This window comes from Necator americanus, chromosome V (genome assembly GCF_031761385.1).
Source record: "Necator americanus strain Aroian chromosome V, whole genome shotgun sequence".
Taxonomy (NCBI): domain Eukaryota; kingdom Metazoa; phylum Nematoda; class Chromadorea; order Rhabditida; family Ancylostomatidae; genus Necator; species Necator americanus.
Window position 1 is genome coordinate 2,230,774 of NC_087375.1, and position 70,150 is coordinate 2,300,923.

Sequence of the window (70,150 nt, forward strand, 5' to 3'; positions counted from 1 at the left end):
ATTCGTTCTTCTCAAACAGATTAAGTGAACACAAAGAGTAAGGATTTGGAGTCATGGGAAAAGTGTGGCTCTTGGTACCAACATAATTCGGTACAATCCAGGAATTAACCAAAACTTCTTCTCTACGAATAAGCAGATAAATTAGAGTAAAAAGCGAATAAGAACTCGTAATGTTCGTGATGCCTAGGGTGATATTTACGTCTACAACAAAACGCAGTATCGGTTAAAATTCAAATTGTATTAATTTATATCATATTAATCCTAAAAATAATGAATTAAAATCAAATATAATAATGATAAATTAAACATAACAACAAAAGATCTATAAATAATCCACATAAATCTATAATAATCTTTAAATCAGTCAAATCTGTTATGAAGCGACCTCCACAAAAGTGCACTCACCTCATAGTTGCTATGCTTTCCAACGTCGCTAACTGACTGCTTCGACCTTTTGCCTTCAAAATCCCGTTCTCTACACTGGCTCCAGCACAAGCAAGAAAGGTTAGATACAGCTGCGGATTCATTTTCTGCATCTCACTGAACACATGTGCCGCGAATGATTTTCCGGATCGATGACATTTTCCTGAAATATGCAATCAACGGGATCCTCTATCGTTTCTCCAAGTTATGATCGTCAGCATTCGATAGCGCATTTAAATGTGCCCTGAGGAGAATCAGGGTGGGGCGGCGGCAAGATGAAAGGAAAGCTTAATTGCCATAACTGCGTCAGATCAAAAGAGGCCGCAATGTCTCACGAATACGGTGTATGAAAACTATACCTCATGTCCGGGAAAAGTTTGATGTATCTCTCTTTCCCTCATGGTTTGTATAGAGAAGAAATCATGGATGAAACAATGGATTCTGTGCAGAAACGTGCAAATTCATGCACACATCTCCGTATGAACACATCCACTCGTAGAGAAGGAGGAAAATTAACTTTAGTAAATTAGCAAGACCCACTGTCTATCCATTTTGCTCTGGTGTCACCACTCTGCGGGATTTCTGGATTCCCTTCACCGGAAGCGAACGAGTCACCAATGACGGCCATCCATTGTGGGCTAGACATAAAGTTTCCGGTCCCTACGCTGAGTAATTCACCTTTTGAAGTCGTCACCGACACCTGGATGATGTATGAGCCCTGGAAATAGACGGTTCTTCATTCTGGATGAAATTCTTTCATCTTACTGATGATCTATGATGCCATGAAAGAAACTTTAAGACAATAGCATGCAGAAAATCCAGAGAATTTTCTCTTGAAGATAGTGACGGATTTAGATAACTCAATGAAATATATTGCAGAATATCTGTAATATATTTTTATATACTTATATAATAAATTTGTTGCTTTGTATTTTACTTATGTAATTTTTTTGCTTTCTACTTCTCTTTTTTTGATTTCTCTACCCGATTCCTTATACCCAACGCAAAATGAAGGAATTTAAGGATTTATATGATTGAATGGAAGGGAGTAGGGGGACCGTAATAAGTCACCAGTACGTTTGAGAAGTCGACGATTTGATACCCACCGTATATTATTTGGTTATCTCATAAATAATGTAGTGTATGAGCCCTGGAAATAGACGGTTTTTGTTTTTGTTCTAAGATTTTTTTCCTTTTTAGCATTGAATTGAATCATTTGACTTCAAAAAACAAGACAAACAGGACTTTTCTTGGATCTAAATCTTTAATGAATAAATAATAAATGAAAAAAATCATTAGTAAATATTAAATAAATAAATCACGAACACAATAAACAAAAAAACAAAAATAAACCAAAAAAAATAAAATTGCTCTAAATCTGCCATTTTCTACGGCCCTCAATCCCTCTCACTAGGCTTTCATTGCCTATCCTTTGAAACTTATTTGTGAGTGACAACTGGGATTACTTTAACGTTATTTTTATACGTTATTCGTTTTTTATTATCCTATGATTATTATTTGAAAGATTATTATTATTAGGTTAGACTATTTGTGGAATACTTAAGGGAGCAAGCAAGAAGCACAGATAAAAAGTGAAACCTAACTAGTACTGGAACCATGCCAAGAATTTTACTAAACCAACTAATAGTTCCTGGTTGTGTTTTATCACCGGCTTCCCGTTTCTAAGATGCTCGTGTAGGTTTTTGTTAGAGTTTTGTTCCAAAATTACGTTTTTGTTAAAGTTCTGTTCCAAAATTACTTAGTTGGTTGGAAAAAAAACCTGTTGATGATCAAAAACTGCAGTCAATTGTGTGAAAAATAGCTTCAAAAAAAAAGCGAAGAAGGATTTTGATAGACCCAGGATCTGGAATATTTTTTATATTTTTACAGTTTTTTTTTTACAATTTTTTAATAATGAAAGAATTACTGGCGCCCGCTCGACCCGTTCGAAGATCAACAGGAGTAACGATGGAGTCATGGTGTGATATTAATTTATATATTTATGAATTTATATATGTAATATCTTCAGGAAACACAAGAAATTTGAAAATTTTGCAAAAATCACGTAGTGGAGGTGGAAGTTTGCGATCGAAAGCAAACATTTTCTTTTCACAGCCGATACTAAAAATGTCAATGCCCACATTCTCATTTATAGTGGAGATGCTATATCATGAAGGAATGGAAAGTGACAGGAAATATTTGCAAAATAAAAATTCCTTGTCTTGAAAAAAGGAAAGGACAAAAGGATCAGTGGTTTTTCAGAAGGTGTAAACTAGAAGAGAAAATTGAAAAATACAAACGTGTGTAAAGTAAGTGGAAACGTGTAAAGTTTATTAGTACCCTGCTAATTCGTACCGGATTTCAGTATTTTTAAAAATATTTCCAAGTATTCTATAAACATGGAGAAATTGATGATTTTTTTAAATATGAAAAATAAAATATAATTGCTGCAGAAAAAGGCAACCAATTAAAAATAATAATATAAGTTTTAATTGTTCGTCTTTTTTCCTGCAACGGACAATTGACGGTGACTGTAAACTGTGCACCGCAAAGGCGTAATCTCTCCAGGTATTAAAGCTGCTAATTAAATTAATTATTAGTTGATTAATTGCGCCTTTATTAATGTAATTGATGGATTTATTTTATGTTTGATTTGCCTTACTTTAAGTTATTTTAGTTAATTTATTCATTTTATATTTAAATACGCGCCTAATTAACTACGTCAACGCACTTAAAGCAATCATTTCTTGTCATAGAATAAGCAAAAGAGAAATTTTATGGGTTTTTTTCACGAAAAAAAAAAACCATTTTCAGCATAAAAATAGGAGAAAGGTGTGTCGAAAAGGTAGGAAGATTGTCCTGAAGCTTTGTTTTTTTTTTTTTTTTTCAAATAGGCGACAGAATGTCAAAAAAAAAAGCCATCCGAACGGTATGAGCAAAATATGTCATTGATATTAGAATGATGGGAAAATAGTCGAAAGGAAGAAGACTCAAAATTATCTTTGATTTCTTTCAGATGAATTATTATCCTACTCCTTATTATTTACGGAAAAAAGGTGGAAAACAATTTTCCTTTCTTAGTTTTAAAAAGTTTCAACAAAACATTTCACTGGTCCACAATGGCAAGAAGAACGATGAAGCGATCCCCGATATTGCTGTTTTGCTTTGTGATGGCTTTTGTAAGAAAAAAAATTATTAAAAATTCTGGAAAAATCTGTTGCAACTCACTTTTTCGACACATTGTACTGTCGTATGACAGGCGCTCGTTTGAAACGCGTGCAGTCGGGTCCCGTCGAAGAATTGCTGCCAATGATAGGTGACGTTGTCAGTGGTGGAAAAATTACAGGCTGAGACGGTGACTAATCCGAAAAATTTCTCGAAATCCATCGGGGAATTGATCAAACGATTGTTGTGGATATCGATGGTGCTTGGAAGTGGTTGAATTTCTATATGGATTCGATCCACTGAGATGCTATGCTGGAATTTTCTCAGCGAATTCTCTCGCGACTTTTTTCTTCCATTAAACTCGAGTAAACTTACTGACTGATCCCAGATAAACATTAGAAGTCTAGGCCAATTGTTAAGCATTTGAAAAAAATAGAAGAAGGAAGAGGTCCCTAGTACCATGGTGATATTTTGATGAATGTTGTTTCTGCTGAAAAGGGTAAAGTTAGGGACAACGCGAATCTTCTGGATATTTGCTGATATAAAATACGGCTGATAAAATCACGTCATTTACAATAAACCCGAGGGAAATCGTACAAATGATGAACTTTTAACAAATAATAACGTTAGCTCTCTGTCACTCAAAGGCCCATTTTTGGGCCTGAGATGAATTTTAATGGGTGGAAAAATCCGAACAAAGAGTTAAGGAATAAGAAAACCAGGAGAAGGTCAAGCTTTAAGCTTTGACTTCAAAGAAATGCGACCGCTGTTGAGCGTTTTTCGTTGTAGCTGTTCAAAAGGGAGTGGTACAAGGATGAGATCAAAGGAATGCCGCCTCATGGCATAGACCCTGTCATGTCCGCCGACATATTGTTGCGAAGACGAGAGTAGTAAGCATATAAGTGAAGAAAGAATGGAAAGTTAGGAGGAAAATGAACAGAGAAAAGCGGGTTCTTCCTCTCTTTCCCTCGAGGAAGAGACAATAATTAAAAGGTAAGGACATTACTCGGGCTTTTCATCATTTTTCTCATTAAGAGTCAATAAATCGTAATTTAAAATTACACAATAAACGAGAACCACCTTTGTGAAGAACGCGTGAAATTTTTTTTTCCAATGATCATAAGTGATAATCCTTTGTAAAGTCGAAGTGTTAAATTCACAGTTGCTCTTCGATTCTTTCCTTCTTCTTGAAGATAAAAGGATGCCGCTCGACCACATGCAACACACAATAAAACGGTTATAAATTAGGCATGGTGTCAAAAGTTCGTCCGTTAAAACTCGATGATAAAGCGGTTATCCTTTTGAGAAGATTGTCGCGAAGAATTTTCTTATTCTATGCCGACACTTTAAGAACGGACACCGTAGCGACTGGTTTAAATAGAAGAAAGTGTTTTCAATACTGTATTCCTATCCTATGTATCTTCCAAAATTATTAACTATTACGTATTTAGTGTTCGTAGATGACTTCACTTAATAATGTATTACTTGATATTTTTCAAGAATCACATCGTTTTGGGACGTTCATTGGGCGTAATAAATAAACAAACAAATAAATAAATCTGCACCTGCAATTTCACCTTCAGAAGAAGGAGAAAATACTTAGAATCTATCCTTAAAGGCTTAGAAAAGTTGTTTACCGAACTGAGGAGAAAACGAAGCTGAGGTAACCATCCAAAATTTAATCTCATCATTTATTTCGAGGTTAAAGCAGCGCTAGTGTCCTACAAAAAAAGCAGATTATCTGAAATCATCATTTATCCGTTTGTAGTTCTCGTATTTTAATGGACTCACCAAAAATCTGAGTTTTTAACAAAAAAAAAAAGAACTAACGAAAAAAGAAACGAATAATGAAAAACAGCGAGATTAATTCACAAATGTTTAATTTAATGTTTGATTAATTGAATGTGTTTTTGTATTTTTTTCTTTTTGTGCACCACTGGTGTATGTTTGAATAACTAAATAAATAAATAAATAAATAAATAAATAAGTAAAATAGGTATGTCCGCATCATCAAATGCTATACTAATAAAGTTATGGGGTAGAAATCACTTTTTTTTTGGAATTTTATAGAAATCATTTCTTTTTTTTGAAATTTTGTTAGTCTTCTGATAAGTCTCAAGATCTCCTATCGGATTCACTCACTCTTCTTTTTTTTGCGAATTGACTTGGGACAAAAGTATGGATCTGATAGATTTGTGCAGTCATAGTCCTATTTTATATCAGGTAAACTACATTTTGGCATCTAACCCAGTTCATTTGCAATCAATTAAAGCTATTCTTCATTAGTATTTAGTATTTCTTATATTATTTATCAAATATTATCCCTATAATTAGTAAACATTTATGAGACATATAAGTACACCACAGCAAAATTCAACTACCAAAACTCGGAGGGTTGGACGAAAAACAGCGAGAACTCGTCCTTCTGAAAATTTTAACAGAGATCATGGCAAGTGACTAGAAAATCTTGTCAAACTTCATTAAACCAATCTTTTTCCGAAAAGCGTAGCTACTCAATGAAATACCACGCTAGTTCCTTAAAAATGAGCAAATTCTCCAAAAAAAAAAATAGATAGAGAAGAATGATTTATCCCTTAATTTTGGATCCCCTCTTCTCATATCAGGAACACTGTAGGAAATAATTCGCTGGGATTATTCCTGATATGAGCTACATAGCTCTAATCATGGACACATAACATAACTATGTAACGAGAATTTACATCACATTCGAAACTATGTCTAGCACTTATAAATACAAATACAAATAGAATATATTTTACATCCAACTTATTTTTTTTTCTGTGAGTCCATTCCGCATTTCTGAACCTCCAAAAACTCTGAAAAACTCTGCAGAAAAATTCGAAGCTTATGGAAAAATTAGGCGTTCCGCTTTCGTCAAAGCCCTGTGATTCGGGCTTAAGGTCGGCACATCTCAGAGGATTGATCGGCTTAAGGTTCTTTAGAGCTTTCTTTTTATTACATACTTTTTGCTTTTTTTCTTCCATTCTGGAAGAGACCTGTAACATTGCACTGGATTCATCTCTCACCTGGCAGCAGTCCCGTGAGCTGATCGTGGATTTCCTCGCTGTCTATTACATCGATGGTAAAGAACATTCTCCTACTCCATAAGTTCATCTTATGTTATAACATCAATCACTAGATAAAAAATACATAGGAACTGCCTAGTATATCAGAAAAGATCTCAGATCGGATTCGTGACGCACACAAAGCTTCCATAAGGGGTCCTAATCCGTAGTAAACCCATCACGGAGCCGGATCGTCTCACTGGACAGATGGTTCACGCAACGGTAGGATTCGACACGACACATTAAGACAGCGTATTATTTGGTCTCTGTGAGCAAATGAATAGTTCGAAATGAAGATTTTGAAGAGTATAATTGTGGCCCAAGCCAACTCGCTCAGATCGTTCTGAAAACAGCGTGAGGACGTTTCTGTTCCTGCGAGGCACGTTAGAACGCGCCCTTTTGTGCACACTCAGGCCCCCTCAGCAGCCTACTCATTAATTTTACTTGAATAAATTGATGAAGAGACTTCATTGCTCCTGGATAGCTCGCTCATGGGCGGAATGCTCAGGTGTGGGATGTTTTGACGTGCTTCGTAAGGACAAACTCACGCTTTAACACTCTATTTTTGATATCCTGCCTTTGAATTGACTGCTCTTGGATTCTGATTCCTGCCTGCGTGATAACTGTTTCGCGTTATTAGTGCATAGCACACAAAGTCCAAAATAGTCGTAAACGCTGCTTTTAGTCTAGCAGCAGATGTGTGGAGTGGATGCGTGCGCCATACTCTGTAGTTCAAAATCATGTGTTCAGGGCAACAGGAACTAATCACTCTCATTTTTTCAATCACTTTTTCTCTCGAATCACCCAGTCTTGATAGTTTATTTTATAGAATTGCTCATTATGATGATTCATTTGATTTTGAAGGTTTTTCTCATTCATTCTTACTCACTTCAGTGTTCTAATTTAAATTTTCCACTCAAAGATAAGAGAACTGTTGCAAGGCTAACTTTAGCCGAATTCCGTAAGATCAGACGTGATTACTCGAATGAGACTTCTAGAAAAAAAAACCAATTATTTACGTTACGCTTCACTATGTCTTTTTCACTTTTTCTTTGTGTACAGCTACGTCTGACTTCGAATTTACTGGAGTAAGAATCACGCCATTTCAAATCCGTATACCCAATCACTTGTATTTTAAGAGAAACGCTGTAGATAACTCGTAAACGTAACAAAATAGGTGCAAAATTTCAAGAAACTGAAACCTCCAGACCTTATCCGAATTGTTTTTAAATCCAACAACATATTTCTACGCGTAGTGTCTTGCTTCTGCGACAAAAGTGAGCACATCTCTTTTTTTCATAAAATCAGAAACATAGTAGATATCTTTGGGACATTAAATCATATAACTATTCATTGTAGAACAGAAAGTAAACGAACATTAAAAATCTATAGTACCCGTGATTAAACTGTGATAACAAGTGCATTGAAACCGAGATCGAACAAAGAACCTGAGAGAAAAGGGTACAATTAAAGCTCTCCAACGATCTGAAGAGAAAGAGTACGTGGATCTTCTTCTTTAACAATTATTTCGTTGTAGTTGCTCAATCTCCAGCTCGAGCTTCTTCATTTTCAACTGATAGTATTTGGTCATGGCCTCCTCCTAAGATAGACAGGACCGTGTCGAATGTTGAAAACCGTGAAGAAAAACAAAAAAAAAAAAGAAACAAAGAAAAGAAAAGAAACAACAAAGAAACAAAACGTTGAACTCACTCGAGCTATTTGTGCCTCATAAGCTCTTTTCTGAAGAATCTTCACGTCACGACAATTATCTTTAGGGGAAACAGCAGCTGACACCGTACCACTACTCACAACTGCTGGAAAAAATGCAATAGGCCATTGATGCTCATACAAACTGAATTCCTCAAAAAATACAGATTTTCTAGGTGAAAAAAAAACCTATTTTTCGAGTAACAGACCTCTGTGTAGCGGTACTAGACATTTAGGTGGATCCGTCAGAGGTTTTCGTTCTACAGTATTCCACAAATTATGCGGAACAATATCTTCTTCCTTCGTCGCAGGCGGTGGAAGTGTATTCACAGAACGAAGATACTAAAGACGATTTCTTCGTTTTGATTGAAAGTTCAAAGCATTCGTTTAAAAGCGGATCAGACAAGATGTTAAATGGAACACAAAAACATAAGATAAACAGACACAGATGTTAAAAAAAACCTCTAAACTTACATCACCGATGGTCGTCACTTGCTCAACGCGGGTGACATCGGCATCAACTGATCTCCGGGTTTCATGTTCAGATGAGTCCGTAATATCTGTGAAAACAAAACTGAAGAATAAACTCATTGATGATATTCAATCAAAACACCACTAGAAATTCACAACTAGTGCATTGTAGAAAACGTCTTAAACTGAACTAGGCAAGAAATAGCCCCCATTGATGATCACCTCGTAGTACCGATTCTGTATTCGCACTTGATAAGAGAAAAAAGACACAAAAGAAGTTCTTTCAACTATTTTTCCTTAATAATTACTTCTGAAATGTGGGAGGTTTTTCACGTCTGCAGATAAAGTGGGCTACTTTCATAGAGCTAGAAAAATCCACGTTCGAACTGGGCCAAAAGCTGGAACAATCAGTTCGTCATAATTTTCGCAACTTTGATAACTAAGAGTTAGGCCTGTATAGGACATAGTAAATAAAATCATAAAATACAAAGTAATATATAATAAATCAAATAAATTGGAAAAAAACTGGAAACTAGAGCAGTGTAGAACGTTTTTCTCTATTGAGAAACATCCGTTGTAAACAATTCGTTTGCATTCCTCATTTGCATAAACAGCACTTCTACATGTTTACTTCTCAGTTATTAGTTATCGCATAAACGTTTCTCGACTGAAGCGCGAGGCAAAAAGGTGTAGCAAAAAAGAGCATTGCAGTCAGCCAAGGAATTAAACGAATTCAGAAGTGAAAATGAAAGTAAATTTCAAAAATAAAAAAAAATACAATTCGAAAACTTAAGGGAGAATTGAAAATGGGTCAAAAGAATCTTCCAAAATCAGTTAAGAGAATTCTTCTAAATCGTGGCTTACTTTTCTGTCGATTCTTTCCAAATCCTAATGCAGCCATAAGGTCATGGTCTATCGGGCCGTCATCATCCACACGCTGGCGCTTTGAGTAGCGGTGCTCCTGTTATAGAACAAAAGCCACTGAATTGTTGGTACACAATAAAAGGATAAAGTGAAAGCGTCTGGGGTTAATCAATCCGCTTGGGATGCGCCACCACGTTCACTTCAATTCAGAATCGTTTGAAGTTTACGAACGCGTGTTCAACCTATACAACGACTTGTGAGTGCTGAGCAGAAGCGACAAGTCAGTGTTTTTTTTCCTCCCAGACAAGTCTGGTGCCAATTAATTAATCTTGGGGAGAAGAAAAGCTTGATTAGCAGTAGGACGGTTTAGCCCCCATTGTAAATCATTTTAAAGCTTCACAGCCGTTCCTTAAGCGGTCCTGAATCCATCTCGAAGGTGTAGGTGCAAATCCGTAGAGATTGATCAATTATGCTGAATAAATCAATTCCAAGCGCAAGAGGGTGACGACTAAGTGTCAGTGATAATCCCGCTGTTCATAAAATACACATGTGAATGCGGAGCCAACAGATTGTTTACCAGTTGGAGTCATCACCGCCGGCAGAATAGACAAAAATATTGCAATGGGCAACCGCCATATACCACAATTATGGTGTGACAATGGAATTCTTTTTCTGTGAACACATTTAAAATCACCAACTTATGGCAATGCAAACATTGCCAGCTTAAATCCAACCCTACTATACTTTAAAGGCAGGATAACCCGAACCTGACAAAGATGGGATCTCTCCACAAAAAGATAGGATCTAAGGTGTAGATCTCGAGTACAAGCGTCAATCCACTCAAGTCCTCTAAATATTCTAAAAAATGGCGGGGGAAACCCCTTTGTTGATCAAATTTTCCCCCAGGACCACCTAGCAACGTTTCACGTATACCAGCGCAAGCATACCCACCGCGCATAATAATACAACATACAATAATATACAATATACTGCTGGCGTTGTCCCTCCCTCTCGCTTGTCATTAATAAAGACTGTAGCAGTGCCGCGAATTACGTTCTTAGAAACCAAAAACCATTTCTCTCAGACCTTTCTGATTTTTAACCCTTTTTTTATGAGAAGTTGCGATGAAGATCGCCACATCCTTCTACAATCTACCTGTTTTGAATTTTTCCTTACCTGTTCAACTGGTGGAATTGATATTTTTCGTGCTCCAGTATGTTTTTTCGGGAAAAGGTCGACCAATAAACCGTTGTTAAACTTCTCCGTTCCTGAAAAATTCATATTCATATTTGAGATGCACATATTTCAAAGCTAATTTAATGCTAAAAAATTTTTGTAGCTTATCTTAGACTAATATGTCTTGGTTATGTGTCTATCTGGAAGATGTAGACTAAATAGCCACATTTCCACCTTCGATTGTCTTTAAACAATTCTACGTCGTAGTAGAAAAGAAAGGAGATATTTTACCATATGTCAAATAGTTTGGAACGGCAAAATCAATGAGACCATAAGAAAAACAGGGTGTTCGGAAATCTACAGGAAACCTAGTTACCGCCGTTACAATTTTTTCCCCTCATTCGAATAATACTGTTTCATCACTCTTTCTTCTTCATCTTTAATCTGTGACTCTAATTCACTTGAGCGATACCAGTAGCTGAGAGTTGTGAAAGGAAATTTGGAATTTCTTTGAGTCTCACAAATATCGATGGCAATATGTAAGTAAAACATCGAATCAAAATGCGCTTGAGGCAAATATTCAAATTATAGCCAGACCAAGACGACATTAAGCACAGGGCAGCTGTGTAAGTGGCTGCCCCTGAAGCCGTGCGATGGAGCGTAGCAATTAGAATCGAGAGAGGGACCCTTTTTAGCACCACTCACCGCTGCAGTTCGCAATGGTCCCAACTCGATCCTAACTCAGTCAGCTCAGTCATTTTTTCAGCGCACCTGGTTATGCAACTTCATGTGGTTTTGAACCGACTGCATATGAAGCAATAGAATACGCGAAGGAAGAACAACTAACGGCTCCTGTTTGTTTGTTTTTAATTTAAAGCGCCACGAAAGAGTTAATATTTATTGTGACACCTGATCTTCAATTCCCTTAATCTAGTGAGTGTCTAGATAACATTTTTTGCTTCTTTGAATGTTTACATTTAGCCGTGAAGGCCATGTCACCTTCTTACTAGCAATACACCTCAAACATCGTCTTGAGACGGATGAAGGTTGTGCCCTTTTCGAACCGGTTACATGATCTTACCTTCACTAATGTGCATACCGCAGGCCAGTAGATCTAGCGGCTCGCCGGCTTTTACCTCTACCGTAACCGGTTGCGTAACGTCACATTCACGTCGTGCAGCACATACAGCTCCGGGTGTATCCTTATCCGCTAATGATCCTTAAAATAACACCATTCCGAGAGAAAGTAAGGATAAACAAATCTTCAAAATTCAAGAAGTTAAAGATTCCACAACAATTGTAAGAACAATTTGTGCTAACCACAATTCGTGCTCACCTAGATTCTCAGTGTCAAAACTGATCGCTTTCAAAACTATAGCATCTGCTTCAGTGAGCTTCTTTCTGTGTGACACATCGCTTTTCATGTCAGCTTGATAGTGTTCCTAAAAGTAGCATTTAGAAAGGAAAAACATAAACTTATACTAAACACAGGTCATATTTTTAGAGAAGTTCCGATTCTCAGAATTTGTAAAAATTAGTCTGGGCTCATACATCATCTTCTCCTTCTTACTCTTAATAAATCTTGCAATTTTTTCATGCGATACTATGCCTCAAATCAGTCATTAGAGATGGGGTACCAATCAAGCAATAAATACTTGCTCAGCGCTACTCATATCAGCGGGAATCACTGGGTTTTGGGTGCTGTTGCTGAGCATAGAACTGGAACCAAGGTGATTTTTCTAAGAGAGTCTAATTCATTGAGAACATTTAACACCATGGAATTTTGTAGCTGTATAGGCTGCCTGAACTATAGTCGGATCAAAAGGACATTAAACACGCTGCATTTGCGCTCGGTCGAAAATCTGTTAAGTATGTTTTTTTTATATGTATATTTATAAGTGAAAGTGTGTATATGCTCATGTACATGTATACGTATATGTACTTGTGCGCTTGTAAGGAAGAGAGTAAGCAGTCGAAGCTAAAAACAAAAAAAGCAGTGCTCTTTAAATAAATTTACAAGGCCACGAAAAGAAAGAAAAACATGTTTGAGCACCAAAGCAAATACCATCCTTTAAGTAGGTTTTACTACTTTAATAATGAAGGACCTCTTGAAAACACGCCCTCCCATGACTGAAATTTCCCGAATGTTTGTCGACGCAACAGTCAAATTTGATAATAATGTCAGAAAATCCCTCATGATTTCACTTCACTATTCATGAATTCACAACTTGAACGGTGCCTCAGTAGGTGCAACCAAGATTCAGCAATTCAGATTAACCTAATAGGTCATGAGCAAATTTTCGACAACGTCAGACTGAATAAGCAACTTACAATGGCATCCCGTTTTATTCCCGGCCATTTCGACTTTTTCAGATACGTCACATCCTTGCCTTTTACCCAATGGTGTCCACGTGCGGCGCATTCCGCCAATATTCGGGACCAGGTTTCGGTTTTTTGCTCCTCTGAAAATAACATCCATTAAAATGTCATCACACATTGTGTTCTTGTGGATTTCAAAAAATGCACCCGCTTATGCAGCTTTCAACAAATTTGTTCTACTGTGTCACATTTGTTCTGCAGGGAAAATCGACGTCAATTATCAATTCAATATATAATTACCATAATCATAACGTTTCAGAGTAAGAGCGGCAACAGCATTTATTGATTCGATCCATAAATAAAAGTGTCCATTAGTTTAGGCTTAAAAAGGGGAAAAGATTGAATGGCTGCTTCAACTTGTTTCAAAGATAGTACAGGTCAAAAACGACCTGAAGCTCGATGCAGTTGCGTAAGTGGGCACACACATGGCGGCGCGGTGGCAATAGCGTTTGGGATCGTGGTGGGACCAGCCGTCTACGGAACTGCAGGAAGCTTCAGGTCGTTTTGACCCGACTGTATCAAATTTATCTGATTCTTAGTACTACTGGAAGTTTTGAAGAATCCAAATCGATGTTAAGAATTATTTTTGTCAATTGAAATAACAGTACGGTATAGTATTCACCACTTCAGTAAAAGCAATAATGCAACGGAAAATACAAGGAATATTAATGATGTACATGGAGAATTAAACCACATTATACAAGGTCGTGGACGGAAAAAATATGAATTCAATAGAGGAAATCAGAATGGCGGTGAAGGAATATCTTTCGAAACACAGAACTAAATTATTTAAAGTGAAAAAAGATGGAAGAGAATTGCAAAAATAAAGAAAAGAATATCCTAGATCTTGAAAAGTTTCGTTTACTTCCATTTTGAAAAATAAAGGGAATATAGGATACTGCACTATTTATAGGATGACCCATACATGTTTTTGTTGCCGGGTCTGCACTGGACGAGAAGGGAAATTTCTGAGAAACTACCGTATAACGAAAAAAAAGGAGTGGACTACCAAGGATGTCTCATTCGTAAAGTATTCACATAGCAAATTGAGGTTTCCTTAAGATTATACTTAGTCTTGAAGCTCATGCTCTATTCCAAGAAACTTCCCACCGTTAGAATTCGGAGAGCGCGATTTATATGAACTGAAGTGAAAGAATTCGCACAATATCAAAAAAGCCTTGAGGTTTCTATTCCACGCATTTTTAATTCTATTTTAGTGCAAAGGTATTTGGAGGATGGAGGAGACAATCAACGCTACGTTGCTCCAATCGAACAGTATTTTTGAGCGCAAAAATGTTCATAGAGCACAGAAACCATTCCGAAATGACAAATGTCTTTCTCATTCGAGAAGGCCATCCCATCACTAGAAGCGAATAGCTAGCTCAATTAGGGGCCTAACACCGATGCATTATTCTTCGAGGATTCATGTTATGTTGGGTAAAGTCAATATGAGTTAAAACTTTGATAGTTTCAGCTCTTATTCCTCCTTCTCTTTATCTTAGTAGCTTCAGTTTACATGCCACAGATCCTCGAAGACTAATGCTTAGGTTCTAGGACCCTGATTGACTCAGCTATTCACTTTCAGTGATTGATGGTTTATCACTTTCTCAAATGGGGGAACTATTCGACAGATCAGAACGGTTTTTGTGTTTCAAATACGACTTTTGCGCTCATATTTGGTGATTATCTAGATATAATCGGTGATAACGCAATAAACCGCTGGTTCTTGCAATTTCCATGTTGTTTGCTAACTAACTAACAAAATGAAGACGGAATAAAAAAATTTAGATTGGAAAAAACTTGAACAGGTGAAAGCAAAGCAAACAATTCCCTAGAATAGAAATTTTGTTTCCAGGAAAAAGCGACGAAAAAATCATCTGCACTAAAACTGAAGAAATTATATGGCTAAAATGTAGTTGCAGAGGACACTCAGTCGTGCTCTTATTTCGGGAAGTAGATAACTCAAATCTCAAGATAAATCAGTGAACTAAACAATAAACTACTATAATAGTAATTACTAAATAACTAATTGGCCCTAGGACCTAAGCCTTAGAGGTCTTAGAGGATTTATGACATATAAGCTAAAAGTAAAGTAGGCTGAAGTTACTAAGAGAAAAGAAAAAATAAGATAGAGCGTCCAGAAATAAGGGAACGATTGAGTGCCCCTCCAACAACTACATTTTTTCCCGCCATTTGACACTTGAGCGCGGTTTTTGTGCTTTATAAATGTCTTTGCACTCAAAAGTACAGTTCAATTAGAGCAACGTTGAATGTCCCCCCCTCTCGGTCACTCTGACTTTCTTTGTACTTCTTGCATTTTATTTTCTCCAAAGCGCAGACAGCACATGCTCCTATCGCGTATCGGAGCGGCGACCGGCCGCCGGAGACTGGCTGGCAACGCGTCTGCCAGGGCGAGCCAGCCGCGTTCTCTACGTTGTAGTGCTTTCCCTGAGGCAATCCTGGGACAACACCGATAACACAAACAGAGTACAGTACCCCCACCATCCTAACAATACTCTAACAACTACTAAAATTCTGTTTTCAAATGTACATCTCACATAAAAGACGTCTTTCGTCTTCCATTGCACAAAACACACGAGAAATTACAGAATCGAATCGTCGATATCTTTGTGTTGTGGTTGTTGTTGTTGACGGTTTCTTCGCTTTTTTTCTTAGGATACAGTATCATGTCCAATTCAAGGTTCACTAGAAAGTATGACGCAAAGTAATAAAAATGAATCCTCAACCCAGAGCATGGATAGCACCAACAGCTGCGCGGCGCGCCTGGACCGATCAACCCTCGATCGAAAAGCCCTCGTTCCCCCTCTTTAACATTCTTCGATATTGTTTATTTTGTCCACCTTAAGTCTGAGTGGATTCCACCATTTAATGCTTTAATTTTTCGTACACCTACAGATATGATTGGAGGCTACCGAAGAGGTAAGTGATAGCGTGAGCGAACCTTTTTATTCTCACCGGATACAAAACCGTACCTGAGAGTTCGGAATTGAAAAGTACGGCCTTGTGTTGTTCGACGAAGCGAGCGATATCCAATCGCTCGTCCACTTTCACCTTCAAGTTGTTGCTCATCGAGCGTGAGATGTCCTTTAATGTAGGGTGGAAAAAAAGCACAGCGAGGACAAAAGTGAAACTTAAAACAATGCCGCCGGTATTTCAAGCTCAGCAATACGGTGCGGATGGGGACTTTGGAGGGAAAATCGAGGAGGCTGCCGACAGAAGAAATGCAACTGGCAATTGTCGACTATCGATCGATTGGCTTGCTGCGCCCATCGCAGCCGCACGCTTCTCTCATCGTTCCTCGTTTCACGTGCTCTCTCGACACGATGCCATCACCTCATCGATCGATCGGTTCCCATTTGCACTTTCTTTCCCGTCATTTTCGAACTCGATCCAGGATGGAGGGTCAGGATATAGCGGATACCATATATTTCTGTTGGTAGTGAAACATCTTAGAGATGGTTCCAGTACGGTGGTAGGGACATCTCGGAGCAGCTTGAGATGGTCTCGGAGCAGGGTCTGTTAGTCATAGACGTGCAAAATTTCAGCTGACCACAGGAGTGACTGGAAGGCACCTTTTCGGAAATCCTCACTGAAATATGAGCTCGAAAATTTACCGGAAGCAGTAACGGAATTTTCCATCCATTCCAATCTTTCTTTCCATCGAAAATAAACTTGTCTTCATTTCTTTTCCAAATCTTTGGATGCTAACCATATTACGAAGCACATGAGCAAAGACCAAAGACTGAAGGATATGAAGAAATGGTTTTCTTTGTATCTTCAAGGACCATTGTCTCTGATAAGTCCTCACGAGAGCAGAGCAAAGTGATGGTGGTGCGATTTTTAGATCGTCTTGACTCTCCCTCACTTTATTCTAGAAAATACTTCGGAGATTGATGTAGGTGTACCATTCGCAGAATCCAAGGGATTTTTCTGAGGGCCGCTGCTGTTAGGGTCTTTTGATTTCTTTTGACTTGATCTTTCGATTTAGCAAGAGAACATTGTCATAATTTTTTGTCATTTGGTCGCGCAATCTCTAACACAAAAATAGCCGAGAGAGCTATATATTCGAAGATTAGGAAATTCAACCGAAATCAGTACAAAACCTCATCATCCCAAGGTTAACTGGAGGTTTTCCAACATAAAAAAATGTTCTAAGAACGGGCAGTAAATAAAAACAAAATCTCCCAAGCACAGAAGGTATCCAGTCTTTTCATCAGACTTCCATTTCTCAATTTCTGAAAGGATAGGCATCGGCAGCCAAGAAAAAAAAGTTTCTTTAGATAAAGTCCGCAATCAACCACATGCAAATCGCTCGTAGCGAAATCCTAGCCATGAAACTTCCTTCTGGAAATGTAACAAAATAATCGAACGAGCTGAACCATCAGCGAAAACGATACATGAGGGAATTCAACAAAAATGACTAGATCCTTCGTTAAAGCTTAGTATGTAAACGCTCTTGATCTCATTCTGATCGATATGAACATCAAATATTTGTTCGCAGCCAGGTTTTCATCTTTTTCAATTATTAAAGAGCAAAATACAAGCAGAAAAAAGTAAATAGATAAAAATATAATAGCTATTACTAAAAACAAAGAAAAAAACAACAACAAGAAAAACAATACTTAATAATTAGATTAATAAAAAATAAGAATAATTAGAAAAACCATAATAATAATTCAAAAAGAAAATACGAAAACACGTCCTTTAAGATGCGTCTAAATGCAATCCGAACCGAACAGGTTCGAACCCTCAGTGTAGTCCGATAGGTTGATAGCGCCTAACATGGACAACATCCACAAAAACAAACTCTTAGTCAGTGATTTTTTGTGACCTCTCAAATCCGAGTCTTAAACTGGCCAAATTTTGAACTACGCTTCTTTTCTTACTACGATTCCCAATGGGGTCCAATTCCTCAAATAACGAGGATTTCTCAACAGCACTGTAAGTAGAGTATTTCTCGTCACGAATAAGTAAATTTTAAAAGAGAGACAATGAAAGTTTGGAAAGGTGAAAAAAATGGTAAAGAGTGAAGGAGAGCATATTTTTGGTCGGAAATTTTTATACACTTATTTTATTTTTATTTTTAAACTATTTGTTTGATTTTTTAAAAATGTCCTTATTTTTTATCATAATTTCGAAAAATAATAAGAGTATAAAGTACCAACTGTTAGTAAATACTAGTATAAAATACTAAAATTCTAAAATACATACTAGTAATGAAATTGCAAATAGAATACTATAAAACACCAGGTATTATTATTTATAGGATGATCCAATATTTTTTGGACGATATTCTAAGTAGGAGAACTTGAGCGCTGAAAAGTGTGCGGCGAAAACCTAGCTTTGCACTTAATTAGTAATTATGCACTACACATTTTTTTTCATAAAATTATCTTTATTTTACGTTTATATGTATTTGTTGCAATCGCAATTAATCAGAACACTTTATGGGGAATTGTTTAATATTTCGTAGATTTAAAAAAAGACATTTTATTCCCTTAAGTGCTCAAAATGTCCTCTAATAAATCACCCAATAAACCTAATAGATCTAATTATAAGTAAGTGAAACATAATAGATAACCAATCAAATACATTTAATAAATCTCAAATAATGACATACCACACGACGAAAACCCTTATTTACGTCAACTTCAACAAATATTTTCGATAAAAGCTTTTTTAATTCGTTCACTGTATGGGAAGATCTCCCATAAATGCTCTTCTCCGCTACACATGAAAAAAAAAATTAAAATAGGATTTGAAACCGACGCTTATAGGAGCGGCTTATAGTAATATTTCCAATAAGTTGATAAATGAGATAAATTACTGATTAGGAATTATTCTTTCATGAAAAAATTGGATCTCAAACGTGACACCGATATTAAAATGGCTGTGAGTCTACTTGTGAAGGAACAAAAAACGAGACTTGCAGATGGAGCGGTTTCCAAGTTCTGGAAAGCTCCGCACTTAAAATTCGGAAAACTTGGGAATTTAATCGTTTCTAACTATTGAATCGTTCATATATTTTTCAAAATGAAATATCACTCAAAGGGATAGCAAAAGTTTTATAAAACGACATAATTTAAGTATGTTAGCAACTTAATGATGAACAGTAGTAAAAAGTCGACTGTTGTGTATTCATCTATTTGAAAACACCCATATTTGTGCAGTAAAAATAGAATCAGAAAAGAACAGACCTCACTAGAATTTCGTCCAAGTTTTATACAGTAATAGATGTCTAATATTTTACACAGATGGCCTTTTTTAATACATTGCAGTGGTTTGACAATTTTTTCTCCTGCTACAGAAAGTGAGTTTGGAGCTGAGTATTGGCTTAAAACACTAATGTGTATTAATTTCCCTAGTTATATGAATAAAAGTGCAAATATCACTGAATAAAATCAATATTACTGAAGTGTTTAAAATTTGATTTCTCGACGTCTTCAAAAGGGACCATGATCATTGAGGAAACTCCGAAACCAGTCTAATCAATCAATTGGTATTATAAAATAGATAGTTCAACTGGTAAAAGATTGGTTAGAGGATAAAGGATAGAGTGCATTTAGTTGATTAATCCCTATGGGGATGCCTGTACAAATTTGTACGAATTTAGAACCCTTAGAGGTTTATGGACGCGTGTGCATTCTTACAATGCCCCACGGGGGAGAGCCGATGTATCAAGTCAATGTTTTCATCCTCCCAGACAAATCTGGCGTAAATTTATCGACATCGCTGTTTAGTTGACACCTCCGACTAACCTTCGACCGATCGTGCAGTCAGGGTGGAACCTCTTAGCCACTTTAAAAACATCACACCACGAATCTAAGGTGGTACGGATTTCAGGTGGAGTATCCGTATACGGGATCGTAGGTTAAGGAGAGGTGCTGATTCCGTTCATTTCTTGCTAGTAGCCGTAAAAAACGGCCCGGAAGATACAGGTCCGGACGTTCCGGGGCGCTATTTTCCACAACGAGTTCGATTGGAGCGCGCCAGCCTTGTGCACGCGCCGCGTTTTCCAGGCCGTTTTTTACGGCAATTAGGAAGAAATGGACGGAATCATCCTCCTCCATAATCTACTATCCCGTATAAGAATTCTCCACCTGAAATCCGTACCACCTCAGATTCGTGGGATGATGTATTTAATCACTGAGTTATACCCACTATAATGGCGTGCTCAGAAATTACTAGGCAATCTCTTGAAAAATACGGTTTTTTTTTTCAAAATCTTTTGAAATATTATTTTTAGTCATTTACAAGCGAATTCTGGGAAATTTACATTGGAAGTGTGCAGTGTTAGACAATCAGTTCAGACACCAAAATTGTGCATAATTTAATCTGTTTTTCTTCAAACCACTTCCATTCATGGATTTAATCCTTTCCGACTCTGATGTCCAAGTTTTTTTCTGTGCCCGAGCTGAAAAATCTTCTTAAAACACGACATTTACCGAGTTATTGGTAGTTTTCTGCGTTGGTTTGTTCTGTTGCTATGGGGACGCGCGCAGCTAACCTGGAGATTCGCCTAAGGTTCACCTTACGTTGTTCTAGGTGCCATTATCAGTATTATACGTAATATTTTTGTGATAGATCCATAGGAAAGGTTTACAAATTTCCTCTCACAACTTTTCATTCTTTTTTCTCCTTCTCTACAGTTCCTTTCTCGACTTAGGCGACATTTTTATACATTACTCTAGATATAGTAGAAGAACTCTAGATGAAGGAATTCTCTGCTGTAAGATCGGATTTCTGCAATATCTAGGTCTTCCGGGATCTCATGGTTTCCACCATCAACATTCCTGAATAAATCAATGCGTAGGAACTCTTCAATCAAACCCTCAGGGGTTATGAAACCTTTTCGTCTCTCTTTTCCACTGTTGCTCCTGGTACACTTCGTTTATGCTGCTTTTTATCGTCCACGAGTTTTTCTAGAGTTGAAATGGAAGTATTTTAAAAAGTTTTAGGAGAAACAAACTATTTAAGAGGAACTCACACCGGAACTAGTTCCAAAAAATCGTTATTAATGCGTCAAATTTGTAGAACTCCAAAGTTTTTCTCACGTTTACTATTCGAGGTTGTTCCTGAATCTTCGTCGTTTTTTTTTTTGATAGATTTTTTTCTTTACAATCGATAAATAACAATAGGAAAAACAAAGGCAAGCACTGTACTCATACACTGTACTGTTTGGAGTAAAATTATCACAAAGGTTTCATATACTTGGGAACAAATTATTACAAAGGTCCCATGTATTTGAAATTGAAATGTCACAAAGGTTCAGCAAACGTTAAAAGTTGAAAAACGAGCAAATGGTGGGACACTTCGTCAGAAAATCTTCATTTGGAATGCACAATCCTCATTTGAAACTGGATGACTTTAATTTTCAACAATTTTTCCTTTGTTTAACAAAGTGAGAAAGAAAAATTTAAAAAATCAATCAAGAATCCTTGAAAAACCGAATTTAATTACGTACTAGCCGACGAATTTCCTTCAGTTTCCCTACACTGTACAGTCAAAGTTTGAATATCTGTTCCAATCTGTTTCTATGTGTTTTCTAAAATGGCGAGCAAACGTTTTTTCGTTTTTTTTTTTAATATCTACTTTGAAAAAAGTACTCTTCTTACTTTAAAACTAAACTTAGATGTCTCATCCGGAAAGAAAAACTTTGAGCGAGCTGGATTCCCGCATTGCTGCCATGGAAAGAAGACTGAACAATGCAAAAGCAGCCAGGGTATGGATAACTGTCTACGCCGTTAAAAGTTAAAACGACCGCCACGTTGACCGAACCGCTTCGCAGCTGCGCGTACGCAGTTGCGGTCAACGTGACGTGATGAAATGTTGAATATGCAAAGACAAATATTAGAAAGAAATGGTGGGAAAATTTCAAATTAATGATTGGACTCGGAGAGTTACAGATGTGAAGACATTGAAAAAACTCTTTGAAAAAGAACTCAGAATACTTTATAGGATTCCTTCGTGGACTTCTTGAAATCAAAATATCCACTATGGAGTACTTCATTGGCGAGCAGAACATCATATGTGAGGATAGAAAATTTTTATTTCTTTTTTCCTCTCTTGGAATCCTTCCAGGAAGTCATTCCGTTTTTTAGGCGTCAAAAGACACCATTGTGAATCGCTTAGCTACCTCTGACTACATCTGGGATGAAGAATGGGACCGAAGGGCGAGGGTCCCGCGGCAGTCCACGCAACAACAACGCCTCTATGAAGACGTCCCCAACGGGTCAGTTCTTCTCAAATTCAATGGAGCTAATGAAAAAATTTAAAAACCGACTTGAATAGTATTCTTTATCCAGGGGACCACTTTTACTGTCAGATGTGGATCGTGTAAGACGTCGACTAAAGGAAATTGCACGTAATTTGAGCGTTATGAGAGAAACACGACTTAATCTTACAACTGAGGATTACTTCAGAAGTCTGGTAAACGTGGAAGGTAGCAGTAGACTTTAAAAACTTCATCATGAACCATTCTATCCTTTTTTTTTGTTTGTTTCTCAGCAGAAAGTCAACACGACCATTCCACGATGCTGGCAGTTCGGAATCGTCTCAACAACATCTCCTTGACAACATTTGAACCAATTGTTGCACCAAATACTGAAAGGATTGCTTTGATGAAATACGAAGAAGAACGCGATAAGCGTTTTGCTGGTTTGTTATCCTTCGAATACCTGAAAACTGTAGCTTAATTGTTTACTGGAAAGTTCTTTTAAAAAAATTAATTATCCTTGCTTCGACGCATGATGGATGTGGACCGTAAGTGGTACATGGCAGACTGGCCCTTCTGCTCATTAGAAGCACAAAAAGCATTGTATTTTCCTTTGAAATTTTTCACTTTTTTGTTTTTTTTCTCTTTTTTTTCTTCTTCTCTTTCTTATTCTCTGCGAAGAAATTTGACAATCAAATGGGCGACCTTCCTACCATTTTCTGCGTCGTAGGACCCAATTTCGTAGAATCACTCGACAGCTGCGGTCATACGGTTGCCGCTGCTGCGCATCTCGTGTCCGGTTCACTTAATCTGAGCTTCCTCGACAAATTCGGAAGTGTTCCTGATCTCCGATCATTGACGTAAGGTAACTTCGAATAGGGCGGGTGTAGCGTAGTCGGTAAGAGGTTGCGCTGTGTCTAAACGATTGATCGGAAGTTCGAAACCGCTCCGGTCCCAACCAAACCTTTCATCCTTCACACTGACTCGATACAACAGGTGCCCCCCCCCTCCCCCCAAGTCATTGTGTAGGCCAGTTACACGCGCGTAAACCTCAAACGATTCTGAGTTGAAGTGAGCACCCCTCATCCCAAGCGGATTGATTGACGTCGGAAACTTTATCCTTTATACTACGCCTAAATGCTTAAATTTGAATTAAGGGTGAATAATGAAGAAAACTACAATTCCCATGCGGAACTTAAATGAATACCAATGATTTCAAATCGCAGTTTTGCTTCAAATGTATAACAGTATATAGTTCAGAGGTGAAAGCCGAACGACTCCTACAGACATCAGTGGAGCCAGAGAAAACAGATCCTCAAGCTACATCTCTTGTTTCACAAACAGCGATGGTCCCAGCAGTTTCGGTTCCCGATGTGAAGAAGGAGATAAGAGTGGGCTCGAGTGAATCTCAAACTAAACAACCGCTCATATCTGAACCACTTGCTCAAGGAGGAAAGGTGATTTCAAAAGGAGAGGAAAGAGCTGAAGTCGTAAATCCTCCGCTAAAAGGTAAGCGTTGCCGTTTACAACTTCCAGAACTTCCTGTTAGTTTCATATCTCTGTGTGGAGCTAAGCATTTAGGCTGAAAGTAGTATTCATACAGCCTACTATGTGTACTTACTCAATATGTATAGTTATATATGTTGGATGAGGGCGGGTGTGGCGCAGTCGGTTAGAGGTTCCGCTGTTTCTGCACGGGTTCGATCTCAGATCCAAATCCTCATGTAGTTGAATAGTGTATAAATGGATTTTAATAAGTCTGAATAGTCTGTGGTGTGTGATCGATCGAAAGTTCGAAACCACACCAGTGCAAACCAAACCTTTCTTCCCTCCGGGGTCGATAAATAGCTAGGAGACCTGTTTGGGAGGATAAAAACACTGACTTGACACATAGGATAGCTCCCGGGAAAAGGATACCTTTCAATTTCACCTTTCAAGTTATCAGTCCAGTTTTAGTACTAGTGAGTTTTCTCTGTTGTTTACCTAACCTAATTCATTTCAATTTTCTCAGAGATCAGCCCTCCCTCAGCTCCTTCAACTGTTGGACAAGCGGCTAGCGCTTACAAGAAAACGATTGATCTTTTTCCTCAACGTAACAACAGCGACACGGATGACGACATCGGTATTCCTGGCGGCTTAACATCGATCCTTCAAAACCAACCATTCAAGTGAGTTCGACTATTTACTACGCTATCTATCACTATTTCAAGCTTTTCAGACCAGCAACGGAACCAACTGTGCACCAGAGCAGTGTCGGCATACTATCTCAGTATCTGGCAGCGGCATCCACAAAAACAAAGGACACCACTCCGTCAGACAGCGATGACGATTTCTTCAAGTAACGATCCTGTCAAATGGAAAATCTCTCCTTGAACATATAATTTAGTGCAAACCACATTTGTATAGTTAAAATTTATGAACAAATAATAAACAAGCATCAAGTATTGCATTCTGTTACAGACGAATAAAACTCGAGCATATACCATAATAAGCCGGCAAGGATAATGTCATATCGGTAACTCATTGCTTTCAACTACTTTTCTGAAAATAGATGCGTTTTCCAGATTCAATACTGTAATGTAAGAGAAATCCACACAAGTGACAATGCTTCTCAACGTTGATAGATGATTCATTGTACTAAAATCCTATTCAAGAGTTAGTACACGAACGACAAATCTATCTCAGGCAATGTCTTCACAACGAAACAAGTAGGAAGGTAGGAATATTTCTACACCGGAGCTGAAATTACTATCGCAGAAAAGAAATTAAAGAATGACAGCGAGAACAAACGGACGCTAGAGTGAGAATTACAAATACAATTTTAAAAAGTACACCTTGTTATTAAAATATTGTGTAGAAGTACTTGTTCGACACCTTACTGAACCAAATTTTGTTGTTTTAACAAAGTTTCTGTAAGAAGTATGTATGAATACATGTATATTAACATTAGAAAAAATGTATTGGGATTTTAGATTATAAAGAATTTTTCCATTGGAGATGTTTTACATTACAAACTTTGCTTCCATAAGTGTGAGTGTGTTAGAATTCTCACCAGAGCAAACTTTACCTTGTCCTGCAACAATTTCTTCGCTCCCATTTCGAAATAGTTGTTTTGAAGTCGTACTTCCTCCAAACTGTACAGTTGTACGAGCCAATGAAGTCGACCGGCTCCGGATTTTTACACAGCTCAAACCGTGTGTTTGCTTATTCATTACTCTAGACGAACGGTAATAATTAACTAGGATTTTGTGATGATTAAAAGAAAACAAATCCAGCAATATATTACTTAGTTGGCGTTTTAGTTGCTCCTCTGGGCGCAGAGAGGCGATCAATCATGGCACGCATCTCTTGTTTGGACAACACTTTTGCTGGTGAAGGCTCCGTTGTTACGAGAGGACCCTTTGTTTGTTCCTTAACACAAGTTAATATTAGCTGCACTAAACTGCTTCTATAAACTTGTCTTTTTTGATATTCAGAAATATTCAGTACAGTAAAAAAAAATAGAAAATGAATGTTTTTAAAACCAAAATTTTTCAAGACCTACTAACATTATTCAAAGCACGTGCATGACCATGACCATGCATCGGATGGAATTTCATGTCAGCAGGTTTTGTTAAAGGGCGATGAAGAGGTGTTAGGCCCTACGAGAGATCTAATTACCAAGTTATCACTTTGGATAAATATTATGTCAGGACAAGGAAGACAGATATGTCCGAAGGTGAAACATTACATCATAGTAAGTCGTGGAATAAGTTCATTGTCATGCGAGATGAAATAAGATCACACAGTACATTTCACTTTTTTTCGTACAATTAACTAATAAGATGAAACTAGTTGGTGCCACACGAGAAATGTTCGGCAAGAATATCTTGCCTTCCTGACCCTGGCAAAAATAAGATTGATCGAAAAATGATCCTCAGGAGTTCCCGAAGAAATATAGCGAGCAGCTAGCGATTGATCAATCGTAAAAGGAGCATACCGTGGGTACAGGATAACGTCGCAATCTCGAGGAAAATTCGCGCTGTGGTGTTCCATCTCCCGGACCTTTATTTGAGGGTGGATTACGTATCACTGATGAGCGAGGTTCTGTAGGCTTCTGGTGAAGAGGAGTAACCTAAATTGAGCCATCAAATCGCAAATCAATATATAGAAATACCCAAAATCGTGTGTCTAAAAACGACTCGAATTGGGCAGAAATGTGAATAACTCTCGCTTTATGTGTGTTGTTGCGGCTAAAAAGAAATTGAGAGAAAATGTTCGACATGAGGAGTGAATAAGCAAAGACAAAGCACACAATCACACTAATATTTGTTATTCCATTTACTATTACTACTTTCGTCATGACAAGCCAATTTTAATCTACGAAAAAAGTTTTCACCACTGTCTAGTAAATACGCATTTCAGCAACTACTCTAAACTAGGAGAAGAAAAATCCCATTAATGTTTCCTATGGAAGTCTGCCCATGTGATTACTCAAATTGTTGATCATGTCTATAACCTTCTTTCTGCGGTGTACTAATTTTAGTTTTTACATTTTTGTACCCTTATAATAGTATAGCATGGAATTCTGCGCCTTATGGTTTTAGTATTTGTCTTTCTAAAAATAGCGCGTCTGCGGCAGTAATTACATAAGTCAAGCGCTATCGTTCTTCTCAATCATTCTTCAAATTTGTATGCAACAAATGGATGAAATTGAAAAGAGTCAAGTTCTTACCCTCACTCCAGCTGTGCTCTGCCCGACAATAGCAACGGGACGCCTAGCGGTAGTCGATCGTACAGTACCTGAGAGGTTGTTAGGGATCGACGTGCTGCGGGGAGCAGCAGGTCGACCTGAAGCAGGGAACTGAGGCCGATTTACACTAGGAGGCCGTCCAGTGCTAGGACGAGTAATACTAGCGAGACGAGCTGTTGGGCCACCAGTGGTAGGGGGGCGAACGATAGAAGGAATCCTAGAAGCACTGGCAGCACGAGGACGAAGAAGAGAGTTTGCAGGACGATTTACTACTTCCTGAACTGGGCGTGTCAGACTTGAAGCTCGAGGGGTTGGCCGCCGATCCGACTTCACTCCAGGACGCTTGTCTGAAAAAAATGCAACCCTACGCTAAGTTGGTCAGAAGGAAAGCGCAAGAATTACCGACCTGTTGTGGATCCTGTGCCACCTGCGGCGGCAGATGTATCGGTTTGCTTCTGTTTGTCTTTAGGAGTTGAAGAGGAACGATCGCAGCTTCCCAGACTCGAGTTGCGATGAAGCAACTCATGGTAGAATTGACGTGCACTAGGAACTCGTTCATTCCGGAGAAAAGAATCTAAATAAACGAAAATTTGACTTATTTTGCTTAAGTAAAACACCTCACATTAATGTGATTGGCGTTGTTCACTTTGCTACTACAGTAAAATAAAGGAACGACAAATAAAGAGAAACAACTGAGAAAATTGCGAGAACCTATAGAATTAAACATTAGAAGGACGAGGTTTTCGTTGATGCTCTGTGAAAAGATGAGGGGATTTCTTGGTCGCATTACTGAGGTCGTACAACGAGAAAAAGTGCAAAAATTCGTATTTTTGCGCTAAGCGTCAAAATGTGTTTGCATTTCAAAACAAAATTCAATGACTCAACTCATACCTTATAGAAATATGTTCGAAATATGTTACAGGGTTGAATTTTTCCTACTAAAAAAATTTATGAAATTTGTCTTCATCTATCTCTGTTTGTTTTACTTTTTGACCGTTATATTATTTTGTTTCTATTACAATTAGTTATTCTCATTCTTTTCTTGATTTTACACATTACATTTAATTTTTTTTTTTGCTACAGAGAGATTATATCACAGAGAATGAGAAGAGGAAGTGTTCGGAAGGATCCTGTCTCAACTACACACATGGCCCTGTTTCTGAATAACATTAAGCTGTGAAGGGACGTGATGACTCGAAATTAACTTGCAAATGGCCAACTAACTATAACTAAGCCTCTTAGTAACAGTGTCATGGGAAGATGTTTAACTTAAAAAGTTAGAGACTAACCAGTCAAATATTTTGATTTTATTGCTATTTATTTCTAGTCTTTTGGGTTAATTAGTCCATTTGAAAGGAACAGCTTCAGAATTCAAAATAAGATGTTGCTTATGAGCAAATCATTCCCTTAATACCTACGGTGTCTCCGCCGTGCAATTACGTGGGCACCGCCTTTCTATCTGTTCGGGAATGAATAAGTTTCGCAATTAATTTGTCATTATTGATCCATAAACCCTGCTTCAGACATCCACTTAACGAGAGGAACTCACTTCCATTCCGTGGGAATTCATGAGTTACACGAACTGGATTGGTGACTCGTGCCAGCTCAGATGACCTGCTACTTGTTGTTGTACGCGGAGCACGATTGCGGGATATACGTTCAGTGCTTAGTCTCTGGTGAACACCGTTTTCAACAATCTGAAAAGAGAAAGACTAATGTTCAAAAATCCTTAAAGACCACGTATCGCGAGACTGGCGTAGTACGGAAACCTCAGGGAACCCGTTGGGTTCGGGTTATAAATTACGGAACCAAATGTGGTCCCGTCCAACTTTCCCTGATCTCTTAAAAACCGCGGGGAAAGGGCGTCCTTTGCTACGAGGTACGTTAGGACATTTTCCGTTGTACACAGCAGTTGTCCCCTCAGCAGCCTATTCATTGGTTTACTTGAATAGTCTGCTGAGAAGGCACCATCTATCTTTACCCACCCGCTCGTGGACGCGCGCGTGCGCAGGGGTGGCGCGTTGCAAGCGATTTCTTAGGAAAGGACGCCGAGTTCCACGTCATTCCTACAACGATTAGGCAAAGAGGGGCGGAGCCACGCTTCATTCCATATTCTATCCAACCAACCCGAACTACACCCGGTTTCCCCGGGATTCAGTACTAAGTCAATTTTGTGATACGCCACCTTCGAATGTCAACATTCAAATACACATACTGCAGAAGGATTGGCTTGCGTTTTTGAGGATGCATTCTTCTGAACAGTGTTTTCATTGGAGACTCTAAACATATGAAATTAGACAAGAAAAAAAAAACTCTATCACCAACACATGCATAATTTTACCTACATGTAGTGCACCAGATAATTTGAAAGAACTAAAACACACAAGTTTAGAAGTTATAGGAAGAGAACAAACCTAGAACTCAACTCCTTGCTTCGTGCTCGGGTAACCGGCCCAGCGGGAACATGGGATGCAGGACGAGTAGTAGTAGTAGTTCTGCTGCAGAAGAAAAGAAACATGAGACCGTTTATAGCTATGAAAAAATTATGGACATACTTCGCCTTAATAAATGGGGAACGAATAGAAGCTCCTGGACGCTTTTCTGCTTCAGCTGTACGGTAATGCAACGATGCCGTGACATTATTACTGGAAAAGTCGACGATTTACGGTTCAAGAGCTAAGTAATGGGAAGCGTGGGAAAGCTGATCAGATATAGCCACCGATGAGCTAATGAAAGTTAGCGTATACATGATGCTTGAATGATAGATGTCCTTAAAAATTAATCTTAACCCAAACAGGCTCTCGAACAACAAATCCAAGACCAAAGTTCTTTTTTTTTAAATTCAGATGCCAATAACGAGTGGATTATCCAATGGAGTTTACGCACTTCTTGCTGTCGTTCGCCATATACACGAATTAGAACTGGTCACGGTCATTTGGAAGTTATTAGCCCATTGACCATTCTTACGTAAGTGCAGCCTTTGTAGCGAGATGGGCATGAGATAGGCCAAGCGGAACGCTTTGCTAGCGCTAATCACTGCAGCGTAAAGCAATCACCGATGGCTGCTACACCTACGGATATACTGTGACAGAAGCTGTAGGTTTCTCATGATACACCCGAACGCAACAATAATTAAAATACGCAGCACTGCTGGAATTTAAGACATAATATACCACTATGACGACAATGAACTAGGATATGAAAGAATTTATCAAGAAAGCATACCACGGTTTGCGCGGCCCATCACTTCTGGCGCTCGTTATTCGTTCATCATTGTCGGCCTGTGGCTTAATGGATCTTCTATTCACAACTGGATTTGATGTTGTCACTCCTTTAGCAACAACGTGGGGAGAAGGGCGGCACAAGGCAGGAGTAGCCGAGGCTGCCGTAGGAGAGTGTGCTGCAAATACAGAACCACTGAACGTGATTTTCTGGAACTTGCTAGATGTAGCAACCCACACCAAAGATTACACAATAATACAGATTTTTGCGTGTAATAGAAGTGGGGAAAATGATTGCAAAAAATGCAGAATATATATAATGCACATGCGCACATATATATATATATATATATATATATATATATATATATATATATATATATATATATATATATATATATATATATATATATATATTGAACACATCAAATAAAGAAAAAGAATTGACAGAAGGAAGCTAGAAAAATACAAACCACAGCAAACCAAACTAAGTGGCAGAAAAAAAAACCTTATATTAATACCCATGCACGCGCAGAAGCAAGTCAACATTCTACGATTTTATAAGCGTAGGAAATACTGGAAAAAATAAATACACATCAGCATTATTAGCCAACAAGATTTAATTCCAGTAGGACTAAATTCGGGTCATTGCTACTGCTACTGCTATTTCCCTCTTCATATATTTACTGTGCCCTTTCCACTTATTCTGGTATAAGAGAGACCAGTTGTTAGAAAAAAAGGCGACGTATATGTGTAAATTTGTGTAAGCTGTCACGTGGAAATTTCCTGGAAGAAATAGTTGACACACCTGGGGCAGGCGAATCTTTGATTTGAGAGCGGCGCAGGACAGTTTTTTGCTTGCCAAACATCGCCAGACGAGTAAGATCCTCTGCAAAAAAAGTAGTTTACCAACATTTGCAGGGAGTAAATATAACAAAACTAGTGAAATATGAAACATTAAACAAAACACGAAAAATCGTTACCCAAGTTCTCTGCTGGTTTTGGTGCTGTAGTGATTTCTGGCGCGTTCTCATCTTGAACAGCTACGCCGCCGACTTCAATTCCCGTTTGTTCTTCAGCTGGATGTATAACAACAGGACACTGTCGTATTTTATTTCCGTGCGTATCTTCGATGCTGTTAACGCGAGTATCCCCCTCCTTAACAAACACAAGAGTAACTGTTTGCATCAGCACATCAGTAAAGCCCATTAAAAAAAGACGTCTGCTTTTTTACAGGGACTATCGGTTTTAGTGCGAATATATATCAAGCTGCTACTCGCCTAACGGCAAAAATAGAAGATAATGGACAGAATGAGACACTATGAAAACTGAACGTTAGACGATTTTTATTTACCTCCTGTATTTAAACGGGACGACTACAGCATATGTTAAATTGATTGTGCCCCAAAAATTTGTCGGTAGTTTATACTGTTTTACTATGTATAAAATATTATTCATGCTAAAAAATAGCGCACGGTCTATGTTATTTCAAACATGTGAAAGCCTTACAATTGGTCCACCGTCGTGATGCTTATTCTGATTCAAAGCTATTGCGTCCTCTAGCGATATTTTGAGTCTGTCGGCCTCACCTAAATTATTGATTATAAGTTCTCATATAAAATTTGAAACTGAGAAAAATTGAACACGTCAAAGCAACGTAAACAATTTCCTAGAATAGAAATTTTGTTCCCAGGAAAGTAAAACCTGCAGTCCGAGCGAAGTTTTGCGGGTAGGGAGGGGCAATCAACAGCGCTTTTATTTCTAAAAAAAAACTAGATAACTAAATCAGTTGGAGCCTTAAAACCTGAGCCTTAGAGGATCTATGACATGTAGGTTAAAGTTACTAAGAGAAAAAGGGAAGATAGACCTTCCAAAAATGAGAGCACTGTTGAGTGCCCCCTCGACCTACATGTTACCCAATTCAGTTCATATGCTCCTTCTCTCCTTGAGGTAAAGGTGGACATACCTCCATTAACCCAATTTTCCCAAATTCCGAACCAAATACCTTTCTGGAACGGATTTGGTTAGAATGAAACTTACGATGTGCATCGAAAAAAGCATTACACATTGTTTCTGTGATACCATCATCATTTCCTAGTGAGCCGTAATTTCGAGCATTCACCGAGTCATAGAATGAGTCCACTTGATCCGACATTACCTAAAACGCACATTACACTAATCAAAATAACATGGATAGTTTTTTAGTTGCAACACACAGATGACATCGGATTTCGGTATTCTGTAAAAGTAGATGAGTTACCCAACACAAAATCTTGTTTAAAAGTTGGGAAAGTCTGCAAAAAAAGGGGAAAAATTCCTGCTTCTTCAAAATTCTCTTAAGTTACGATGTTTAGAATAACTACCCGAATGTTTCCTATAGAACAATACCAAGTATTCAAAGCAATTAGTAAATTCACGACTACTGTACATGTCCATGTTGTCAAGTTCTCGTTTCAATACAAACAGGTCGTTCCTACTCGCAAAATTTTGGGTGGAATTGAGGTAAATCACTGAAAATACCAGATGAAATGTAGCAGCCATGAAGGCTAGAAGTCTGATGAGTATACGAAGTATACACGAAGAAAGGGAGGTAAATCAGCGGGAGGAAGAGCACTCAACCGCGCTTTTATTTCTGTAAGTGAATAATTAAGTCGGTTGGGAGCAATAAACCCAGGATAAGTCTCGGAGGGTCTATGACATGTAGGCTAAAGCTACTAAGAGAGAAAAGATAGAGCTTTCAGAAACAAGAGCGTTGTTGAGTGGTTCCTCCATCCTCCCAACTACTTTTTCCCGACTTTTTGAATGCTACTTGCTATACTCGTCAACAGTTCCAGGACTGAAGTCGAAGGAAACGAACAACTATAAACAAATATAAAGAAAGCAGGGAACACTCAACCGCCTTCTTAATCCTCGAGGATCTATCTTCGTTTTTTTCTTATTAGTTTTAGCCTACATGTCACATATCCTCTGAGGCTAATGCTTAGGTTTTAGAGCCCGACAAACCTAATAGTTCACTTCCAGAAATTCTAGCGCGTTAGAGTGATACCCAGCAACAATCTATCCTACTTTTCCCAAGGAGGAAAAGCAGTGATGGAAATTACAGAAGCAGAAGTTCTGAAAAGTCAGAACTCCACTGTTGAAGGCAAGTAGGATCACCACAACAGAACTCGCGCGCATTTCGTACGAAAAAGAAATTCGAATTTGGATCTTTCGCGCCAGAGCCGCAGAAAGGCGCACCCGGAATTGCCCTCCGTCCAGATTTGCTTTGCATCAAATACGTCAACGTCAAATAAGAAGGTTGATGTTCCTTTACTTTGTGATTTGCACTGTTTTAAACGTTAAAATGTAGGTGGTATGAGTGACGACGAGGCTAGTCAGGACGTGGACGATGTGCGTAATGGCACTGAAGGGGAGGTGATTGCGAAGAATTCAAATCAGGAGGAGCTCAAACTCAAACGCGAAAGATCGAATGAGTCCGGTGAGTTCTCGTATGTACTCTCGTTTTTCTCTCATTTCTTTTGGTAGGTTGTTTTGTCAGAATTTTTTTCACACTGAAGATGCTGAATCCGATTGCGATCAATCTCCTTTTTCTTCCTTGTAAGGTGTGAATCGTTATGTATGGTTGTAGAAAAACGCATTCGAAGCGATTACCGTCTAATTTGTTTTTCTTTTGAACCTTTTTATGTTATTATTACTACTATTTATTAGTGACAGTATTGTCCTATTTCTCTTGGAGTCTTCTTTCGAATTTATGATATTTCACCATTTATGTTGAGTGGACTTTGCATACAGCTCTAAATTTTGAACAGTGCACTTTATAGAGAAGTCTCCTTCACCTCCGTCGAAGAAAGCTAAGAGTAATAACGGCCAGCATGATTCTGAGAGGAAAAAATCAACAGATGATGAAAAGGAAAGTGAATCCAAACCCGAAGACAGTCGTAGTAGGTTTTATTTCGTTGGTAATTTGTTCCTAACGTCCAACGTCTAACAAATGCATCTCTTCAGAAAATACTAAGGAGAAGGAAAAAAAGGATGATGAGGAGAAAAGAGGGAAATCAGACAAAGAAAAGGAGCGCGAGAAAAAGCGGGAAAGGGATAGAAAGTCGCGTAGGGAAAAGTCAAGGTCTCGGTCTAGGTGAGGACGCTTCTAGAGATTTTGTTCCTTTTTTGTCCTCATTCCTTCAAGTATTGTGGTCTAGGTCACCCGATGTGAAACGGCGAAGAAGTGGCAAAGACAAGAGCAAAAATAGGAAAAAGGACGAGAAATACGATAACTATAAAGAGAATTCTAGAAAAGAAAGAGTGTCTAATACTGAAAATAATTCTAAGGCTGATGCACTTGAAGAAGGGGAGGTGAGATGCCAAATTAGCACAAGTGTTGTTGTTATCCTTGTGTACTTCTCAATTACTTCAGGTCGTGGAACCAGCTCGTGAGCCAACGGCAAGGGAATTAGAAAGAATGCGCCTCATCGAGCAGTTGGTAAGAATTTTATCTATTGGTAATGACAGTTCCCCTTAGAATATTAAAAAAAATTGCATGTGAAAGATCCTTGCGTTGATCCTGCTCATTTGTTTTTAGGAACGCAGTACATACTTGTTATCACCTTCTGTGCACCTGGTTAAAACGACCTGAAGCAGGGTACAGTTCCGCAAGCGGCTACTCTCGAAGGGGGGCGGTGAAGCTAGCGGTTGGGATGGAGGAGTGCTAACAAGAGTCCCCCTCCATCCTAACAGCTACGCTCCGACGCACCGCTTCAAGCGCAGCCGCTTACGCACCTGCCCCGAACTTCATGTCGTTTTGGCCCACCATATTCAAGCTTCACAAATAATCATATCAATGAGAATTTACAGTGTAGACTAACAAAATCAAATAGAACAAGGAAGCCTATGATGAAATTATGACATAAAGATAGTACTCTCATGATATTGTATTGTCCATTATACCTGTATACAGAGATAAAAAGTGTCCAAATACGACTACACAGATCGTACCTTCGGGTATAATGTCGTTGGGGGAGGGGGTGCACTCAGTGGCGCCCTTATTTCTCGAAGTAAATAATCAAATCAATCGGAGCCCTAAGGCCTATGCATTAGTCTTAGAGGATCTATGACATGTAAACTTAAGTTACTAGGAGAAAAAACTAAGTTAGATCTTCGGGAAAGGGCGCCACTGAGTGCTCCTCAACGACACTTTATGCCGTACCTTTTTCTATTTTCTATTAAAAAAAATGTGGAGATCTGTTTTTCATCTGCCTTTTCCTATTAACTACCCTTTCTTCTATTTTATTCATTAAGGCAAAAGAAGACGCCGAGATAACTGAGCCTTCTTCGTCGGTGCGAGATCGCGATCAGGGTCATAACTCCAGAGCATGTCCTTACCTGGATACTATAGATAGGTATGCTGTCTGCATGTTGGCAGAAGGATTCCGTTTTATTCAGAATTGTAGCTGAATCTATAAAGGGAATTTTGCAAGTGGTTTCGTAGTTGAGTGATGACTTAGTGCAGTAACCAAAAATGTTTTTTAATTTAACTAGAAGCTTATAACGACCACTCAGCCGTACGAAGACGGCGGATGCAAATTTGCGAGCGGAGCGTTCCTGCACGTGAGCGTCCGTGAACGAAACAACGTTCAACAACAATGGGCGGCATACAGTGAGGAGCCGCAAAATTTCGAAATCCGCGTGAGGATATAGTGAAATTTCGAGCACTTTTTTTTACATAGAATCGCTCGTCTCTTTTACTGAAAACCATCGTACTAGAATTGAGCTGATTCTGAGAAATAGTGATGTGAAAAGGCGAAAGTAAGACTTTTAACGTATTTTTATTTGCTACAACTTCTCCACTCTTTTTCATTGTTCATAAATAAGAATGTAAAACGTCTTTTAACGACTTAAGGGTTTCTATATTCTTTGTGTTTAGCATTTGAAGAAATCAGTGGTTAACATATTTTGCTGTTGAGTTATCGCGGTAGTTGACAGAAATTGTTCAGGAAGGTCCTGGATTTCGACTTTGAGAAGTTGTGCTCAGTGTCGCTATCACACCTCAACGTTTATGCTTGTATGGTTTGTGGAAAATACTTTCAGGTAATGTTTCTATTATTTCTATTTTTTTTATTGAGTCTCTCTCATGAGAAAAGTTTAATAGCTGCGGAATATCCTTGTTGAGTTGCGGTGTCCGCCGCTCATTGAGCATCTTGTCTGGAAAAGCAGTATCAGGATGTTAGAACAGTGTCGGCAAGTCCTTGGGAGTAATCCGCAATAATGCAGTTTTTTTAATATCAGCTGTTCAAACATCAGTTTTAAAGCTTTTTCTTTGCCATTTTTTTCATGAAATAGCGATCTCCAATTTTCTTTTTCGTTTATCATTTGTAGCTAAATATAATTAGATTTGTAGTAGAATATAATTAGGTGACTAATTACCTGAAAGTGAATTTTTAGGGTCGTGGGACAAACACTCATGCCTACACTCACTCCTTGGACACTGATCATCGAGTTTTCCTCAACCTTCACACTCTCAAATTTTATTGCTTGCCGGATAATTATGAAGTTGATGATCCCTCTCTAGAAGACATTAAGGTATACTCCGGTATCTTTCTAAAATCTTCTGTAATATCATTTTCTTTAATTTTTTCTTCCGTATTGCACCCATCAACAGCCTCGTTCCTTACTTGCTTTTAATGTCTTTCATCATAAGTTTGTTTGCGTTCTGCGTAAAACTGACACATGAAAACGTCTGTTTTATGTTATGGTCAATAGAAATCTTGCGCTTGAACATATTGTATTTTATTCATTTTCTTGTTGAAAAGCTTTTAAAATGTGGAAGGGCATAATTTTGAAACCAGTCGAAAGTCTTGAGGAAGCACAACCAAATCTCAATTCCACAGTTTTTATAGTTTCTTGATCCTTTCTAACGACTCCTTAGTATAAGTTGATTCTAAAGTCTCCAAAGACAAGCGAAACAAGTGTGAGCTTGTTCTGTACTGTTATGGAGTTGCCAGAATCATAAATTGTTCGGAACGGTTCTGCATCCTCTACACTGTCATTCTATTTCGGGCTCTGAAAAAAAGAAAACGTTGGCCTGGAAATCAGCTCACAGCATTGCGTGCAGTTCCTGCAGCTTGTGGAAAGTCGAGTAACGGCTCCTTGGTGTCAGCGAGATACAAGGCTCATACTGTGTATCATACAAAACTTATGTGAATCGTTTCTAGTACGTGTTGAAACCGACGTATACGAAAGAGTTGATAGCTGGTCTGGATCGACAACATAGAATGGCAAGAGCCTATGATGATTCTACCTACTTTCCCGGTGTGGTTGGTCTGAACAACATCAAAGCTAATGACTACTGCAATGTCGTACTTCACGTGAGTCTACTCTTCTTTACATTTTTTTGGACAGAAATTGGAGAGGTGTGGCAATAAGAGATTGATGGATAGTTTCAGCATGAAGTTTCCTATATATGTAACACGGGAAAATAGCCAGAGTCGTGTAGGGTTCGCGACATTATCATAATTTTAACGTTTTCTACCAATCCAACCGAAGTTGTTGGTTAAGAGAAATAGTAGCTTTTTTTAACCTTTTCGTTCACTCTTGTAGCAACAATGTAAATTATACAACGTCTTCATGTCTTCATCCTGGTAACGTCTAGATCAAAAATCTCTCCGGATTGTTTCTGGATTTGTTTTTAAAGAAAATTGAACGTGTTTCAATGATTAGATGGATGATGAGTGGTGCTCAGGAAATTAATTTAATATTTTCATACAACGCTGCTAAAAATATAAAGAAAATAGTGGTGTTTTGAAGATACAGATACACATCCTTAGTGATCCTACCATTTAGGCACTTTCTCACGTAACTCCTTTACGTGATTACTTTCTCCGGGAGGAAAATTACGAGTCAATTAAGCGACCACCAGGAGACAAGCTTAGTCTTCTTCCGAAAAGATTTGGAGAACTGATTAGGTACTGTTGAGTGTCATTGAGCATCAAATTTTCGCTTTGTCTCGAGAAACTGCTTGCAGAAAGTTGTGGAATCCAAAAGCTTTCCGAACTCACGTGTCGCCTCACGAAATGCTCCAAGCAACAGTCTCTTGCTCCGATAAAAAGTTCCAATTCATTAAACAAGGTAAGATAAATGAGGTGTCACTTCTTAACTTCGCTAGGTTTTGTTGGAACCGACAAGCTCAGAGGTGGGGATTCATTATGATCACAGCTTCCTGATATCGGCTCACAAACTTGACGACTCTGGCCGGTCCCACCCTATTTTGCTGCTTTCGGGGTTCGCCGCAGCAACTCGACGTTGTTTTTTTTTTCTGCTTCACCCTATTTTACTGGTTTCTGGCTCCAACTACTTCGACGTCATGTGACCCGTCTCACTGCTTTTCGATATTTCATTACACGCATATTCACCTTCACACATTTCACGTAATAGAATAAGCCCTTTATTACACAGTGTGATCATTCTATTCTAGTAAATAAGCGATCTTGCACAGCTCATTAACGTTCATCGCAACGAACATATCCCAATGCAGTAACTACATATACCTGGGTCGGGAAATGAACTTGAAGAACGAAGCCTTCTAGAAGGGTTCCACTGGATTGGCCTGAGCGATGGCCTGAAGGCCTGGGTGTATAGCCAAAACAAATGCCGAAAACGGCCAATCGCCTCTACATCTTCAGAACTTACGCACTGTAGAGGAGCACCGTTGATGTTTGAAGCAAATAGAACGGTGTTTACGACGATTTTATATAATTTCACGCAGTGAAGAAGACTGTTGTAACGGATCTTTTTTGAGGTGATGCTGCTGAGTTCATGAGTTTCCTCTTGAATACCTTGCATATCGCGCTGAATGGGACACAGAAATCATCTTCTTCAATCATATACAAGTGAGGAGATCATGTGTTTTGCTAAATTGAAAAAGAAACCTTTATTTTTTCTTAGAATATTTCGCGGTCGTATGCGACAATACTCAAGGAAGGTAATACCAGCTGAAGCGACTGAATGTCAGCGACAACAACTGCTCCAGCTGCCTGAATACAATGGTCAGTCCACGAGTAGTAGCATAATTGGATCAACTTTTCTCTGTTCATAGGATCTCTACCCTTCTTTGGAACGTGATATTCTGAGACCTACTTTTCAGAAAGTGCAAAAGAGTTGCCTTTCCTTTACCTTGCGCTAGACCTGCCTCCTGCTCCTTTATACCGTGACGAACAAATGCAAAACATTATTCCTCAAGTTCCTTTAACAGCTCTCCTGCAGAAATTCAATGGAACAACTGAAAAGGTGATTTTTTACTGGATAATTTCTTCCTCCTTTTCATGTTCATTTCGAAAGCATTATGTTAAATTACCAAATTTCCAGGAATATAAAACATACAATGAAAACATTATGAAGAGGTTTGAACTTCTTCGCCTACCCGAATATCTCATCATTACGTACAAAAGGTTTCACAAAAATCAGTGGTTCGTTGAGAAGAATCCAACAATTGTCAATTTTCCTATCAGGTGAGTTGCATGCATCGAGTATTCGTTTTCGAATATAAGAATAACTGAATCCCTAATCTCATCGATTCGTCTAGACTTCTGTATAGTTGGTTATCTTTCTCTTGCCTAAGGTTTTAAATTCTGGACTCTTCAGGATTATCAAGTCATTTGATCTCCGGTAGTTAGTTGTTAGAGTAAGCAAGAGAAGGATTTCTGTGATTCCATGTAGTCACCAATTAGAATGATTGTCGATGTCTTTTTTCCCTTAATTGATCTATTATTTCGTATTATTGGTGTGGTACCGAGATTTGTCGGTTTTTTTTTTCAAAACACCAAATCATCATTGCAGCAATGTGGATCTTTTTGATTGCTTATCCGAAGACACTCGGCGCGAGCATAAATACACTACGTACGATCTTGTTGCTAACATCGTACATGATGGAAAACCTGACTCTGGTACCTATCGTATACAACTTGTTCATGTGGTACGTTGGTTTAAGGTTTATGGTGGTACTTCCCCAGACCTTGACATTTTTCATCCGCTATAGTTCATTCTTTTTAAGGGATCGCGAAAATGGTTCGAACTTGAGGATTTACATGTGAAAGAGATTCTTCCGCAAATGATAGTGCTTGCAGAGTCTTACATACAGGTATATTCTTCAAACATCCTTGAAATTATATTATTACAGAAGAGGATTTGTTTCAAGGACTGTTATAATGGTAGTTTAATATTTAGATTTTATAGACTTGTCAAATTTAATTTATAAAAATTAAATTTATTCATAATTGTTTAGACTTTAAGATTTAGACTTTATAGAATCATCTGCTCTGTTGACATGCAGCCAGTAATTATTTTGCTTCCCTCTTTATATAGTTTTTCAAAAAAACAGAGAGAAAAAAAAGCGGCTCCTATGCTTATGTCTACGTTTAGTTATTGTAAACATGCCAGCGTCGCAAAAAATTTTACTTCTGCACCATTGTTATGTTTTACTTACATCTTTTGCTTATTATACTTAAACTCGTAAAAGTTCATTATGTGATGGATTCTAGAAGAAATGTGCCGTCGTTGCAGATATGGAAACTGAATCGCAGAAAAACCCGCGAAGAACGTATGAGCGAAGTAGTCGACGATGATACCTCGACTTCATGAATTAAAACAGTTGTTAAAATTTTCTTGGTCTTTCTTTCTAGAATTGGCCAATCTTGTTGACATAGTCTGAAAGTAAGGAGTCATTTTGTTGAGTTGAATTACTGGTATGTTAGTTTGATCTAATATAATGCTCGTTATGCTCTCTGCTCGATCCTTCTCTAGCTTCCAATATATGTCTATTTTGATAATGATAAGTTGTTCGCATTGGTGTTTGTTGGATAAATTGATGATACTAGTCTGGAATATCTTCAAACGTTTAACTTGATCTCTTTGTGCTAGAGGATCAGTTTAAATTCCCCTACTTTTTCTTCATTTGCTATGTGCAGCACAGCTGTTCAGTTCTCGTTACTGGCTCCACTCAGTTTTATCGATCCAGCCCCCTACTACTCGTGCGATCTTCCCAGCTAGCGCCTGGTCGTGGCCCAGAGATCGCGTATTTTCTCGTGCTAGCTCCACTTCTCACTATGGCGCTATTTTTGCTAGTTGACATATTTTTCTTTGTTATTTTTTGTTAGAGCTTGTTCTCACAAGTGAGACGAAAGTTAGGTTGCGTCTATTATCGACAAAGTTTTCGTATTTTTCATGACTTCCCGCGCTCGAGTAGTGTCTGGCTTCATTCGTGACCTCTGTCCCACTGTTATACTCATGCATACTACTTCATCTTACTTGTTTAATTTATATTCTTTCAATTTTCGTAGAGCAATCTTCTCAACGTTGCATTTTCCTTATTTCCCCGAAATTAGCGGAAACGGCAACCATATGCCCTCGGTTTAGTGTTCTGTTTTGTGACAGATTCTTCCTTAGCTATGAACTTAAGATTTAAGCAGGGACACAACAAGGTAAAGCGCACCTCCTCCTGGAGAAATTCATTCAACATTCCGTATCTTCAGCACATTGGGTGTGATCTATGTCGCATAAGATTCGTTCCATTGCGAAACGAAGGTGGCAAATTTGGTAAAATTTGGTACTGACGTCGCGAATTTGTTGATAAAAGGACATTTGGGAAAGTGGTAGGGGGTTTCCTTATCAAAGAGCCGACTGTGTTTTTCTCAGTTTTTCTTTTCGTTTCGCGAGATTCTTGCCAAGAAGAGTGTAAGAGTAGCATCGAATATTTTGTGGAATTAGATGGTATTTTGTATATTTTTTATTGGATTGTTTTTTTTTCCTGGAACTCTCTTCATCTTGATGATGATTTTTTTAAAGGATTTTTTAGTGATGATCTAGTAGTGAGGTTACACAACTACAAAACAATCCAGCATATTATAGAAAGTGCTTTTACGTTTTCGTTTTTTGTTTACTTTACGTTTTCGTTATCGAAGACTTCCATGATCGTTTCTCCCAACTAATTCGAAATTTTTTTTTTTTTGAGAGGGTGGGTGGGACACAAGGCGACATCTTGTGTTTTGCACGTACTTTGAACAGTTCTTAGACCTATGTGGTCAATAGTTCTGAATTGTTCTTGAAACCATCTCCACTGACATGACTCCCCTTCAACTAACATTGTCTTCTTTCAATCCTGTTGAGGATCACTTATGAAGAGCTTGTACCTGTAGACAGTAATCAGATTTCAGGACGATTGTCAAAAGTCATACGACTCTCCTTTCTTATATAGTCGTGCTGGTTTTTTTTTTCCGGTAGTGTTCGTTAGAAACCGTTTCGTTTTCGCACCATTGCTTCTATAGTTTACATAGCTGTCCAATATTATTCCAATTTTTTTTTTTTTGTAAGATCACCTCTGTGGAAAGATTGTAGATCACATGTAGGCGTGAAATACAGCGTGGGAACTGCTTTATTTGATATGAGATGCTTCAGAACGCGTTTCTATGTACACGTTCCCATCCCATTAGCAACATTTTCATTTGTTTCACTTGAATAGTCCAGTGAGAAGTCATTATTGATCTTCGGTACGCGTCGCACTGAATGCGACGCGTACACAAGAGTGGCGCGTTGCAACTGATTTCGTAGGGAAGAACGCCCTTTTCTACACCGTTTTTAACGACGTTTAAAGAAAGTTGAGTGTTTCATGAGAGTGAATATGTTTCGCTGCACGTCAAAATCGTGATTCACTGCCTTTAAGGCATCATTAGGGGCACGGGATATGACCTGAGGCTTCATTGTGTGGAATGTGAATCGCAGAGCCGTAGCACAGGGGAAAATGATCTTACCCTATTGTCATTTATATTGTCGAGTCTGAAATTTTCAAGATATTTCAATCTCTTTCTGTTTTTTTTTTGCGTCCAAGTCCAGTTACAAGTGGATCAATTTCCGGGACAGAGTCTAGAGCTTTCTATTCGTGAACGTGAGATCTTTTATGTTCTCTGTGCTGAATTCTGTTAGTACTTATACGTAGAAAATTCTGGAAAGACTACGCTTTCAACCGTGAGTAATGCAGTCATCCGGGAATTTTGTTTTAATGCTACAATGCAGTCGATCGAAGAACCGTTCAAAGCGAAACTGACCTCTTATCTCTGAGCGATTGTGTCAGATTCTGTGTGTCATGCCTTCGAAATCACTAAATTCGACATTTGGTAATGTGTAGAGTTTTCGGACGATGATTTCCTTCTGCCCGAAACGGTTCCAGGCTGCAAACTTGATTGGTGTGACATTCTTTTTCCTTGATTTCTATAGTGCACTCAGTCACATACTTGTCACCAGTGTGCTGACGTCGGTCTTTCGCCACATGGCTGCGCGATAGTATTTTTCTATTCGTTTTGTCCGTCTTTCATATGGATACACACGTATTTTAACGTATCCTCGACAGAGAGCTAGCCTTCCTCCTATCTAATCCAGTACCTGAGAATATTTCAACGTCGGAGTTAACCAGAAGTTGTCAAAACTACTCTAAATGTCATCAGAACAAGCGTGACTCACATTTCCTCAACATTTCTGACTTAGGACATCATTTGTTTGAAAAAAAAATAACTCCGGCTTTTATGACGCACTCGCGACACCGTCCCGATGACACGAACTTCTCTGCGTCCGCGTGTTCCGACGAACGCTCGTCTTTCGTTGTTATAGGAGGCTTTCAGCGGGCTTCGCCTTCTTCTCTTGATCAGTAGTGTCGCATATGATCTTACAGACCATTAGGTCTTCAACCGTATCTTCCTATGCAAGCGCACGACAGGAGTAGGAGTCAAAACGACAAGAAGCAGCACGGCTGCGTAAGTGGCGCTTGAAGCGACGCGGCGAAGCGTAGAAGTTGGGGTCGTGGTGGGACCTTAGCTAGCATCACCCGTGTGCTTCGGTTTGCGATGGTCCCACCTCGATTCCAATCGCTGCCGCCACTTCGAACGTAGCCGCTTGCGTAATTGCGCCGTGCTTCATGTCGTTTTGACCACACTACAGGTACAGGTGTAGGTAGGCATCATAATCCGTTTACGATTCCACTGTGCTTTGCAGTCTTGCCCTACTTAACACTATCCTAAATCCAACACTCCTCCGGAGTGAGTAGAAAACTTCTAGTCACCGCTGTTCGTAGCAAGAAAACCACTCGATTGTTCCTTGTGCTTTTGCTCTTTTGGACTAAAGCAGCCCACACACACACACACCCACTTTTTGTTCCAGAATGGACAAAGTGGAACCTGTTTGTTTGAAGCGACTACGGAAGTTTAAAAAGTGAAGTCGCTCAATCCACTTGGGATGCACTAACGCATTTTACTGCAGTTCGCGATCGTTAGAGGCATCACCCCACGAATCTGAGGTGGTACGGATTTCAGGTGGAGTATTCGTATACGGGATCGTAGATTATGGAGAGGGGTGTGATTCCGTCCATTCCTTCCCAATTGCCGTAAAAAAACGGCCCGGAAGATACGGCTTCGGGCGTTCCGACGTCTACCTTCTATAAGTAGTTCGATTGGAGCGCGCCAGCCCTATGCCCTCACCTGTTGGCCTATACAATGACTTGCTAGAGCCAGCCGATGACCAAGCTGCTAGAGCCAGCCGAAGTGTTTTTATCCTCCCAGACAGGTCTGGCACCAATTTATCGACCTCGGAGGGATGAAAGGCTTGGATTGGACCAGGGTGGTTTCGAACCATCGACGGTGTGGCTATAATGTACCTCTAACCTACTGTGCCACACCCGCCGCAGAAGTTTTACCATCGCTGAATTGATTGGAAGCGTTTTCAGGAGATAGAAGCCCAGGACACAGTCGATATGGCCACAATTCACACAGTATATGAGAATCCCTACGCTAACACGGAATGTATGAGTCATATTCCGAAAACGGTTGGAACAGGGAGTCAGTTGGATGTGTCATGGTCAAAACAAATATAAGGCGAGTTTTCGTGGTGGACTGTGGAGCGATTGCAGTGGTTTTCCTCCAGTACCTGGATGATGGAATAAAAGGCCACGCTGAGCCACTATCTTAGTTTTTTTTCCTCATCGTGAGTCTAGAAACGGCACCACAGGAGCAATGAATATCTTTAACATATGTAGACGAAGAATATTTCCTCCATTATGACTCATTTGTTCTTCTCTTTCGCAGTGCTCAATTTTCTTTAATCGCTTTCTTTCAAGCTTCTAATTAGTAGTAATAATAGTAATAATGATAATAACAATAGTAATAATAATAATAGTAATAATAGTTGTAATAATAATAGTGATAATAGTAGTAATAGTAATAATAATAGTAATAATATCTCAATAAATTAGAAAACGTAACGTTTAGGAAATTTAGCAACGGGGCGAAATTTTTTTGGTCTTTTCACACTTATCCTTGTAGGGAGTGATAGAAACAGGGTGTTTGATCTCTCAAGAGGAAATCTACATGAACTTTTTATGGATCACATCCATGTAATCAATGAATAAGATTTGTTTCCTGAAAAACAAAAGGAAACTCCTACGTTTATTCACTTTTATTTTACTATTTATTAATTCACTAGCTTACTTTCATTCTCTTTGTTTAAGCTTCACGAATGGATTCGTGGAGGTGTTTTAGTACGGTTTTAATAGGTAAAATGTTGTTTTCTTTAACAGAATGAAAATTTACTTCTAAGGAGCGTTAAGGATTAACACATGATCCGCTTTAATCTTATAGCTTAATGTGTGCACGAAGAGAACGAGTGAAAAACATCAATAATTCTAGCAGATATCGTAATAAATTCGATTCCCTCAAAATTTCATTCTTCTCAGCTGGTATTCCTCGTGCTATGCGAAGTGTTATGCTGTTTTTTGTTGTTATTGGATCTCTCTCGATCAATTTTCTTTTTTTTCTGCTATTCAGGACAAAAAATGCACTTTTGATCTTACCTATTCTAAGATTAAAAGATCATATTTTATTCTTATTCTTTTTTGATATCACTTTTGAGGTCTTAAGCAAATCCTTACTATGCTTGTTCCTATTCGTTCTTTTCATTTTTCCCTTCCTTATTCATCCCCCCATAGAATTCACCCATTTTTTTCTCGTGCAGAAAAGAAAACACTGATTGAAATTTCGTTTATTTGTTGTTCTTTGGAATTCGATGTTGACGTAAACACGCGGCAGCACGTGCCGTGTATATCTGTCGGTGATTTTGCGCGTTATCACGAGAATAGCTTGAACGAGCCGCTTATCGCCGTAAGCGGCGCAGCACGCGGTCGGTCCTTCATGCGGCTACTTTTCATCACTAAGCGATTAGAACTATGTACATGGTTTGATCGTTGAACTTTTGTTTTCGCCGAAGGGACACGTCACGATACGGATGCTTGCGTTGCGGAGAAAGTTCTAGCAATTTCCTCCTAGAAAATGTACGATTCGATCCTTTTTTATGGATACAGGACGCTGCGCATAGCAAATGAAAAGAGTAAAATTTCCTCAGAAATGCTACTGGATCTATATTGATGAATTTTCCGGTTTTTCAAGTCTAAAGCTGCATACGTGATCCTCTTTATTGGTATTTAAGATATCCAGAACGGATGACGTCATCCGTACTGTTTACTATCACTGTCTCCATTTATCAGCTGAAGAGCAGGTCATCATAGTAGGGTAAAACAATTGGAAGCTCGGTGTAGTTAAGTAAACTGCTACGCTTAAAGCGATGCGGGTGGAGCGCAGCGGTTAGGATCGTGATGGGACCCTTTCTAGGTCCACTCATCGTTGCATTTCGTAATAGTTCCACCTCGATCCCAATTACTGGCTCCATCATGGTGCAGCATTCGGAGTGGTTGGAACTGTTTCACATCAGGACCCCCCATTGCGTTCACCCGCTATTGGCTCGGAAAATCTTTTGGGGATTCGTGCGCTTTGACAAATAAGAGAAGCTTATCACTTAACTGTTCGCCTCCACCTGCTCCGTTCTTCAATTTTTGGTTTTTAGTTACATGGCCTTTTGTTTGTTCACCGAATTTTCGAAAACCTCTCTGTTGACTCACTATTTCTCAAGTTAATCGTTTTTCCAAAAGAGAGAACGAGAAAAATTCTTCGGGCATAAGTTTTAACCCCCCTTCCTTGTGGTTTTATTGCAAGGGTGTTTTCTATTTTCTCATATAATTCCCTAAAATTTCCCTTAATCTCTTATGCGGCTGTTGAGAAACCGTGAACAAGACTGAATTTGATGTGTTTTCCAGGGCGAGTTGGGATAGTTTTGTGTGTCCAGTCTCTTGCCTGATTAACTAGCGCTCAGGAAAAAGTTAGCCTCTACTTTTCGTGGCAAGAAAAAAAAGAATGAAATTTGTCAAAATTCTCTAGCTTCGCTCGTCATTTTCTCAGAAATGTAGGATGTACGTTTTTTTCCTGGATTTTCTTGAACGAGAAGAACTATTTGTGCGCTCAGAAAGTCTTTGAAATTTGTTCTAGGGCATCTTTTTTCCTTGGATTTCCCTTAGACCAGAACATCTGGGTTTGTTCCGGTGCACTGATGCGAATCCTATGTGATCTGTGAGTATTCAGCTGAAATATTTGTTTTGAATTTTCTCTGATCCGTTCCAGTATTCTGTGGATTATGGAAACGTGACATCCCTCATTGAACTGTGTTTACTGACGTGTTTAAATCTTCCGATCATCGGGGGGAACTCTTAAGATTCCGTGCTAAACACTTCTTGCATTGTGCTCGAGCGCTTCATAAGAAACTGGTAGCTCGCCGCCGCTCTCGTCATGTGAGCAGGATCATCGATCGATTCCCCACGTGTTTTTATTATCAGAAGTGCGTCAAACACTTATTGGTTTCGCTTTTTTTTCTTAGACACCGCGCTTCCTCGTTCTTTCATCAAGCTGTTTCTGGAAAGTGTGGACGTTCATGTTCTGTTTAATAACTACTTATTCTCCGATGTAGTCATTCTACCAATTCCGTTAAGGTTAAGGGGGTCCGTTAAGGCGTAGGCTGAACTCATTTTGGTGGATATTTTCCCGGGGGATATTTATTTAGTCTCTGGATTTCTGTGAGAATGCGTGGTGAATTGGTAGGAAGTGAACTTTCGCCGGAATTAACTCAACATTTTTACCGACTAGGCGGTATAGCACCTCAGGTAAAGAGGTTCTTCCAGTTAGTTTCATCTGTGCGTGTGTAGATAAGTATTTATCAGTAGTTTGTAGTTTTCATATAACCTACTATGTCTAAATAATCAATATATATATATATATATATATATATATATATATATAGTTATATATCCTCGGTGGGCGATGTAGTCGGTAAAAGGTCCCGCTGTGGCTGCTGCAGCATGATCGATCGGAGGTTCGGTTCCGCCCTAGCGCCAACCAAGCCAGTCATACTTCCGGGTTCGATGAACTGTCATACCACACTTGTCTGGTAGGGGCGAATCCGAAGTGGATTGATTAATGCCGGACAACTCATCCTTTATTCTTTACGAACCCAACATCCAGCAGTTCCGTTGACGAGAACGATGATGTTTGTCAGAAAATTCATAATTAACCGTTTCAATACGGCTACGGTAACAGTCAGGATAGTGATTTGGCCTGTCAAAAAAGTAAATGACTGGCTTATTTCAGCTTTGGTAGCTCCACACAATGTGTGTCGAGCGAGAATGCACTCCATCCACACAAAATCAATGGATTATTCATTTGATGAATAGACTGAATACACATACACCCACACACATAGAGCAGAGTGCTTCCTCTGACAACCTCCGGTAGACGAGGCCAGAGTTTCTAGCCTGAGTCTGTTAGAGGAATGTGTACGAGTTAATGACCTGCCGAAACGCGCGTCGATGAAAAGATCTGGACACACAATGAATATAAATGATAATTTTTCTTTAGATAATTTGCTTACAAGGTTTTTCTTTATTTGCCTGATATTTCGGCCTTTCATGCCTTTTCAATATATGTATAGTAATACAATATATTATATATGTAAGTGAGGAGCAGAACCCTCCTTAGGTGAAGGGGGACCAGGTCATGGAGTCCAGCTCAAGTGATGGGGATCCCTCAGCCAAACCATAGGTGCGATAGGGACAAGCTGGACCCTCCTCAAGTGAAGGGGATTCAGCTCATGGGGTGCAGCTCAATTAAAGGGTTCCTTTCGATAGCCGTCCAAAAGTGAAGGGGGTCAGAGCACCGGCTCCGACTATCGCATCTATGAGCCAAACTACCGGAAGTGAAGGAGGTCCTTTCCCCAACCTTCCAGAAGTAGAGGGGGTCGGAGCACCGGGGTCCGATTATTGCATCCATTTATATAATGGCCTCCGTTTTCGCTTTCTTAAGCGATTATCGAAGCTTTGACTCAGGATATTGTGGAAGTTGACGGAATAAACATAGGGTTGTCCTAACCAACCTCTATTCATGCCTCTGAAAACGGCGAAAAATCCAAAATGCCAGGCAAAGAGGGGTTTCATCTGAAAAAAAAAAACCTCGTAGACACACTTAGAAAACATAAACAAAACTATTAGCAAACATAAACAGGAAGTATGCCGAAGTTTCAAGCCACGAGCACGTTAGAACTATAGATGATACTGTATCTTTTGATATTCTGACTATGAATTGAACATGTAATAAAAGGAACGTGACGTTGTATAGGGAATTAATTTGAATTTATATTCAGCGCATGAAAAATATGCATATGCATGCATAGGACGTATCGATCATTAAATTTATATTCTGGACGGTGATTTGACATCAGATGACATCAGACACATTAATTTTTTTTTTCAAGTTTTTTTTTTCACAAGTTTCAAGCTTTATATCTGATTTCCTTTCATCTTCTAGGTGAACGTTTAGGTTTTTTTTATAGCGTTTAATGTCTTAAATCTTTAGAAGGGACTTAAAGGCATCACCCCACGAATCTGAGGTGGTGCAGATTTCAGGTGGAGTATTCGTATACGAGATGGGAGACTACGGAGAGGGAGGTGATTCCGTCTATTTCTTGCTAATTGCTGTAAAAAACGGCCCGGAATATGCGGCGCCGCACAAGACTGGCGCGCTCCAATCGAACATCTTGTACAAAATGGTGCGCCAAAACGAATGAAGCCGTATCTTCCGGGCCGTTTTTTACGGCAATTAGGAAGAAATGGACGGAATCACCCCCCTCTCCGTAGTCTCCCATCCCGTATACGAATACTCCACCTGAAATCTGCACCACCTCAGATTCGTGGGGTGATGCCTTTAAATATTGGCGTAAAAATAAAATAATTGGATACATATAAGATTCAGAGTACTACTAATCACTAACGTGATTCCATTTATCATAAATATCGGTATAAATATTGACATGAAGGTAGTGAGGAACATCCGCTGAGTCTTTTCGCCTCGTGGTACCTCTATAAGCTAATCCAGTCCACACGCGTTTCCCTAGTTGTGTATATGTCGGAAATCCATCATTATTTCCGCTCTCAGACTCATGACACGAGTTATCCGAGCTTTTCCGGCATTTTATTTTCATCCGAACGAGTACTCCGTGCCCGTTTTTTCTTTTTCTTTTTTTTTTCTTTGCTTTCTACAGTTCTCAGTCCAAGATAGAAAATTACAGTTTGAACTGATGTCAGCAAATGAAAAAATGGTTTGCTTAGGAAATTTCCGAGCAAATTTTTCTCAGCTAGGAACACATGCCTTTTTATTAACATTCAATGCTGCATTTTCGTCATTTCCGGAGCGAATGGAGATTTCGAATCCGCTTATGGGGTGCGGTACCCAAATGTTCTAAATAACCTCCTGATTACGTGTATATGAAACGTTTTTTTTTTGCAAATTTTGAGAAATTAGCGCGAATCCTATGAATATCTTCTCTTTTCGCGGAAATATATCCACGGAATATCCGAATGGCTGGATTGCGGAGATGTGAAGTTCAGCGACGACAGCGAAGTATGAAAGGGGTTCTCCTGGAGTTCCTGCTGTAGATCGAAGTTGAGCTGAAGGCTGTGCGGAACTTTGCTTGTTTCTACCTTACACATCTTTAAAAACTAAATTCTGGAAGGATAATTGAAACCAGCAGCTCATTTGCTTTCGAACAGTGTTTTCCAAATTTAATTTTACCCGCTACTGAGGATTTCTACGGTTTCCGACGAATTAGTTCGCAGGCGACGGATTTTAGTGCAAAATTTAGTAGCGGTGTAGAAATTGTCGTTTTTTTTTGCTCTGCTGATAAGATTGACGAGAGGTCGAAACACGTGCTACGCAAAAAAAGAAGTCATACAGGAAGTCTTCGAACATTTTATGGACGTGAACTTCTGCCATTGTCATCTGAGTGCTACGCGTACTAGCGCGATTATTTAATCCTGGGCAAAGTACGCCGCGTCCGGGCACGTCGACGTCAACGTCAACGTTTTCTGCCTCTCTGTTTCGCTCGCTTACTCGCTCTTGCTCGCTTCGTCCGCTCGGCTACACATCCTCTACACAAAGTGCTCCGCTCCTCTGGGTATCCTGACCGAGTAAACTGTCTGTGTCTGGCTCACGTGGTGGTTAGAGTGAGCAGCAGCACATTCAGTAAACATTAGAGAGGAAACATCGGGCCACGCCCTTCGTATTCGGTCGTAAAGCCAGATTCATTTCAGTGTTGATGCGCTGCTGTTGCTGCTGTTGTGCATCTCATCTCTTTTTCGATTATGACCTGTCCGTATTTCATTTATGTCCCCCCTCCCCCCTCCGATTTTTCACCGTGTTGTGCATCTCGGACTCAGTCCTCGGCCAGCCCATTCCGCTATGGGAAGGTTAATTTAATTTCTGCACTTTATAAGATCTTATCTAAAATCAAAACATATTGTTAGCGTTGGAAGGACATCGATGTTTCCTCGATTTTCTCTTTCTTGTTCTTCACGAAACATTCACGAAAGGAAAATTAAAAAAAAAATCAAAACAACCATATAAAATCAATCAAGATCATCAATCAAGATTCAATGAAATCTCGAACAATGGGAACTATTCACAGAAACGTTCTTGGCTCCATGTCGCATTTTTTTCCCCCGAAAGAAAAGAAATTTTTAAAATAACAACGTAAAACAGCCATTAGGATATTCTGCTTGCGTGAAAAAAAAACCAGCAATGAAATTTATCTATATTCTTTTTATCAGCGTGATGATAATTCTGCATGAGAGCCGAAAAAACCTTAATGTTGCCTTGTCCTCGAGAAGCTGTGGAATTTTTAAAAATTGCACAGCTGGGATTAATTAAAAGCTACCAAAACGCTTTTTTTTTGTTTTGTTTTTTCTTGTCTTTAAAAGGTGTGTCTGGTCTTTATCTGCAAAATGTAGTACAACTAAGATTTTATCCGTTTTTCTTTTTGAAAGTTACGGTCATTTCAGTTTCTTCTCACCCATCGTTAGAGAAATGTACGGAAATAATGTAAAAAAATATTATAACGAAAATGTATAACGAATGTAAAATGAATAATAATGAAAATAATTGTAATACTATTAATTTGATTTAATAATTTTGATACATCCGTTCATCTATTCATTCATTCATTCATTCATTCATTCATTCATTCATTCGCTCATTTATTCATTCATTCGCTCATTCATTCATTTATTCAGTCATTTAATTTGAGCAGTAAAGAATCCCCTCCTGAAATAGCCAAGAAATCCCTTCCGGATCCAGAAGATCCAGTCTTATGATTCAAAGTTGAGAACAATTTGAGGGCTAGAAACTTTTTGTTTTCGTCGTCGTCATCGGTTCGACCGACGTAGATGCCAGGTGACCAAATGTCGCCATTGCTGATGACGTAGAAACCGGCGAAGACGAAAACATTCCGCATGCGTGCGTGCACGGCTGTTTTCATCGCCGAGCGCACGAGGCGATCCGATGTAAACAGCTGTTGTGCTAGGAGCTCCACACAGCTGTGAGCCTTAACTATGTGGATGTGGCGTGGATTCGAATCCCGCGGAGCCATGTCATGTGTCATGTGAGCTGTTGACGTTTCAGCACCGAGGACGAGCTGTGACTAACGACGACGATGATGTCAGCTGTGAATCGTCCACGGTTCCGCTTGCGCTTTCCGTTGAGTGCGAACTCATGGAAACGGTCAATGTTCCGTACAGTGTACGTACACCTCATTCGTACGAACCATGATCCACTCGGATGTTTTCTGATCCACGAGTTTGAATGATGACACGTGAGAAGTCCTACGAGTTCAGAGTAGAAAACTTTGAACTCAATGGAATCCATGGGACCGAGAACATTTTCTCGGGACTGTGTACGATTTGAACTAGATCGTTTATGTGGTCCCGAATTGTAATCAAACTGTTCGAGGGATAGTTGATTTAAAAAAAATTCTTATGATTGGGAGGTTTTACTTCTCAATCGCTTTTTTATCGAAGATACCCTCAAATTTTTGTGAGGTATTCAACTTTGAGGTATTTGAGAGAGTTCGGCTATTAAATACGATTCCACCATTGATGATTGAATTTATTAATATTTGAATAACACAGACTCTTTAAGAAAAAATACAAATTACGTATGGAGAACTGTAGTGGAATCGAATTTAATTACTCAACTCTCGTAAACAACTCAGAATTGAGTGGTTCAGTCATTTTCCTCTCCTTCGCGTTTTAATATTAGCTTCGATTTCTATGAATTATTGAATGTAAAAAAGGAAGGTGGGCGAAGTGGATGGATTTTTAAATTTTTTTCTTTTTTTTTGTCAACAAGGCTTTTGAAAATCTTGACGTTTAACTTTAACGTTGCCGAAAGTTCTGAGATCTGCTGCGGTTTTAGTTCTTCTGTTATCCTTAGTATGGAATAATTTTTCGTATCGTATGTGATCATATTTCCTATTTATTCTTAAATGGAATCATTTATGGATATCGTTGGACTCCTCCAGATTTTCATAGGTATAATGCCTTAGGAATAGAAGAGACAGCTAGAAAACCTAGAGACAGAACTTTCTCAGGTAGAGAGTGAGTGTGTCTGGATAATTCTGCTACCGTAGGCGTCGTCCATCCGTATAAACTATTGTTTTTTTAAATTTGATGTAGTCCTTTCACTCACTCGTCCTTCACTTTCTTTTCACCCACTAAATGCGGTAATTAGAGTCGGTGCTCCTGTCGTCCTCACTTTTGGGGCGAAGGGACCCCTTCAGTTAGAGGCATCACTCCACGAATCTGAGGTGGTACGGATTTCAGGTGGAGTATTCGTATACGGGATGGGAGACTATGGAGAGGGGGTGATTACGACCATTTCTTCCTAATTAATTATTAATTAATTAATTAAAAACGGCCCGGAAGATACGGCTTCAGGCGTTCTGGCGCACTATTTTCTACAAGGAGTTCGACTGGAGCGCGTCAACCTTGTGCGGGGCCGCATCTTCCGTGCCGTTTTTTACGGCAATTAGGAAGAAATGGACGGAATCACCCTCCTTTCCGTAGTCTCCCATCCTGTATACGAATACTCCACCTGAAATCTGCACCACCTCGAATTCGTGGGGTGATGCCTTTAAGCTGCACCCTGGGAGCTAGACCTCCTTCACCTGACGGGGGCCGGCTCCTCCCCGTAGCACCTATGCTTTCACTTTTACGGCTATATGTCTGAATAACACTAATTTTGAAAAAAGTAGAATTTGCTATATGTCTGAATAACACGAGTCCTTAGAAATTTCAAATTATGGATGGAGAACCGTGGTGGGATTCTGTGCCATGTTTACGTTGTGATGGACACACGTGCCGCACACACACGGGTTATGCACTTGACGTTGTGTTGAGCGCAATGTGCCTGTGATCAATCCGTATCATCGGACTGTACGTTCTGCGCGTGCGAAACGTTTCATCGATACGCGAGTAGAGAGAGAGTGCATCAAAACATGATAAGTTTTTTTTTTATTTCTGCGTTGTCAACCCGATTCAATGTTACAGGAGAGTGTTGAAAAGTGACAACAACCCCTGATCGTCCACGTAATTCGCACTGCTACCGAAATTTCACAAGTGCTGAGCTTTCATTTTTGATCGTACTCACTAGATAACTAGATATTAATGGTCGTTAACGACGGTAGGGGTTCATTCGTTGCCACCGCATGTATGTACGTCCGGGTCCTTCTACGTCTACCCTTGTCTCCTTGAAATTCTTTCCCTTCTCGTAGTACCCATGTTTCGATTTTTTCCTGAATTTTAGCATGTTGAATACGTAAATTTTGATTTATATGAAATAATAATTCCTAAAGCTTGAGAAAAATTCCCTTTTCTTTTCTTTTCGTTTTCTTTCTCTTCTTTTCTTTCTTAGAACACTTTTTCTTCTAACTTTTTCTTTGGATATCTGTTTATTATTGGAGTCTAACCTTGCTTCTCATGTCCAATGATCCTTTCCGAGTGATAATAGCATGTTTTTGAGGATTAGAAGTAAACAGCTAAGGAACCCTGAAAGAAGCGATCGGAAACGTTTTGTACAGTCCCCGGATGAATTTAAGTCCTTTCACAGAACATTTCTTTCTTTTTTCTTTCTTTCGTGGTCTTAGAGCGGAAAAAACTCATACTTGATGTAGGGAAAAGAGAAATATTCATGAAATCGGTGAAATGGATAGAAATTTCAATTATTTATGATGACGATTTTTATCTTATTAGAATAGCTGTATACATATTTAGTGGTTTCGACCGTGTGCCAAAGATTTATGATGATTTGAAACCGCCTCAGGGCGAGTTTCAACTGTTTCCCTTTTGTTGTTCTCTCTGTTTTAATGCTTGTTTTTGGTTTTTCTTTTTTTTTGTTGGATTTTTTTGGATTTTCGAACCTGAATGGCAGGAATACAAGAATCAGTAAGAAATTTTTTTTTATTTCCACTAAATATGTGATTTTCAATTTTTTCTTTTTTTTGCACATTTTCACTACAGCGATAGTACATAGTTCCAGACCTCCATAAAAATATTAAATAAAATATTGTACTTGGCTTTTCGAGCTCGTACGTCCCGTTAGAACTCGTAACTCTGTTCTTCGTCGTGCAGATCATTTGATCTACTCTTTACTATCTTAGCTGAAATTAAATCAGATACATTTTCAGATAATTTTAATTACAATCCTATCAGTTGATGTCAAGATCGTCGGATCAGGCGGAAAGGTTTGTTTCTAATTCTTCTTTTTTTTTTTAGTTTTTCTAATTGGTTTTCTTTTGTTTGTTTCTAGTTCTTCTGTTTCTGTTTCCTTATTCTTTTTTTTCATTGCACTCACTGAAATAAGATCCTTTTTTTTTTTAGAAAAAAAAGTCTCTGAATTAAAAATTTCCCATTAAAAATATTTAGTTAATTCGTTGCATCGTTCCAGTGATTTATCTACGGCTCTACCGTCTTGTTCACGTTCGAACGTCACTCTCGACAATGATGTTCTTACGATGATTTTTGAAAAAGTGGCATCTGTTGGAAATATTCAAGAAGTTATGAAGTTGAGGGTTAGTTTCACACAGACTTGATGAAATTACGTACTTTTATTTATTTATTTGTTTACTTAATTTACTTTTGATGATTTTCGCCCAGGTTTCGACTCTTTTTTAGTTCAATATTCGGGAAGATTTTATTCCAATAATTTTCGAAATTAATTTAGTCCACTTCCCGCTGGGCAGCTTATGGAATTGATCGGTCCTTGTCGAAGCATTCCCACATCCGTGTGGATATTCGAGCTCCTCGAGAATATAAAATTAGCGGGCTGAAGAAGGAGAAACTCCCGATTCCTGAGCCTGTTATTTACATTCAGGTACGGCCAACTTCACCTTTAGACATTGGAACCTGGCCAAAAAGTGGGACCCTTCTTATTCAGGGATCTCGAGTTACACCTAAGGCGGCAATCACATTAATGGCTTTCCTCATCAACAAAATGCGAACAATCACGGAAGTTTCCTTAAATATTGAGGATGCTGACCTAACGAATTTCAACGCATTACTGGATCAACTTATAAAAGCCGGTACGTCTTGATCTCTGTGTCATCTCTGGGAATTGTGCTTTGATTTTTTTTTCGATTTTTTTCTTTTCAGAGAATGTGAAACTCGAAGTGATGCGACTGAAACGATTAAAAGGAGGTCAAACGATTCCAAAAATTTCCGAATTGATTATGGCAAACGTTAAAACTCTTCGAGTGGTTGGCCGTGTAGGACTCTCGGAAATGGTTGCATTAAAATCACCGGTAAGCTACAGTATACAGTTTCCTATTATTATTGCGGAGGCTTTTTTTTTTTGCAAAATTCCGTTCTCTTCATTTTCACCTACTATTTTAATCAGCCATAAAGGACAAATTTATTTATAATGTGAAGAAATCAATTTCGTTTTTTTTTCGCAAAAAATGAGCCGTCAGTGGGCCGTTTTCATGGTGAAAATCAATTTCTTTTTCAGTTCTAATTTTTTCAATTCCTCTTGAACCCTCACTTTTTTCAATTAGTCTGAGTTAGTTCGACCTTCGTAAGTCTTTCTCACAAATTTCTCGACTTTTTGTCGACTCTCCCTGTTATTTTTAACCTTCCAACTCCTCTACGAAAGCCTATTGATTTTATTTTTTGAATTATTTGGGAAGAGGTTTAAGTCGTATTAATCTTTGCATTATTTCTAGCATTTTTCTTACCTAAGAGGGACCAGTAGTAGCTTTACATCCTGATAATTCTTCATATCATATCGTATCATTCTTTTTCATTCTTCATTTCATTCTTTGTGTTAGTCATGCAAAAATATGTTGTCCTCTCCATCATTTACTTGCTACTTAAAATTTTTTGCAGTTATGATGGTAATAAAATCACAGTAGATCTTCAAATGGTTTATGGCGAGTTTTTCCAGCATTTATAAATAAATAAAAATTGATGAAAAATAAATAAGTAGCCACGTCATTGGAATTCCGACACCCAGTTATGCGCATTCGTTTAAGCTTTGAAAGTATAACGTCAGTTTCCGACATTTTTTCTTTCAGATTCATTTGGAACGCTTGTCACTGATGACGTTCGACCTTGGATTTGAGGCATCACAGTCGACAATTTGCGATTGTATGCTTGACATTGCAAAAAGTGGATCGACCTTTAGACATCTCTCCTATACGAGCTTCATTGGTTTCGATCCTACTGATGATGTCGTTCAGGTGAGTTATTGATCACTTTCATTTGAGAAGTTTCTTACACTGAAGTGACATCTTAAACCTTTCTCATGGATTCGTGTAGTATTTTTCAAGTTATTTGCGCTGCAATTTATAACCAACCGAGGTACATGATCAGCTTTAATCCAGGAAAAATAGATTACTCACATTTTGCATCAGGGTCTAGCTCCATTTCTTTAGATTTTCACGGAGGGAAACAGAGGTTGAGGGTTTTTTTCCTGAAGACATATTTTAAACATTTTTCATACATTCCTGAATCTTGTTTTAAATGTTTGCGCTGCAATTCCTAACCAACCGGGACATATGAGTGGTTTCAATCCGGAAAAAAACGATTATTCACGATCTCCGACAGGGTCTAGCTCTATTTCTAGGGGTTTAACGGGAGGTAAACAGCGATCTGACTTCTGGTAACGCTGCTGATCAGCACACTCTTAGTGGATTCGCAGTTGTAATTCCAAAAGTAATTCGATTCGAGTAATAGATTGGATAGTTTTAGACGTTCTAGTTCTTTTGTTAAAAAAAAGTAATTTTAACTAAAAGTAGGCCAAAATAACGGAAACGCACCAGTATTACGTGTTCGTTATACCTTCGTAACAAAACAATACTGTTTAAAAAACCGTGAAGCAGTGCTAATAGCGATTAATTTGTTAGAAAATTACAAAAAGAACCTTGCTAAGCATTTGTACTTGAGATATGAGAAAGAAAATAGAATAAATAAGAATAAAAATAAATAAGAATGAATGAGAAATGAATAAGGATAAAAATAAATTAGAAAATAATTCCCAATAATTTATAATAGACATAAATTTGTTACTAGTACCTGTATTGATTAATTTAGACGTTCCTTGATCGATGTGAAGTGAGAAGTCTTCGTCTGACAATGATGCGAGGTCCGTACATACCACCTCAGCCGGATTACATGGTCGGAAAGGTAGGTTTAAATGAAGGCTCAGATGGTGTCAGCTGTGTCTGACAATTCTTTTCCCGTGAATTTCGTCCACTTTTCACGAAAAATGAACTACATTCTTAGGTTCGACAAGTTGATCATGTGGAATTGGGTGAAGTTGTCGAGAAGCCGAACATATTCAACTCGTTGGTCACCTACGAAAATATCTTCAAGAAAGTTTTCCCGAATGTACAGGACATTCATTACTTCCAACATTGGTAGCGGAAAGGCTGTTTAGGCCATTCATTGTACAGATATTGCACGATTTCCATTTAAATTGAAATTTAAATGTTAACCTCATTTCATATATGTATATTTATATTTCCTCAACGGAAAAGCTGCGTACATTTGACATTCTTCATTGTTGTTTTCTACAGCTATCCGTTTTATTCTATGGACCCAGTGGAATATGTCGACATGACCTACATTTTACAGATCATTTTGATCTCAACTCTATGTATAAAAAGGAATTGTGTATATTGTACATATCTGGACATATTTCGTTTTTTTTTTTCTTTTTTGTGCATTTTTTTCTTCTTAGAGCTAAAGGCTTTCATACTCGAGTACGGTTAGCGTGTTAATAGCTTTCGTCGTGTATTTTCCACGGTAATGTTGAGATTAGTGTACTTTGAGTAAAGCTTTCATACTGTATGTTTTAAGAATGAATTGAATAAAGTAAATTTACTAAAAATTACGATTATCTAACAAATGTTACAATGAATTCACAGTTTCATTCATTTAAAAGAAGTGTTCACTTCAAAGAGTGCAGGAAAGAAAACCCTTGAATTTCTTATAGAAGGATTTTTCTTAGTTGCCTTACTTTTTTCTTTTTAGAAATTTCCACATTTTTTAAAATTCCTTTTCTGACAATTCTAGATTATTCTTCTTCGTTTCGTACTCGGGATTTATGCAAACATAAAAAAGCTAGATGTATGAATGAATAAATGAGTAAAAAATCAATTGATTTGATTAAATATTGAATAAATAACTCTATAATAGACTATATAATAAAAGTAATAGATTAACGAAGCTACAGGGAACTCTCTGATGTGAAGACACCGGAGTGAAACGTGTAGTACGCACAATTTCAAAAAAAAAAATCCATTCAAAGAAGTTTTTGGATGCTCGAATAGTCGAAGAGGCGCTTACATCTCCGAATATATTTGAATATTTGGGAATAGAACATTCGGAATTTGGACGCTCGATGATGTTTCCACTTATAAATAAATAATAAACTAAATGAAACGTGATGTATTTAGCACTATACCCAATATCCTTTAAAAATAACCAGCTCAGTTCCGTGGGAAATTTGACTGAATTGCACGTTAAGGACCAAATTAAGCTAAGCACTAATTTGAATTATTCACACTTAAATATTTACTTATTTGTTTATTTGTTCATTCATTTGTTTATTTGTTACGCTCAGTGGCGTCCCAAAAGGATATGGCAAGGACGAACATAAGTAAAAAAACAGAAAATCCGCCAATAAGAATAAAATGGGATATATGATGTAAAAAATGAAATAAATAAATTTATATACATATGTGATAAATTTAAAACAAATCAGTGAAAAATCAAAATTGAAGTTAAATTAAATTAAATTAAAATGATACGTAATAAAACAAATAAATATAATTAAATATAAAATCAAGCATAGATATGTTTCGCAAATAGCACATAATAAGAGAAGTGATAGGTTAGGTTATCAGTGGTTAGTGAGAATGTGGCTTTGTAAAGTCAAGGATTCCGTTAATATCGAAAAGAGGTCATATGAAGTCTTTTGTGGATAGCAATGTGGAATGCATAAAAAAATTCTTCAGAAGCGTTCATTAGCTCCTATGACCTTTCCTCCGTTGTACATACACAGCCTAAGGACTGACAAAAGCCGACAGTTCCCGCTTTTAGGTATGGGATCCAACTATGGGGAAGAAGACAGGATTTTCTGTCTGGAAGAATGTGTGTTCGCATTCGAATAAATCACTCGTTCGATTCCATCCTCTCGAAGAAGGCAAACTCGCTGAAACGTTTGGAACGAATAAAGAAGGATTATAAAAACGTCGTCTCCAATTCTACTTAAAAAGATAAACTCTGAATACAGATCATGAGATGTTCGTGGTTCGCGGAAATTCGTAGCCCCTGAAAAATCCAGTTATCAAGTTCAGGAAAAGGGAACATCAGAAAGGTAGCATACTAGTCTAGTTTCTATTTTCGTTAGAAGCATCCAACAGAATTTTGCAAATAATCAATTAATCTGAGCTTCCTCGACAAATTCGGAGGTATTTCTTATCTCCGACCATTGACGTAGGATAACTTCGAATAGGGCGGGTGCAGCGCAGTCGGTAAGAGGTTTCGCTGTCTACACGATCGATCGGAGGTTCGAATACGCTCACCAAACCTTTCATCCCTCCGGAGTAGATAAATTTCTCTCCTTTTCTGGAAGTGTAAAAATACTGACTTGATACTTCGGCCTCAAGTCAGCCTAGTTCGTAAACACCAAACGATTCTGAATTGAAGTGAACGTGGATTGATTAACTCCAGACAATCAATCCGTTTGGGATGATAACTCCTTTATCCTTTACGTATGTGAAGTGCCGACGAAGTACAAGAAGAGACTGTTGACCTTAGGAGGACAAAGTGGATAGTGTTAGGATACGCTTGGGATGCAAAAACGTGTTTACTTCAATTCGGAACCTGGTACCGATTTATCGACGCCGAAATGATGATCGGCTTGACTGGCACCAGTACGGTTTCGTCCGAACGTCCGGAGGCAGAGGATCCTCTTTCCATCACCCGCATCGACGAGTGCTCGTGCAAAGCTATGAATACATTATGAAATTATGAACATTGAAAAATAAGTAAAAAATAATTAAGTAAAAAAACAAATAAAAAATAATTGTCAAACGTATTTGTAAGCACGTGTACTGCGTAGCGCACTAACGTGTAAATTTTTTGATGTTCCATCACATGTAAAAAAACGTAAAGATTTATTCTCTATAAAACTATCACAGCTTTGAGTAAAACCACATCTGTACATCGTGAGATCCATAGATATTCGCGTACTGTGTTCTTTTTGGGTTAATATATAATGATAGATGATAATATCACAGCTGTCTAATAACCTCCTGGCTTGCTGACTGGTTCATCTGCTGGAGGAAGAGTTTCTGGTTCTGGTTCTGGCTCTGGCTCTGGTTCGACCGGTAGACCGTAGCCAACATGCACCGGTTTATCTTCCGCTGGCATCGGTACGAAAGCGGTTGTGGTAGGAACCGGTGCGGAAGGGGTTGTGGTAGGTGCCGGGGCTGCGGTCGTTGTGGGGAATGTCGCTGTTGCCCAGTACTTCTTAGCAGCATCCTCGTTTAGAACGTACCTGAGAGAAAAAAAGGACTTTATCCCTCTCCGTCACTCCTACAGAACAAAAATAGCTCACTTTAGCGTTGTTGTCGTTATCTCTTGAACAGGGACGTCTTCAGCTGGTTTCACTTCCGGCTCAACAGGCGCAGCGTACGGATTCTGTGGCTCTTCTTGAGCGACCTCAGGTGGGTTTGTTGGCGCTTCCGTAGGTGGTTCCATTGTTGTAGTAGTGGTCGTTGGCTTAGCTTTCGTTGTCTTTTTTGTTTTTGGGACAACTGGCTTCTTCGTGTGTACCCTGTAGCCTGTTACTACGTCTTGTGCAGGCATCGACACTGGAACTGTCGTGCTTTCTGGAACCTTCGCTGTTGCCCAGTATTTCTTAGCGGCGTCTTCGTTTAGAACATAGCTGGAAAATAAATATTTCTAACACTTTCGTCCCCTTTCGTCATCTATTGATAAGAAAAACTGCTCACGCAGAAGTCGTCGCCGCTTCTTGCACAGGAACTTCCTCAACTGGTTTAACTTCCGGCTCCACTGGTCCCATCTCCTCGACCACAGGTGGGGCCTGTTCAACGGGCGGTCCATATGGGTTCGGTTTCGGCTCCTCGGGTACTACAGGAGCAGGAACGTCTTCGAATGGAGCCGCAGTCGTTGCTGGAGCTGCTGTAGTCGTAGGGAACGTAGCTGTTGCCCAATATTTCCTGGCTGCCTCATGGTTAAGAACATACCTAGGCAATCAAACTTTCAGAAAAATCGAAAACTTAGTTCTACACTATTCTCACTTCATCGTGGTTGTTGGTGGCAAAGTAGGGTGAGTGACAACTGTGGTTGGCTCTTCCTAAACGAGATTTGATGTGTTTCATGTTTAAAATATTCTGAAAAGAAGAGTCTTACCACTGCAGGACTGGGGGTTTCGGGCTGTTCCATAGCGGGTGCATAAGGATTGACGGTCTCCGCATCTGAGGCTTGCGTTGGAGCTTCGGTTGGTGGCTCAGTTGGTTTTTCTTCAGGAGGCGCATAAGGATTAAGAGGTTGAGCAGGAGGCTCAGTTGGAGCCTCGGTTGGTGGTTCAGTTGGAGCCTCGGTTGGTGGTTCAGTTGGAGCCTCGGTTGGTGGCTCAGTTGGTTTTTCTTCAGGAGGTGCATAAGGATTAAGAGGTTGAGTAGGAGGTTCAGCTGGGGCCTCGGTTGGCGGCTCAGCTGGAGCCTCGGCTGGTGGCTCCGTTGGTTTTTCTTCAGGAGGTGCGTAAGGTGGGTACCTTAACATATAACTTACAGATACACAATCCCGTCTTCGTTCAAAAAACGACCACCTACCCAGTCTTGACTGCTTCCTCTACCTTCCGTTCCAGTTTCTTCTCCTTAACTTTCTCTTTCAGATGCTCTGCCACTTTCGAGAGCTTTTCTACTGTTTTAGCCAAATCAGCATCGGTTGGACTCAGAACCGGCTCCTCATCCACAACCGGAAAGTGCAAACGAGATGGTTTTCGTGCTGGCACACCATATCCTGCAATTTTTCACAGATCCACTACAAGGGTCATCAGAATAACAGTTACGGATCACATACCGTGAGCTGATGTTAGGACCAGAAGTACTGCGACGCACAACCGGAGATAAATCATCTATCTGTAATTACTAGCGACTAGAGTTTTTTTCAACAAACACTTTTTAATGGAGAGAGAATTCAATCTCCAGGAGAGAGGCGCATCCCTAACCCCGGAATCTTGGAATGAAAGACCAGAAAATAATGAGTAGAAGAATAGTGCGGTTACACGCTTTTTCGCTGTGTCTGATCGGTTTTTATACACACATTTCCCGCCATTTTCTTTTGATCTACGATGAGATTTGATCTCATAGAGGTAACGAAACGAGAATTTACCAATGTTTTAAATTCGAAATAGACGAAGCTATCGACTTCGCTATGAAATATAGGAGACACATGACTTCATGTCGGGAGTTTCCTACATGTATAAATATGCATAAATTTCTGAACCGAGGAAAAAGGTAATAATGGAATTGATTTTTGAGGAAATCTGCAATAAATATTTGACTTATTCGTTCAGTAACTGATATCCAGTCATCCTTGAAGTTTTTTTAGTTTTCCTTCTTCATTAACTACAAAAAGTTTGATCTTGGCGAAGTGGTGTTGGTCACAAAAAAATGTTCCAGCAAAGGCGGGAAACCGTGCAGGGAATCAATATGAAGTGGAAGACTTCGACAAAACAGCCATGTCATTCGCATATTGAGGTAGTTCTTTCTTTTCTTCTTCGAAAAAGATTTTCTTCCTCTATTTTAATGGATATTTTTTGTTCCCCCTGCCTCACTTCCCCTAAGTTAAGCTGAAACCTCAACGACGATTCCAGTTCTTAAACATCACCTTGGTCAAGTAATCAGTGGAAAGTCACAAATATTCAACGGTAACATAAATTTTTATGAGTTTTATGGAATTTTCTCGTGCAGTCGCAGCATCTCCTGGTTATCCATGAAGACCTAGGTGTCAGAGCTGTGTTTGTAAACTTTTGAAGGCTAACAAAGCTATTCATCCTTGTTTACAGCGTGCTAGACCTCAAGATTAAATTATATCGAATATCCTAAGCTCTCTGAAAAAAAAAATCCACCGTTCATAATCGCTGCAGAGCACAGAGGTCCCAGAAAGATTCAATTCAGACAACAGCGACATGATCCTAAATCACTACGTAATTCGCCAATGAAACAAGGAGTCCCTCGTAGTTACTAACGCCTGTTAAAGGCATCACACCACGAATCTGAGGTGGTATTTGGTCTGAGGTGGTAGGATTTCAGGTGAGGTATTCTTATACGGCGTAGTAGATTATGGAGAAGGGGATGATTCCGTCCATATCTTCCTAATTGCCGTAAAAAACGGTCCGGAAAATGCGGCGCGTCCACAGGGCTGGCGCGCTCCAATCGAACTCGTTGTAGACAACAGCGCCCCGGAACACTCGAAGCCGTATCTTTCGGGCCGTTTTCTACGGCAGTTAGGGAGAAATGGACGGGATCACCCTTCTCTCCATAATCTACAATCCCGTATACGAATACTCCACCTGAAATCCGTATCACCTCAGATTCGTTGGGTGATACCTTTAACCCCTTCAGTGCTTATGACTTATATATACGCATCGTAGAAGAGTGAGCGAAAAAGTAACGGCTAATGGCTTACTTGTTCGCCTGTGGCGTCTTATACATGAATTGGGCTCCGTTCAATCGGATCAGTGCCGGCATACGTACTCCTGGGGATAACATGTGCTAATTTCCCTCCTCTTCCTATGCACTGGATACGTGTTTACTCGTATGCGGTCGCAACATACCGAGTGCACTTTGTGTTCAGTCACGTGCCACTTAAAGACAGAATACCACTAGTCTGACGTGGTGAGGGAATCCGGGGGTAGAGCTAGACACGGGGTTCTAGATTGCGGGAACAGGGTGGTCCCGCTAAACCCTTCCGAATCCTTCTGAGAAACGGCGTGGGAACCGCTCTAGTTCCTGCGAGGAACGCTAGAATGCTCCTCTTTGTATACGTTCTAGTACCCTCAGCAACCTATTCATAGGTTTCACTTGAATAGACGGTCGAGGAGAACTCACTGGTTTTCGACCGCTGCGCAACTGGATGTGGCCCTGTACAAGGATAGCGCGTTGCAACTGAAATAGTAGGAAACAGAGTCTTTGACACCGTTTGTTTTATAACGATTAGGGAGAGAGGGAGAGCAGAACCAGCCCCGATCCTGCTATCTACAGCCTCATTCTAGCTGGTCCAGCAATTTCTCTCACTACGCAGATTCGTGGTATGCTGCCTTTGAAGCTCCCCGCAGAGTTCACGGTGATTTATAGTTGGATCCAAACGACATGAAACACGGGCTGCGCTCGAAGCGGCGCGGAAGAGCGTAGCGGTTGTGATCGTGTAAGGATCCTCGCCACTGCCACCCATCTCTGCAGTTCGCCATGGTCCCACCTCGATTCCAACCGCTGTCTCCACCGCACCGCTTCGAGCGCAGCGGCCTACGCAACTGTCCGCGCTTCATTTCGTTTTGACCCGACTATGTAGCTGTTCTAATCTAACAACATATAACATTCCAACAACGGTGAGATGCTTCACTGACTTTGACGACACCGTGATTCAACGGTTCTGGTTGTGCGGGACGATCCGGCTTACCGGTGGACCGTGCACTTTCCAACGGTTATCTACCACTATTTCCTGATTTCTCGGAGGTTCTTTTTAGACTTCATGGGTTTATTATCTATATCTTCATAGTATGAATGCAGAATACGTGAAATTATAAAAGAATGTAAAACATAGCTCGTAAAAGTCGATTGGCTTGTCCCGCGTGCAAGGTGCGCGGAAAAAAGCGCTGTCGTCAATGGGCAAAGGTGATATTCTAAAAATTGAGAAAACTATGAATGAATGTTCCTTTTCCCAGCTACATACGTATATGTTTACATATGTGTGATTTGTTTGTTTACACACTAAGATTGATTGTCCTTTTTTAGATGCTCCTATTCTTCCCTGTAGTCTTAAGTGTTGTTGCTGTGCAATCACTTCCAGTAGTGGATAAGGTAAGGAACGATTTGCAGTTCGAACCTATAGGAATGTTTCATAGTCATTTCTAAATGAGACTTTTGTGTTTTCATTTAGAAATAACTCTAGGAGAAAAATTTTAACAAACAATTAGAGGATGTTGAGAACACAACTCGGGGTATCCAGCAATTTCATTCTGAGATAATCATTTCTTGCTTGAGAACAACCAAACAATGGTTGGCTGCTTCAAATGCTCAAAGGCATCACCCCACGAATCTGAGGTGGTACGGATATCAGGTGGAGTACTCGTATACGGGATAGTAGATTATGGAGGGAGGAGGGGTGATTCCGTCCATTTCTTCCTAATTGCCGTAAAAAACGGCCTGGAAGATGCGGCGCATGCACAAAGCTGGCGCGCTCCAATCGAACTCGTTGTGGAAAGTAGTGCGCCGGAACGCTCGAAGACGTATCTCCCGGGCCGTTTTCTGCGGAAATTAGGAAAAAATGAACGGAATCACCCTCCTCTCAATTATCTACGATCTCGTACACGAATACTCCACCTGAAATCCGTACCACCCCAGATTTGTGGGGTGATGCCTTCAAATAAAACTGCATAGGCTGCCCGCAGAGCAGCCGAACCCCGCGGGTCGCGGTTTCGGTGGTTATTGAGCGCACTGCTGTGGATAATCAATAACCACCAAATCCGCCAAACGGCGCCCCCGGGCGGCTCTGAACTATGCGGACAGCAATGGTAGCATTTCAAGTGTGACTCGAAAAGTTTTCCTCTCTTAATGGTTCCCTGTGCCAACCAAGCCTTTCACCCCTCTGCAGTCGATAAATTATATCCGCACTTGTCTGGGAGGATGAGAGCGACTTCATAGACTGTTCCGAATTAATTGTAAGTGACTGTTCTGAAGAAATTGTCCAGATGAGGTAAGTCGCTAACGATATGAGTTAACAACTCAATAAAAGTAGCCACTACTCCAGCGGATAAAGTTTACCAAAAGGAATCGAGGAAGGATAGAGTGAATGATGTCGATCCAAGGATGCTCAACCGCGTTCACTCAATGCAGAATCTTTTGAGGTTAACGAGCGCGTGTCTAGCCTATACCTTCGGGTGTTACCCGATGTGTGATGTCAGTGTTTTTATCCTCCCAGCCAAGTCTGGTACCAACTTATTGATCCTGGGGGGATGAAAGACACTTGGGTGGGACTAAGGGAGTTTCGAACCGAACGATCGATGGATCGTGCGGACACAGCGGAATCTCTTACCGACTGCACTACGCCTTCCCGTATGATCCGCGACAAGGAGCGGACATAGTAAAACATAAACATTGTAAATAGTTATGTTCCGAGATCGGAACATCGATTACCGTAAATTGTTCTAAGAGATCATTGAATGGTTGAATAAAATCAAATCGCGAATCGGCAGAGCTGCTCTATTGACTGTCATTGATTCCAGTCAACGTCGAGCAACCTGCGCTTGCACGAATCGCATTCAGTCCATCCGAGAAGCGAGTTCGACGACGGTATTACAATTGTTAATACTATTGGACAAACAATATTGTCATATTTCTTTTCAGATGAATTGTCAAGCATTCTGGAGTCGCATCCACTGCAGACTTTTGATTTAGATCCTCTACAGATATTTGAGTCAGATCCTGAGCAGATTTCAAGTCCTGATCCTGTACAGAGCACATCAGCCACGACCTTTAAAGATGTTGTTCAATCCATTCCCACTCCAAGGTAATCACTACTTCAACGTGTTTTGCACTATTTTTTTTTCTACTTTGAAATCGATTAGCTCGCTGTTCTCTGGGAAAGCGCTCGCTCAAGAGTTGGATGCTTTGCCTCCGTGTCAACGTGAATGCGCCAAGACGCTACAACAAACAATCGCGGGTGCTCTGAATAATGACAACTACGTAAATAAGTATCATAGTACCTGCGCGTGAGTTCACTTATTATTATTTATTTCGCATTTCCAAACATTGACACTATCTGTAGAGCATACAAAGACGCAAAGATGTGCATTGCCGAGCAGCGCGAAATATGCGGAGAGAATAACGAAATGTTCGACGTGGTCACTTCTGGAGTTCACTTTATGTGCATTGAACAAGGAAAAGGTTCATATAGTCGAATCAGAAAGACATAAAGTTCGGTGCAATCGCGTAAGCTGCGCTGCGCTTGAAGCGGTGCGGTGGGATCATCGAGAATTCCGGCGTAGGATGGTGCTGGCAAGGGTCCCACCACGACCACCTAACCGCCACACTCCACCGCACCGCTTCAAGCGCAGCCGCTTACGCAAATGCATCGAGCTTCATGTCGTTTTCACCCGATTATACCATGTCGCATGTTGTACTGTAGTCAGCGGCTTTAATTTGATGTGGGTCCTTCGTTTTGCAGCTTTCAATGCTACCATAAAATGCATCGATCGTCAGGCACTTTCTGTTCAAGGAGGTGAGTTGTTCAATTCAGCTTTGCAACTAACGTTCGACTGATAAGTACTCACAGCGTTTCCATACGTATTTTTCTGGCAGATGAATGCAAAGCAAAAGCGCTAATATGACAGTTGCCGTTCCGGTCATGTATTTTTCTAAATGTTTTTCTTCAGTTTTTCGGATAGAAAGGAAGCGTTGAACAACTTCACAATTCATTCGAGGTCTCGGACACCTAAATAGCGGCTGACTGTGACAATCTCATGGTTATTCCGTCACGTGCCGAACTATAGTAGAGTCAGAACGAAATGAAGCATGGTCCAATTGCGTAAGCGATTGCGCTCGAAGCGGTGCGGTGGGGTGTAAAGGTTAGGATTAAGTGGGAACCCGC

At 39.3% G+C, this 70,150-nt stretch overlaps 10 protein-coding genes across 17 annotated transcripts in view; 5 read left to right on the forward strand and 5 right to left on the reverse strand.

Moving 5' to 3' along the window:
- Positions 1-245: 245 nt before the first annotated feature.
- On the reverse strand, positions 246-4,011 carry RB195_012710 (uncharacterized protein; the record flags this gene model as incomplete). Of its 2 annotated transcripts, XM_064202209.1 has the most annotated exons (5): positions 246-261; positions 406-586; positions 964-1,141; positions 3,652-3,900; positions 3,964-4,011. In XM_064202209.1, 5 exons carry the CDS (start codon positions 4,009-4,011, stop codon positions 246-248), a joined length of 672 nt encoding a protein of 223 aa, XP_064058090.1. The 2 variants fall into 2 exon arrangements, with proteins under 2 accessions (XP_064058090.1, XP_013294421.2); XM_013438967.2 differs by lacking the exons at positions 246-261; positions 3,652-3,900; positions 3,964-4,011 and having other exon boundaries at positions 402-586; positions 964-1,061; positions 1,102-1,163.
- A 4,179-nt stretch (positions 4,012-8,190) lies between these two features.
- RB195_012711 (uncharacterized protein) lies at positions 8,191-16,361 on the reverse strand (the record flags this gene model as incomplete). The annotated part of the gene is made up of 10 exons (XM_064202210.1): positions 8,191-8,274; positions 8,385-8,488; positions 8,591-8,723; positions 8,856-8,941; positions 9,717-9,813; positions 10,893-10,984; positions 11,974-12,111; positions 12,229-12,334; positions 13,224-13,354; positions 16,265-16,361. 10 exons carry the CDS (start codon positions 16,359-16,361, stop codon positions 8,191-8,193), a joined length of 1,068 nt encoding a protein of 355 aa, XP_064058091.1.
- A 5,563-nt stretch (positions 16,362-21,924) lies between these two features.
- Positions 21,925-24,848, forward strand: RB195_012712 (uncharacterized protein; the record flags this gene model as incomplete). 2 transcript variants are annotated; one of them, XM_064202211.1, is made up of 8 exons in its annotated part: positions 21,925-22,014; positions 22,251-22,322; positions 22,394-22,524; positions 22,598-22,734; positions 22,800-22,949; positions 23,767-24,015; positions 24,518-24,674; positions 24,725-24,848. In XM_064202211.1, the coding sequence occupies 8 exons, from the start codon at positions 21,925-21,927 to the stop codon at positions 24,846-24,848; spliced, it is 1,110 nt and encodes a 369-aa protein (XP_064058092.1). The 2 variants fall into 2 exon arrangements, with proteins under 2 accessions (XP_064058092.1, XP_064058093.1); XM_064202212.1 differs by lacking the exon at positions 22,251-22,322.
- A 533-nt stretch (positions 24,849-25,381) lies between these two features.
- On the reverse strand, positions 25,382-33,000 carry RB195_012713 (uncharacterized protein; the record flags this gene model as incomplete). Of its 3 annotated transcripts, XM_064202213.1 has the most annotated exons (17): positions 25,382-25,416; positions 25,574-25,722; positions 25,793-25,917; positions 26,055-26,147; positions 26,486-26,620; positions 27,221-27,585; positions 27,645-27,812; positions 28,788-28,935; positions 29,454-29,517; positions 29,653-29,736; positions 29,794-29,883; positions 30,464-30,638; positions 31,268-31,348; positions 31,443-31,617; positions 31,969-32,048; positions 32,500-32,617; positions 32,980-33,000. In XM_064202213.1, 17 exons carry the CDS (start codon positions 32,998-33,000, stop codon positions 25,382-25,384), a joined length of 2,106 nt encoding a protein of 701 aa, XP_064058095.1. The 3 variants fall into 3 exon arrangements, with proteins under 3 accessions (XP_064058095.1, XP_064058094.1, XP_013294424.2); XM_064202214.1 differs by lacking the exon at positions 26,055-26,147; XM_013438970.2 differs by lacking the exon at positions 32,980-33,000 and having other exon boundaries at positions 32,500-32,614.
- A 549-nt stretch (positions 33,001-33,549) lies between these two features.
- On the forward strand, positions 33,550-41,088 carry RB195_012714 (uncharacterized protein; the record flags this gene model as incomplete). Of its 2 annotated transcripts, XM_064202216.1 has the most annotated exons (20): positions 33,550-33,580; positions 33,754-33,756; positions 33,809-33,937; positions 34,281-34,400; positions 34,465-34,594; positions 34,659-34,812; positions 34,874-34,939; positions 35,755-35,855; positions 36,450-36,543; positions 36,898-37,035; positions 37,668-37,820; positions 38,296-38,417; positions 38,477-38,580; positions 39,251-39,341; positions 39,397-39,497; positions 39,596-39,738; positions 39,817-39,959; positions 40,288-40,423; positions 40,502-40,588; positions 41,011-41,088. In XM_064202216.1, the coding sequence occupies 20 exons, from the start codon at positions 33,550-33,552 to the stop codon at positions 41,086-41,088; spliced, it is 2,124 nt and encodes a 707-aa protein (XP_064058096.1). The 2 variants fall into 2 exon arrangements, with proteins under 2 accessions (XP_064058096.1, XP_064058097.1); XM_064202215.1 differs by lacking the exons at positions 33,550-33,580; positions 33,754-33,756 and having other exon boundaries at positions 33,814-33,937.
- Positions 41,089-45,005: 3,917 nt separating this feature from the next.
- RB195_012715 (uncharacterized protein) lies at positions 45,006-45,361 on the forward strand (the record flags this gene model as incomplete). The annotated part of the gene is made up of 2 exons (XM_064202217.1): positions 45,006-45,128; positions 45,215-45,361. The coding sequence occupies 2 exons, from the start codon at positions 45,006-45,008 to the stop codon at positions 45,359-45,361; spliced, it is 270 nt and encodes an 89-aa protein (XP_064058098.1).
- A 7,619-nt stretch (positions 45,362-52,980) lies between these two features.
- RB195_012716 (uncharacterized protein) lies at positions 52,981-53,352 on the reverse strand (the record flags this gene model as incomplete). The annotated part of the gene is made up of 1 exon (XM_064202218.1): positions 52,981-53,352. The coding sequence occupies one exon, from the start codon at positions 53,350-53,352 to the stop codon at positions 52,981-52,983; it is 372 nt and encodes a 123-aa protein (XP_064058099.1).
- Positions 53,353-56,461: 3,109 nt separating this feature from the next.
- On the forward strand, positions 56,462-59,665 carry RB195_012717 (uncharacterized protein; the record flags this gene model as incomplete). Its single annotated transcript, XM_064202219.1, has 8 exons — positions 56,462-56,490; positions 56,694-56,817; positions 56,970-57,119; positions 57,183-57,327; positions 57,398-57,546; positions 58,318-58,482; positions 59,336-59,428; positions 59,528-59,665. The coding sequence occupies 8 exons, from the start codon at positions 56,462-56,464 to the stop codon at positions 59,663-59,665; spliced, it is 993 nt and encodes a 330-aa protein (XP_064058100.1).
- Positions 59,666-62,554: 2,889 nt separating this feature from the next.
- On the reverse strand, positions 62,555-64,415 carry RB195_012718 (uncharacterized protein; the record flags this gene model as incomplete). Of its 2 annotated transcripts, XM_064202221.1 has the most annotated exons (8): positions 62,555-62,810; positions 62,871-63,200; positions 63,268-63,522; positions 63,577-63,632; positions 63,689-63,850; positions 63,899-64,052; positions 64,111-64,300; positions 64,361-64,415. In XM_064202221.1, the coding sequence occupies 8 exons, from the start codon at positions 64,413-64,415 to the stop codon at positions 62,555-62,557; spliced, it is 1,458 nt and encodes a 485-aa protein (XP_064058101.1). The 2 variants fall into 2 exon arrangements, with proteins under 2 accessions (XP_064058101.1, XP_064058102.1); XM_064202220.1 differs by having other exon boundaries at positions 63,689-64,052.
- Positions 64,416-64,992: 577 nt separating this feature from the next.
- RB195_012719 (uncharacterized protein) overlaps positions 64,993-70,150 on the forward strand; it is a gene marked incomplete at both ends in the record, with an annotated part of 10,604 nt that continues 5,446 nt past the window's right edge. The window contains 7 exons of one of the 2 annotated variants that reach the window (XM_064202223.1): positions 64,993-65,040; positions 67,297-67,362; positions 68,787-68,853; positions 68,908-69,070; positions 69,129-69,272; positions 69,329-69,447; positions 69,728-69,781. In XM_064202223.1, the coding sequence (XP_064058103.1) occupies positions 64,993-65,040; positions 67,297-67,362; positions 68,787-68,853; positions 68,908-69,070; positions 69,129-69,272; positions 69,329-69,447; positions 69,728-69,781 (661 nt within the window). Of the gene's footprint in view, positions 65,041-67,296; positions 67,363-68,786; positions 68,854-68,907; positions 69,071-69,128; positions 69,273-69,328; positions 69,448-69,727; positions 69,782-70,150 lie in introns of those variants that run through there. The other variant, XM_064202222.1, reaches the window with a different exon arrangement.